At 38.0% G+C, this 72,089-nt stretch overlaps 1 pseudogene; it reads right to left on the bottom strand.

Annotated features, from left to right (window-relative positions):
* Positions 1-28,026: 28,026 nt before the first annotated feature.
* On the bottom strand, positions 28,027-52,234 carry LOC139188579 (probable WRKY transcription factor 17; annotated as a pseudogene).
* Between the last annotated feature and the right edge of the window lie 19,855 nt (positions 52,235-72,089).

Genomic DNA, 72,089 nt, shown 5'->3' with positions numbered 1-72,089 from the left:
ATTCTCGGAGTTAAGACTATTACAAGCTACGTAATACTAATGTTTAGCACAGGTACATATGGAACTTTCCGGAGGTTCTTTCAAAAAAAAAAAATAAAAAATAAAAAATAAAAATCCATGCTTATGAACAGGTTTTAATTCCATAGTCGAAACTGGATTATGATATCAGTTGGAATAGAGATCTGATAAATTTGGTGGGAATGGTCGATATGGATGAGCGTGCAGAAGAAACCGGTGAGGGAAGAGAGAGAGTGAGAGAGAGAGAGAGAGAAAGTGAAATGATCAGAGGAGAGAAGGAGAAGGGGAAAAGACAACAAATCTTTTTTTTCCCATGTGGTTGCCACGTTAGCGGCATAGAAGAAAAACTTAATGGAGATAACAATATATAGTAAAGTGAGATAACGTTGGTGCGTTTGAGAGGACAAGTTGAATCAAAATAAATTTCAGGAGCACGCTAATAAGAATAATGTTAGGAATATTAAATTTTTAAACCAAACTGTTAATCCAAATGATGTGTTACTAATAGAAAATAAACATATTAATCAACATTGAAGTAATAATCCAATCATCAACATCCACATCATTGGGTTTACAAATTTGATTTAGAAATTTGGTTACCTCAACATTACCATACTAATAATTAAGCCTATATATGTAAATGTGAAGTAATGTGAATGACACATGTAGGCCATCCATTTGGGGTCCATAGGAAATAAGATTTGCACAATTTCATAAAGGTCCCACTTGGAAGATTTTGGTGTTAATGTGATGTTTCTTCAACTTCAACTATTTATTGAATCAAAGAACATGAAACTCATTAAATAGTAACAAAGCAAATGGCCATGTACAGCTTCGAAGCTCCCTCAGTTCAATTAATGTCTTTCTGAGCTAGCTAGCTCTGCTCATAAATTAAATCCATTTTCAATGAATTTACTAAGTAGAACCAAACAACATAATCATGTTCAGTATTGCATGGAAGCAAAGATGTACATTTGGATCATGTCTTCACATTTTCATGAATATTATGGTACAAGAATCAACATGATTTGGTTTTGCTTCCACCACTCTCCTACTTGTTTTTCTCTCTTGATTCACTGTTGAATTGGTTGTGTGTTTTGGCAATATTTGATGAGATTTTGGTGGTGTGGCCACTTTGAATAATGCAAGGGAAGCCAAGGACATTGGATGCCGATATTTGCAGCGTCAATATTAACTGTTTAACAGAAGAGAGAGAGATGTGAAGGAGGGAAGGACATTGGCACAATAATTTGGTCAAGCATTGGATATGTTGTTGGAAAATATTAGTATTTATGTTTATTTTACTATTTGGATTTTCGTTGTTAGTTTAGGAATTGGGTTTAGCCCATTCGAGTTAGGGTTTTTTAGGTTTAGTTCTCCATAAATATTGCTTATAATTTAGTTTGAGAAACAAGTTATTCACAATGTAGCCTCTTAGGATTTTGTAGCCGTTTCGGCATTCTCTATTGTTTAATAATATTCTTATTTTGTAGTCTTGTTCATCGCGCACTCTGATATTCAACTTGGTATCAGAGCAGGCTTGATCATTCGGGATTTAATTTGCTCATGATGGGTGTCAATTTGTTTGAATTAGTTTTGTTTGTCTATTTGCTGGTTATCAGTTTGATATCAATTTGTTCGTAGATTGTCGTCTTCCGCTGTGTTTTTTCCAGTTTAGATATTTGATGTGGTAAAAACTAGCACACAAATTAAACCCTATGATTTAGACGATTGTAGTACGAGCAAGTAGGGATCGTTCTAGGCGGGGGGATTAGGAGGGATGCTAATCAACACAAATTAAACTTAAAAACTGAAAACTAAACTAGACTAACACAAAATAAGAACTGAGGGGGTTTTTGGACGAATTTTAAGAAACAAAAGTAAATAGCAGCAATTAAATTGAGTTGTAAAAGGAATATGGGTGAAAAACTAGCTAAACGATTCTTCTCCACACATGAAATATATGCTTACAAATCGATTTCCAATTATTCTTTCTATAAACCATGAATGACAATGCCCAAAATTAATTGTGAACATCACTAATTAACTCTCAGATTTTCCTAAATTCATTGAATTGGACTCAGCGACGCAACCAAATTATCCTTCTCAAGTTCCCTAACTATGAAAAGCATGATAGAGACACATATCAAAGGTCATTAAGTTATGTGAAAATCATAAGCATTGACAAGGCATTCGTAACTATGAACTGCATGATACTCCTGCCAGGAATTTACTTAACACAATCATGACTAGTGACTTTTACTACTAGTAAATATAAGTTTATAACAATTAGGTGAAATTCCTTTATATTTTAGCATCAAATCCCTACATGCAAACTAAGTGTGCACCCTTAATCAACACACAATAATAAGTTCTCTATAAAATAGATAAGTAAATCGCATTCATGTTTTATGAAACAATAACCGGATGTAATCAATTCATATAAAACATATGATCATGGCTTTGAATTCACCTCTAACTAAAACGAAATTAGTTCCACATGTTCGTCATAACTAAACAAAAACAATCTAAATTAAACATTGAAATCAAATAAGGATAGAAAGAACTCTGAGACACTCCAGCAATGGCAAATTCGGCTTCTCCTCTAGATGGCAGAATCGGCGCCTTTTCTCCTTGCAAGCACGGCTAAAAATCTCCTTCTCTCCTCTAAAAACCTGCGGCACTCTCACCAATTTTCTCTCTAAAACTCTCTCTGAAAACTACGACAATAACTTGAATTTATAGGGCTAGGGCACGACCTACTTTGTGGTGGAAAAAGATTGAGTTGTTTGCAGTGTTTTAGGACTCCTTAAATTAGATTAGAAGTGGTTGAATGTGATAAGGAATCCCCCTTGCAGCTGGAGATAAGGTAAGGTAGGATTAGGATATGATAAGATAAGATAAGATAAGGTTGAGATAAAACAGGACTGGATAAGATAAGGTAAGTTTGGATAAGGATATCATAGGATTAGATAAGGTTTGTTAAGGATAAGGTTTCCCTTTAATTTCTGATTCCTTGTTTCCCAAGCCTCACTCTTAATTCCTCCAGATTGTAGCACATTTCTAGCATTATTTAAACACCAAAAACGTCCATCCAAAGTGCTCCCCACGCATGCTATCCAATCCAAGTCCAAAACTACTCCAAATTGCTCCATTTAGCCATTTATTGTCATCTTTGCCAATTGGACCTATAAACACACGAAAATAGCTTAAATCACTATAATAAATAGAAACTAACTCACTAAATGCAAAGAAACAAGCTAACAAAGTCACATAAATATGCTCCTATCACTTAGTCCATCCGAGTTAGGGTTTCTTAGGTTTAGTTCTCTATATTGCTTGTAATTTAGTTTGAGAAACAAGTTATTCACAATGTAGCCTCTTAGGGTTTTATAGTCATTTCGACATTCTCTTTTATTTAATAATATTCTTATTTTGTAGCCTTGTTCATCGCTCAATCTGATATTCAACTTGGTATCAGAGTAGGCTTGATCCTTCAGGATTTAATCTGCTCATGATGGGTGTCAATTTGTTTGAATTAGTTTTGTTTGTCTATTCGTTGGTTATCAGTTTGATATCAATTTGTTCGTAGATTGTCGTCTTCCGCTTTGTTTTTTCCAGTATAGATTCGTAGCTCATATTATTCGTCGTTTGTTCTTGTCCCATACTTCTACATCTAATTCGCATCCCGCATCGTTCTGCACCAAATTGACCACCCTTACAATTTTTTATGAAGCCCAGACTTGAGAATCGCTTGGATCGACTTCATCTTTGCCTTGCACAACCACCATCTGAATCCCTACACAAATATGACCGTTTGTAGCTGCATCGTAAATAAGTTTGTATCGTGGAAGAAGGAAAAGAAAAAAAAAATTTGGTTGTTTGTTTGAGGCCCATACGGGCAAAGGAAAAAAAATGGTTGTTTTGAGGTTTTGGGGCCCATGTATTGTTGCTATTGGGCATGGTAGCTTGAACTTGGCTTGGAAATTGGCATTGGTATTGGTATTGACATTGGTATTAGCATTGGCATTGGTATTGGCATTGGAATTGGCATTGGCACTGGAATTTGGAGTCTTGCATCCACATTTACTTTGGCAAACTCAAGTCGTACCGCCATGAGTTTGACCGGGGGGGGGGGGGTGTTGGAAAATTAGTATTTATGTTTATTTTAGTATTTGGATTTCCTTGTTAGTTTAGGAATTAGGCTTAGCCCATTGAGTTAGGGTTTCTTAGGTTTAGTTCTCTATAAATATTGCTTGTAATTTAGTTTGAGAAACAAGTTATTCACATTGTAGCCTCTTAGGGTTTTGTAGCCGTTTCGGCATTCATTTGTTTAATAATATTCTTGTATATGCAGGTTAGTTGCTGCATGCTGCTGACAGTGGTTTTTGGGGCCTCCATTTCTGAATTGATCTTGGGACCATTTGGTAACGCTGAATCGATCAGCTTCCTCATCTCCTTTGGCATATAGCTGCTGCAAGTTGATAGTGGTTTTTGGGTTCTCCATTTCTGAACTGATCTGAGTTTAGTATAATAAGCCTTGTATTTAGTTGTGTATCCACTTTGGTTATTTTCACCAAGTGTAGGGTTCATATTGTAATTTTGTCTAAGTGACATGTGGAAGGATCCTTGAACTTGGCTAGATATGTGGCTGAGATTCTTTCCTGATGTAATGGTGAGAATCCAGATGCATAATTAACCGTTATGCAGTGCAATGTGTGTGACGAATGAGAATAAAAAAAAAAAGGAACATTCTCTACGATTTTGCAGAGAAAGAGAGAGAGAGAAGCACTCATATTCATCTCCATATTTTGTGATTTCCTTTCTTCTCTTGAAATAACATACTCTAAATTAGATCTAGCACTTTCTTACACGACCCGTTAACACGACACGTAAACGATGATAGGAGCATATTTATGCAACTTAGTTAGCTTGTTTCTTGGCATTTTCTTAGTTTAATTCTAGTTATTTTAGTACTTTAAGCTATTTTTGTGTGTTTGTAGGTTCAAATAACAAAGTTAGCAACAAAGTGATATTTGGAGCATTTTGGAGCATTTTTGAGCCAAGATTGGATAGTGCAAGCATGGAGACATGAGGATGGACATTTTTGAAGATTTGAAGTCTAGAAATCAGCATGTGTGTGTGCAAGTGTGTTGACCTACAACTACCAAACATCCATCCACTACACCCATTACATCCACTAATTACCAAACATCCAAACACTCACCCACTACACCCATTACATCCACTCATTACCAAACATTCACCCACTACACCCATTACATCCACTCATTACCACAACATACACCACTACCACCTTAATTAGATGGTGGTCCTCTCCCTAGCCTATAAATACATCCACCTTCACCATAACAAATGGGGGGGGGGGGGAGATCCATCCAAAGACACATTCAGCCATTCCCTTCCATATATCCATACGCATCCATCAAACCACACCTTGTGCCTCAACAAAGAGAAGAAGGAGGACCCTTGGACGTGCTTGCCATTCAAGTTGGATTGTTGGAGCGTTTTTAGGTGTTTTCATTCTTTTGTTTTCAATGTCTAAATTTGTTTATCTTTGCTTTGTAAGTATGAGGAACTAAACCCCCCTTAGCTAGGGGGAATTCGAAACCATGTTCATGCTTGCAATATGATTTGATTACTTTCAGTTATGATTCATAAGTTGTGAATTCAATCTACTTATCCATTTGAATTAAAACTGATTTATGTGTGTTAGTTGAGAGTGCACGCTTAATTTTCATGCATAAATCTGATGCTAGGTTATAAGGGAGTTTCACCTAATCGTTATGAACTTATATTCACAAGTAGTGAAGGTTGCTCGCCACAACCGTGTTAAGTAAATTATTGGCATAAGTTTCATGCAATTCATAGTTACAAGTGTTTCGTCAATGCTTATGATTTTCATAGAACTTAATGATTCTTGCTTGTATCTCTATTATGCAATTCATGTAGGGAACCTGTGGGGAATGCTTTGGGTTGTTGTATGCAATCATCCAATTCAATGAAATTAGGAAAATCTGAGGGTTAATTAGTGCAATTCAGGCGTTGAGAATTCGTAGTTTTTGAAAAGCAACTGGAAATCGTTTTGTTTGCAAGTGTGTCATGTGTGGAGAAGAACCTCCTAGCTAGCCTTCCATCCATTCAATTTACTCAAATTCGTGCAGATTTTATTAGTTCTTTAATTTACTTGTTTTGTTTTCAAATTCATCAAAACCAAAACCCCCTTTACCTTGTTGAGTCATATTAGTTAGAAACTGATTTAGTTTGTGCTTTTAAGTATTTCGAACCAAGTTGAAACCAAAATTCGTCCAAAAGTGTGTTTAGAGTCCAAATCTGCCCAGTTTGTGTTTTTAGGCAGATTTGAGTGTTTTTAGCTTGTTTTGAGTTCTTTGAGTTTGTTTTGAATTCTTTGAGTCTAGTTTAGTGTTTTTAACTTTGTTTATATGTTTTTAAGTTAGTTTAGAGTTCTTTGAGTTTGTTTTGAATTCTTTGAGTCTACTTACATTCTTTACTACAATTGATACAAGAGGGTTTAATTTGTGTGTTAAGTAAATTTTCGCATCAAATTTTTGGCGCCGTTGTGTCTTTTGTTTTTTAGTTACTGACTTTGTTTCTGTTTGTGTTTTTTTTTTTGTTTGTTTTACTTTTGATATTTGATTTAGTTTTGTTTCCTTGATTTCAGGTACTAGAGAAGTAAGACATGGATTTTGCTACCATTCAAGCTCAATTGGCGAAACTTACTTCTCAATTGTCACAATATGTTGAAAGGACCACAATGCAGAGTGTCCCTACATATGGTGTGTCCTATGGGCAAGGATATCCAACTCATCAATGTTCTTAATTCGCTGCGAATGAAGATGCTTGGGGTTATCAAGGCCATAGCCAATCATGGGACAACATGTTTTCCAACGCTTACAATTCGGATTGGAGAGATTTTCCAAAGCTTATAATTTTTTAATGTGTTTGGTATTTTTAAATTACTTGATATTTTTATTTTTAATGTGTTTTCTGATTTTTAATCTCAATCTTTGCCTATAATATACTATAAAAATAAATAAATAAATAAAACTTAAATTTTAAAATTTATATAGAATAATAATTAATAAACAATATATACATATACATTATTTCTATTGTATTTTATAGTAAGTTTTTTTAAGTAGTGTAAAAAATTAAAATCATCAAAATAACTTTTTTCTTATCGTGTCGAAACAGGTTACCCGCGTGTCACACTCGTGTAAACCTGTTAAAGACCCATTATTACCGGGTTATTATCGTGTGACCTGATAATGACCCGATTAGTTATCGTGTAGATCCGAAACCCATTATTTTCATATCGTTTGATGCATACTTAACACACAAATTAAACCCTCTTGTATCAATTGTAGTAAAGAATGTAAGTAGGGATCGTTCTGGATCGGGAATTAGGAGGGTTTGCTAATAACCTCTAAACTGACTTAAAAATATATAAACAAAGTTAAAAACACTAAATTAGACTCAAAGAATTCAAAACAAACTCAAAGAACTCAAAACAAGCTAAAAACACTCAAATCTGCCTAAAAACACAAACTGGGCAGATTTGGACTCTAAACACACTTTTGGACGAATTTTGGTTTCAACTTGGTTCGAAATACTTAAAAGCACAAACTAAATCAGTTTCTAACTAATATGACTCAACAAGGTAAAGGGGGTTTGGTTTTGATGAATTTGAAAACAAAACAAGTAAATTAATGAACTAATGAAATCTGCACGAATTTGAGTAAATTGAATGGATGGAAGGCTAGCTAGGAGGGTTCTTCTCCACACATGACACACTTGCACATAAACCAATTTTCAGTTGTTCTTTCGATAAATCATGAAACTCAACACCCCAGGTTAATTAAGTCCGCTTAAATTAACCTTCAAGTTCTCCTTAAGTTATTGAATTGGATGGGAAAGCGCATACAACAATTCAAGCATTCTTCAAAAGTTCTTTACGTGAACAACACAATAAAGACACAATCAAAGATTATTAAGCATTATGAAAACTATAAGTATTGACGAGGCATTCGTTACTATGATGAGCATGAAACTCCTGCCAAGAATTTATTTAACGCGATCGTTTATAAGTGACCTCCACTACTTGTGAATATAAGTTTGTAACTATTAGGTGAAACTCCCTTATACTGTAGCATCATATTCATGCATGCAAACTAAGTGTGCACTCTTAATAAACATACACGAATAAGTTATCAATCAAGTAGTTAAACAAATTGAATTCACAACTTATGAAATCACAACTGAAGGTAATCAAATCATATTGCAAGCATGAACATGGTTTCGAATTCCCCCTAGCTAAGGGGGGTTTAGTTCCTCATACTCACAAAGCAAAGATAAACAAATTTAGACATTGAAAACAAAAGAATGAAAACACCTAAAAACGCTCCAACAATCCAACTTGAATGGCAAACACGTCTAAGGGTCCTCCTTCTTCTCTTTGTTGCGGCACAAGGTGTGGTTTGATGGATGAGTGGTAAATTATGGTGGTGGATGGATATAGGTGAGTTATGGTGAAGGGTGGATGGGTGGATTGTGTTCTCCTCTAGTTTTCTTCTCTCCAAAAATGTCCATCCTAATGTCTCCATGCTTGCACTATCCAATCTTGGCCCAAAAATGCTCCAAAGTGCTCCAAATAGCACTTTGTTGCCAACTTTATTATTTGAACCTACAAACACACGAAAATAGCTTAAAGTACTAAAATAACTAGAATTAAACTACGTAAATGCCAAGAAACAAGCTCACTAAGTTGCATAAATATGCTCCTATCATAACGCCCCGGCCCTGAAATATTTATTTCGGAAAATAATATCGGTAATAGGCCCAAACTAACTCTTGTTTAGTTAATTACCAATAATCCCGATTCTTTACTTCCATTTCAAATTCCCTCACATTAAAATTATGACCAACATTTAAGTACCAAAACATAAGGTTAAAACTCAAATTATTTACCCAATTCCTTTTCTTAGTACAATTTCTCAACAAAGGATTTATCTCGATTATTTAAGGCTGCATCTAACACTATTAGACTACCTACGTACCCTTGAGTGGGATCAAGCCTTTCGTAGTTCACTTTTCATTTTATTCTCCATTTCTGAAAATGTTCTAATATCGGCTATATTCAACATTAGCTTTCACAATCCAATCACATCAAATGGTTACCAATTATGGATTCAGAATATCAACATTAGCATGAAAAAGGCAACGTCGGCCCACAAGCCACGCGTCGTTGCGGGTGGCGGTCGGCCGTCCTGACTCGCCGGAAAATTTCACTATTTCTAAAAATTCTCAAATTTTATAAAAATGTAGAGCAAGCCAAGAGGAACAACTTTTATACCTAGGCCGAAGTCCAATTTGGCAGGGAATAGCCCCAATTTCACTCCAACCGGTCGGAAACCTTAGAATTTGGGTGGCCTCGATCCGTTATATCAATGCTCCGCAGCCCCATCCAATTCTTGGGACATGTTTCTGGGTTCACAAGGAGTCCATTGATAGTGGTGGTGGTCAGTATTAGCCTGAGAAAACGGCGGATCACCGCCAAGAAGTTCCGGCGCACCCACCATGCAAATTGCACGGTTTTAATGAAATTTTCTATCAATTTTTGGGTGGAATGGGTAAAGGGGAGGTTGTGAGGTGATTTCCCACGGTTCAATCGAGGTGGTTCGTTGGAAAAGTCGACAAAAATGCCGGAGAAGACAAGGGAAACGGGTTGGGTCACCGAATCCCGTGTGATCTGGTGTTCCCCATTCTCTCTCACTTTCCTCCTGGTTTTCCCCTCCCATTCGTCCTCCTTCTTCTTTCCTTCTTTCTTTTCTCCTTTCTATTCTTTCCTTTCCATCGCAGCCATCCATTTCTCATTTTTTTTCATCCCATCCATACACGTGGCAAAACTCATTGTTCCTGATTTTCTGGAGCCTTCTAAAATGAAATAAAATTACCAAAATATCTTTGAATTTAAACGTTAATAACTTATTCGTTATAACTCTGTTTCATGAATGGTTTGCGCCTACGCGTTCGTAAGATTGAGCTCTATCCAAATATGTCAAGAAACATGACAAAACCTATGAGGATAAAATATGTTCTCGTAAGATTACGTTTAGCTGCCTATGAACACTTTCGTCATTTCCACTTAATCGATAGATTTTTACAACGTAAATTATAATAATTACTGGTTACAAAATTTTAAAATTCCTCAATAAAATTTTCATAACCATAAATCGAATTATTTTTTATTTTCTCCACATATTCATAATTATGAATATCTTATTCATGTATTTAAATTTTCAGGGTATTACACAGGTCTACTCTAAATCAAAATTTAACATGGCCTCAGAGCCAGGTTCGATCAATTGAGATCTGGGCGTGAATTGTGAAGCTGGTGTTATCAACGTTGAAGCAATCGAGTCGTTCTGGTTCAGGTGAAGTCGCCGAAACTCCATAAAAACTGAATTCGATTTGTTTTCATACCATCTAAGCTAATAGATGGATGGATTTGGAAATTTTGAGGTGAGAACTCCGATCTTCTTCGGTGAGAACTATGAGTTCTGGAGAATCAAGATGGTGACAATCTTCAAATCTCACGGGCTATGGAAATTAGTTGAAAAATGGGTCACGACCTCAGATTCAAAGAAGAAGACGAAGGTTGAAGGGAGCTAAGAAGATGAAGACGATGAGAAAACAGTGGCTGTGTATATGCAAGATGCAAAAGCTCTGGGTATTATACAGAGTGCAGTCTCTGATCAAATATTTCCTCGAATTGCCAATGCCAATTCAGCGAAGATGGCATGTGATATGCTCTATGGAGAATACCATGGTGGTGATTAGGTACGGTCGGTTAAACTCCAAAATATTCGACATGAATTTGAGTATACTAGAATGCGTGATGATGAATCATTATGTGGGTATCTTCCACGTTTGAAAAAACTGATTAACCAAATGAAGACGTTTGGTGAAGTGTCATCAAATGAAAGACCTGTGCCAAAGGTTTTAATCAATCTTAGCAAACCCTATGATCCCATTTGTCTTGTGATTGAGAAAACAAAATGTATAGAGACTGTTGAATTTCAGGAGGTTCTGGCAATTCTAAAAGGCTAGGAACATCGTTTTGATATGCACACTGTTGATGCTACTGAGAAGGCATTTGCCTCTTTCTCTATGAGTTTAAAAGGGCAACAAAATAGGGTAACTCTCAATCCAGTGGATTTAAGTCTCAGAAGAACTGAAATGAAAAAGGCAAGAAGTGGGACTTAAAGCCTAGGTTTAAGCAAAAGTCATTTATGGGTCTTGCACAAAATGCAAATTGTTCATCCTCCATGAATCAAGAAGTGACAAAACCTCAGTGCAAAGTATGCTCAAAGTTTCACTTTGGTGAGTGTAGATATAAGGGAAAATCCAAATGTCACAAATATGATAAATTTGGACATTGAGCTAGGGAGTGCACTGTGGGTAAGGCTATTTAAAGGGCTAACTATGCAAATCAAATGAAGGTATCTGGTAATCTATTCTATGCTAACTGTGCAACTACTGAAGCAAAGGTGAATGGAAATTGGTATATTGATAATGGATGTAGCAACCACATGACATGAAATGTCAATCTTCTTGTTGATGTAAAATAATGTGGCAGGAAAAGTGCAAATGACAACTGGTAACCTAGTTAATGTGACAAGAATGGGATCTCTTGTGATTGATACAAAAAAATGAAGGAAATATATAAGAGAAGTAATGTATTTACCAGGGTTGAAAGAGAACTTACTAAGTGTTGGCTAGATGCATAAGCATGGATATTACTCGCTATTTGGGGGAAATGTGTGTAGTGTTTTTGATGGACCATCACTTGATAGTCTAGTTATAAAAGTAAGAATGAAAGAGAATAGATGTCACCATCTGTCCTTGATGCATAATGGTCAGATTGTGTTAAAGACAAGTATTACTCTTTATACCTCAACTTGGCATAAGAGGTTAGGTCATCTCAATCTCAGGAGTCTCAAGTAGCTTAGGGAAAATGATATGGTGCATGGTCTTCCACATTTGGAAGATTTTGATGGTGTATGTGAAGGATGTCAGTTGGGAAAACAACATCAAGATTGGTACCCAAAAGAGCTAATACACACTAACTTGTGTGGTCCCATACAAAATGAATCAATTGCTGGGAACAAATACTTTATGCTTCTTATTGATGATCACACAAGGATGTACAAATACTTTATGCTTCTTATTGATGATCACACAAGGATGTCATGGGTTTATTTCCTAACATACAAATCTAAGGCCCTAAATTGGTTCAGAAAGTTCAAAGCAATGGTGGAATTACAATGTGGTTTCAAAGTGAAATGTCTAAGGAGGGACAGAGGGGTTGAGTTTGTGTGAACTGAGTTCGACAGGTTTTCAGAGACTGAAGGAATTCAAAGACAGCTATCTATGGCATATACTCCATAGCAAAACAGAGTAGTGGAGAGGAAAAATAGAACAGTTGTAAAGATGTCTAAGGCAATGCTTCATGATAAAAGCATGCCATATTTCTTGTGGGCAGAAACGACACATACGACTATTTACATTCTAAACAGGTCACCTACAAAAGTTCTTGGCAATCTAACTCCATTTGAGGCCTACAGTGGCAAAAAACCAGGTATTGGTCATCTAAAATTGTTTGGATTGCTCTGTTATGTGCATGTACCAACTGAGATAAGACAAAAGCTTGATGCAAAGAGTGTCAAAGATGTGTTTGTGAATATGCAACATGTGAGAAGGGGTATAGGGTATTTGATCCATATACTAAGAAGTTGATTTTGTCAAGAAATGTAGTTTTTGATGAAACTATGTCCTGGAATTGGAAGGAAAACTCAGAGAAATTCTGTTGCTATGACTTATATTCAAAATCAACCTGAGAATGTGATTGGTGTGAGTTCACATAGACTGAGTGAGGTTGAAGAGAGTTCTTTTAGTTCTAGTATCCTTCAAAGCAATGAGGAATAAGAAAGGGTCACTCATGAATCTTAAAAAATTGCTCAGCCCTATGATCATACCCTAGTGAAGTGGAGAAATATAAGTGATATACTAGCTCAGTGCAATCTATGCATTGTGGAGCCTGAGAAATATGAAGAAGCTGCACAAGATAAGTCTTGGATAAAAGCAATGGAGGAAGAATTGTCAACGATTGAGAAGAATGAGACTTGAGAGCTTGTAGATAGACCAATTGATAAACAAGTCATTGAAGTTAAATGGGTGTTCAAAACCAAGCTGGATTTGGATGGTTCAGTGCAAAAGAACAAGGCAAGATTGGTTGCCAATGGGTATTTGCAGAAACTAGGAATCGATTATAAGGAGACATTTGCTCCAGTTGCTAGATTGGATACAATTAGAACCTTAATTGCCCTTGTTGCACAAAGACGGTGGAAGTTGTACCAACTAGATGTTAAATTTGCATTTTTGAATGAAAAATTGGATACCATGATAGTGACTGGAGAAGTTCCATTGATGACAGCAAAAGCACATTAGGCTATGCATTCTCCTTTGAAAGTGGAGTCTTTTCATGGGCATCTGTTAAGCAAAATTGTGTTGCATTCTCAACTGCAGAGGCAGAGTATACTAGTGCATCAAAAGCCACATCTTAGGTTATATGGCTTAGATTTGTTCTGGACGATTTTGTAGAGCTACAAACTAAAGCAACTCCTTTGCAGTGTGACAACACATCTGCAATTTCAATAATTAAAAATCCAGTGTTTCATCAACGGACAAAACACATTGACAGAAGGTATCACTTTATCAAAGATGCAAGTAGCAGACATTTTTACCAAAGCTTTACCAAGGGAAAGGTTCAAAAAGATAAGCTTGGAGTCATATCAGCTCAAAGCTTAAAGGAGAGTGTTAGTGTATAAGCATCGAGCTAATCTGAGTTTAGTATAATAAGCCTTGTATTTAGTGGTGTATCCATTTTGGTTATTTTCACCAAGTATAGGGCTCATATTGTAATTTTGTCTACGTGACATGTGGAAGGATCCTTGAACTTAGCTAGATGTGTGGATGAGATCATTCCCCGATGTAATGGTGAGAATCCAGATGCATAACTAACCGTTATGCAGTGCAATGTGTGTGAGGAATGAGAATTAAAAAAAAAGAACATTCTCTGTGATTTTGCAAAGAGGGAGAGAAGCACTCATATTCATCTCCATTTTCTATGATTTCCTTTCTTCTCTTGAATCAACATACTCTAAATCAAACTTTAACACATTTGGTCACGTTGAATCGATAAGCTTCCTCATCTCCCTTGGCATTTTAGGCAAGAAAAACAAACATAGTATATGTGTGGATGTAGGTCACCGATTCTTGATCTTTATCTTGTGAATGAATGTGCAAAACATATTATATAACATAAATGTGTGTAACAATAAGATAATAATTGCATAATGGTCTTTTTTTTTTTAATCAGAAACAATGAAACCATATTATTTTATTTATATTATTATCATTTTATTCAACAACAGAACAAGTCATTGTTCATGAGATATAAATGTAAACATGAAAATTCCTGAAACAAACGAGACAAGAACACGTGTACAAAATAATATTTTGTATTAATGATTTAGGGGTTACAATCTCTCTCAAATTTGATCCTCTGATTCGATCTCTGTAAGGTGTTGATTTGTGGATTGTGATGATGATCCAAGGGCCATCGAGGCTTGATCTCGGATGAATGGTTGGAAGTTTCTTCAAGGGGGCCTTTTGGGCTTAATCTTGAAGGTTGATGGATGAACGGACCTTCAAGGGATTTTGGGCTTGATCTTGAAGAACTGTTGATGAACGGATCTTCAAGGGGCCTTTTAGGCTTGATCTTGATGAACAGTTGATGGATGGATCTTCAAGGGCTTTTGGGCTTGATCTTGAAGAACAGTTAGATGTGTGGATTTGTTGGTGTTGTTGATCCAAAAGGCCGTTGGGGCTTGATCTTAGGATGAACGGATGATGAACGATGAACACTTTCTTCAAGGGCCGTCGGGGCTTGATCTTGAATTGGTGGAAGATCCTTCAAAGGGCCGTTGGGGCTTGATCTTGAAGGTTGGGTTGATGAAGAACGAAGAGAGCTTTCTTGATCCTTCGGGATTTGCTTGGGAGCTTTGGAGTTTCAAAGTTTCAAGGTTTTGGTGTGAGGTGAATTGGTTATGAATTGGTTCCTTTCTCTTCTCTCCTTAAAATGAATGAAATGGCTTCTATTTATAGAATTTTCCAAGGCCTAATTTTGAATATAATATGCAGATGAAATAAATTGTTTCTGCCAGGTGTTAACATGTGTTCTATTTGATGACTTTTTTGATTTATTTTGATTTTTCGTTTAGTCACGCGCTACGTGTAAAATTTATGTGACACGTGAGCGTTGAAATTGTAACTATTGGTCAACATTTATTTCACCAAAATTTTGATGTCTACAAATGCCCCCACTTCAAGGCACGTCGTATACATGTGCTTGTCACATGGAGGAGATGCGTTTTGAGGTCCCTTAGTGTAGATGTCGATCCAAGGGACATCGAGGCTTGATCTTGAATTGGGCTGGAGATTTCTTCAAGGGCCGTTGAGGCTTGATCTTGAATTGGGATTGAGATTTCTTCAAGGGCTGTTGAGGCTTGATCTTGAATTGCGCTGAAAATTTCTTCAAGGGTTGTCGAGGCTTGATCTTGAATGTTGAAATTGGACCACAATGAGCTTTATGTGGTAGATGATCTTTGGCTTTGGTAGTGGATGAATTGGCACGTATTTGTTTTTGCGCTTGTTGACTTTCCACAGCTTTGATCTTGAACTGGGTTGGAGGATTTTCTGGATTCTTCCAATTGTTGACTTTCCTCAGCTTATTCTTGAACTAGATTTGATTCAAGGGTGGTGGATGCTTGATCTTGAATAGGACTTGTGATTTCCTCAAGGGTCGTCGAGGCTTGATCTTGAATTTGGCTGGAAGCTTCTTCAAGGGCCGTTGAGGCTTGATTCTTGAAGCTTGACTCAAACACATGGCAAACAGGCACGAGGTGAAGGTGACGACTTGTTGCTTTGTTCAATCTTTATAATTCACACCTGAGCAGTTTGGTCAATGATATGATCTTCAAGATTGATGGGCTCTTCTTCTAGTTGGTGACTTGATCTTTAAGGATTTGATTCAAGGGTGGTGAATCGGCACGTGTAGCCCACAACGCCTAGCGAGTCGACCCAAGAATTTGAGGGTCAAAATGAGTCCTCCCCCAGAGTGATTGCAACCCTGATGATATGAGATACTTTTGATTTTGAAGAAGTAACGGATGAATCGGCACGTGCTTTGTTGTGCTTGTCTCCACATGCTTCAATGTATCATTTTCCCTTGCCTTATCTATTCTTCTGGCAGAATGTGGCATCTTCTTGAGTTCCTCAGCTCAGACTCCTTCTGCTGAGTTGAATGTGCAGGCTGCATTCTTTTCTGCTTGTTTCTTCTGCACGTTGTCTCCACATGCTGTAAGGTATCATTTTCACTTGCCTTATCTGTTCTCCAAGCAGATGTGGCAGCTTCTTTGGAAGTACAACAACAATGGAAGACGAGTACTCGAGAGCAGTGCTAGGTAAGCAATCATGGAAGGGTTCCAAGTAGTCGGTTCCAGATCTGAAGATTGATATCTAGTGCTGGTTGATTGCTTTCTTTCTCCTTGTCCTGTAGGTAAGAACAAGGACAAAGAAAAGGATAGGGAGAAAGCATGATATGAAATACTCTTGCTTTCGAAGAAGTGGTGGCGATTTGACAGCATTGCACAGCGAGGCTTTGTTCTTCGGCGATGGTGCTGTCAATATGTTATTGAAGCTTCTCGAGCTCTTGGATTCAACTCAGACCTCTTATTCTCTCTAATTCTTCAACTCGGACTCCTTCTGCTGAGTTGATTGTGCATGCTGCATTTCCTTATTTGTTCTCCAGGTAGATGTAGCAGCTTTTTGAGTTCCTTAACTCAGACTCCTTCTGCTGAGTTGACTGTGCAGACCGCATTCTTCTCTACTTGTTCCTTCTGCACGTTGTCTCCACATGCTGTAAGGTATCATTTTCACTTGCCTTATCTATTCTCCAGGCAAATGTGGCATCTTTTCGAAAGTACATCAGCAGCTGAAGACGAGTACTCGAGAGCAATGCCAGGTAAGCAACCAGGCAAAGGTTCCAGGTAGTCGATTCCTTACCCGAGTTTGAGTGGAGGTTCCAGCATATTGCTTTCTTTATCCTTGTCTTTGCAGGTAAGAACAAGGGCAAAGGAAATGACAGGGAGAATGCATGATATGAGATACTCTTGCTTTCTACCCTGGTGATATGAGATACTTTTTGCTTTGGTGTCATTTGTTTGCAGAGGTACCCCAAGGAATAAGGAACATTGAGTGACTCGAGAGGGTTTGCTGGAAATGCATTCTCAGAGATGAAGAAAGGTTGAGTATGTCTGCCTTGCTATGGAAGGTTAAGGTCGACATTTGTATGAATTAATAACCGGTACTATTCTTTCACTCTTGTCGGCAACCGTTGGATGATTGAACAGTAAACTTCACGTGCTTTCTACTTCACTAGAAATCTTCGACAAATTGCCCATGATTTGCGCAAAGCTGAGTGTGCATGTGACAGATGCTGACACGTCTGGAAAAGCAGATGCCTCTTCGATATTTGAAATCGGCGCTTCGATAAACTGCCCGTGATTTCCCCAAAGCCGAGTGTACATGTGACAGATGCTGACACGTTTGGAAAAACAGATGCCTCTCCGATTTCTGAACTTGCCTCTTTGAGTTCTGAGCTCCGTCGAGTGCAGAGGTTGCATGTGACAAGTGCGGACAAATTTGGAAAAGAAGATTGGCCCCTGGTTTCTGAGCAAGCCCAGCTTTTGAGAAAGCTAACGCCTCTTTGATTTCTGAGTTCGCCTCTTCGATCTCTGAATTCCCGTCGAGTGTTGATTTTTATAGAGGTACGCAGGACGTTTCAAAGCACACTTGAATTTCTGCTTGTAGAAACTCCCTTCTTGCACTTCTACGATCTTGACTTGTCCGACCTCTTCTTTCTTTCAACGCCTTTGAAAATGTTTGGCCCCTCCGACCGTCATTTTGACTTGAACCTTGGTGAAGAGCCAGTCCCGCCTTCTCCAAACAACATATGACGCCCATCCTTCATATCCCTTACTGGTCCTCTTACCGTTGGGGACTCGGTGATGAAGAATGATATGACTGCTGTGGTGGTGGCCTGGAACCTTCTCACTCCCAAAGATAACAGACTGCTTTCCAAATGGTCTGATGAGTTGGCTGTTAAGGATTCTCTGGCTCTCAGTGTGCAGTGTACAGGTTCTGTGTCTAATATGGCCCAACGCCTATTTGCTCGAACCCATCAAGTTGAATCATTGGCGGCTAAAGTGATGAGTCTCAAACAGGAGATTAGAGGGCTCAAGCATGAGAATAAACAGTTGCACAGGCTTGAACATAACTATGCTACAAACATGAAGAGGAAGATTGACCAGATGCAGGAATCTGATGGTCAGATTTTACTTGATCATCACAGGTTTGTGGGTTTGTTCCAACAACATTTGCCTTCGTCTTCTAGGGCTGTACCGCGTAATGAAGCTCCAAATGATCAACCTCCGGCGCCTCTTCCTCCTGGGGTTCTGCCTAGTACTAAGGCTCTAAATAATCACCCTTTGGCGCCTCCACCTTCTAGAGCTCTGCCGAGTACGGAGACGCCACCTGAGCAATGAAGAGTCCCTCCCGTTTGTTTGCACATTTTTTTTTTGTAATCTTTTTTTCATGTAAATGTATGTTTCTGTAAAATTTTTTTAGAGAAATCAATAAACGAGCTTTGTTTCACTGAGTGTACATTTTTTTTTCACATGGTGTCAAAAGCACCAAAGGACTATATGATTACTATTTTTTTTACATGGTGTCGTCCACCATCGTTTTTTTTTTATTTTTTTTTGTTTTTTTTGCTTTCGGTGGTGCTCACACCTACCACCATCATGAACCTTTCAACTTTTATTTTTTTATTATATATATATATATATATATTTTTTTTTTTCGTCTGCTTTTGGTGCTAGATGCACCCCCTCTTTTTTTTCACATGGTGCCAGCACCACTTTGCTCCACTATCTCATTTTTTTATTATATATTTTTTTTGTATAAATTTTGATGATGGGCTGGGGAATTTGCAGGGAAGGACGAAGACGGACGGAGAGCTGCAGTCGAGGCTTCATGACCGGCTCGTCGTTTGACGGCGATTATTGAAGTTCTTCGCCATTGCTGTTTGCCACGGACAGAGAGCTATAGTCGAGGCTTCATGACCGGCTAGTCGTTTGACGATGGTTATTGAAGTTCTTCGCCGTTGCTATTTGCCACTGCCACTACACAACCATTGCACCATCACATCATTCTTGTTGCCTTGCACCGCCGCTGTGCTTCTGCCTGCTGCTGCATTGCATCTTCCTCGTCCACCCGATTTCTCGACGTTGACCTTGCCGTGTCTTCTCTCTTACCAATGCCGTGGTGATCGACTTTGAATGCAAAGACAATCACAATATAATGGAGAGGATCGCAGACACCAGAGGGGCCTGTGTTCATGATGCCCACGTGCATGGCATTCCAATTCTTGCCAAAACATGTTATTTTCCTCCAGACGGTCTCACTGTAGACTTTGCTCCAAACACTGAGAAGAGGAGGAGGAAGAAGAAGCAAAACGCAGCGCAGCGCGTTCGTCCAATGCATCAATGAAGTACTAAGCTTCATCCGTACAAGTCCATCACAAAACGTCGAGCGCTGGGCGATGAGCAGAGGGTAGATCATAGAGGAGATGGTGATCTTTTGGCTCTGTTCATGGGCTTTAGTGGAGAAGGCGAGGGAGAGCCAAGCGATGATGAAGAAAAGCAGGCTGCCAAAGATTGCTGCACACCGTCGCTCGCTGCGCTGCTGCTGTCTGCTGCACCACATGTTTGCTACTGCTCGTGACTACTTACAGCTTCTTTTGAAGGGAAAATTATGAGATTCTAGAATGGGATTTCATAATGACTATCATGCATATACAAATCAAATTTAATATACGAAAGCAGCGGAAGCATTTATAACATATTATCAAAGCTATAGTCATGCAAATCCCCTTCAAGGTTCATAGGTTTATATATAATGCATCAAAACAATTTTTAGAATCAAGAACAAAGTGAAGGTTAGTCTTATACCTCTTGATCTAGACTTGAGACCAAGGATGGACCACCTCCAAGCCCTTTGCTCCTTGAAATCCTTGAGCCTAGCTTCCCTCCTTGCCTCCTCCACTTTGTTACAATGAGTGCTCCTAGGTTCTCTTCAAGTTCCCAAAGTAGGAAACCTCTAAAGATCCTCACCCACTAGTGTAGTGAGAAGGATGAAGGAATAACCAAAGGGGTGTAAGAGATGTTAGTAAAAACCCCCTTATGGTGGCCGGCCTTTGTGGTTCAAGAGAGCTATTTTCTTTTGCCTCTTTTGTTGTTCAAAACTCACAAAAACCCTAATGAACTTTATCTCTATAAAGTTCTTTATATAGACAAAAGAAACCTAGTCAACAACTTGACTAAATATCTCACCTTTCCTCACCTAAAGTGGCCGGCCCCTTTGTGTTGTTTTTGGGCTTTGGGCTTTTATTATTTCAAGTCATCCAATGCTTGAATAAAAGCCCAATGGGTTTAGGCCCAATGGGCCTAATTAAACCCGAACGTTTCTTTAAGCCCAAAACGATCTTTATCGCTTTTATGATTTCTTTAGACTTTTCTAAATTAATCACAACACATAATTAATCCAATTAATTGTTTCCATCATCCATTAGTTACTCACTACAATAGTGTATTGGCGAACAACCTTTTAGGTTCTAATTAGCAAGGCAGTGAGGTGATTGGCATCAATCCAATTGCTCATATTTAATTCAATCACTTAGTGAATTAAAACTTCATTTTAATTCACCTTTCTTCTTTGACGACTACATTTAATCATCTAGAAGAACTCACAAGCTATGAGTGACATCTAACCACAAGCTAGAAGAATTCACCTTTCTTCTTTGACGACTACATTTAATCATCTAGAAGAATTCACCTTTCTTCTTTGACGACTACCTTTCTTCTTTGACGACTACATTTTATCAAGTCTATTCATTTAATTGTACGATGTCATACACCATACTACAAGTTTCAGTCATACTAAGACCTTTAATGTAGTCATATAAGAATTATCTAAGTCTTTAGTGGAAGCATGGGTCCTACTAAGGATATAGATTCTCAACCATTCCTTCTATGTGGTTGATATAATTCTCTATCAAAACTACATAGAGCAATATCGTTACATGAGATGTTGAATTTGGATTGTCTTGTTGTTAAACCATATGTTGTGACTCATTTTGAAACTTATTCCCTTTTGTTTCATCAACTTGTCCATATGCTTTGTTATTAGCATGTTCTCATAAAAGAGAATGATGGACAACTCCCAACATATAACCATTTTATGCTAGGTTGACGAAACCAACATTCAAAGACTATTCTTTAAATGTTACACAACATAGAATTTTAACGTTTTGAAGAGCTTGAGTCCTTTTAACATTTAAAATTACAAACTCTTAATAATAGTCAAGTACTATTATTCTTTAGACAACTATAAACCAATCACATTCAAGTTTATATCCATTTTCATACCTCCCACTATTTCTCATGACTTTAATGAGAAATTATTTCATACATTCAAAATGTATAAAAGTGGATTATATTGGTAGAAGACATTGTGTAGTAGCTTTGAAACATTTCAAGCTTATTTGTTTCAATCTTCACTAAGTTTAATGTCTTGTTATTTAAGTGACTAAAGTCTTTAAACCTTTTATAGATTTAGACACTTCTTTCTTGGTTTAGTCACTAACACAATTGACATTTTAAAACAATTTTAAGAATGCCCAATTAATTGTTCAAAACTACTAATTGAATCAAGAGTGATCTTGATCATTGTGTTTCATGTGATAACTATATAAGAAACAATTTTCTTATTACTTATATCATTATAATGTGATCTTCCTTTTCTTCAAGAAAGGAATCTCTAGACTTTTGTCAATTCATATAGAACTCATAAGTAGACAAATGGAACCAAATCTAAAGATTCATTGTATCCTTTTATGTCCTACATGTGAGATCTATCCATAATTGATAAATCTAAAGTTTGGTTTATCACATTACAATTAAGTGATATAACTTTTGTATCTCATCTAGGATACAACAAGACAATTTTCAATTCATAACACTACTTTAAGGAAATAGTATATTAAAAAGGCATACTTCACATTACATTAATATGATAGTTCAAACATTCATAATCTTTAATACAAAAGGTATTAGCTCTATACATTTAGAGACTAACATAAATGCCTTTATACATTTAGTCACTAATAGTGGCCTTCCATCAAATGAAGCCATATAATTAGTTCTTACCAAAATAAGAAAGTTTAAAGACAATCTTTAAATGCCTAGCAAAAATCATAGTGGCCGAACCCTTCACCACATTTTCTTGCTTGTTCTTCTTCTACTTGGCTTCTCCACCTATATACAATTATACAAGTGATTAGCACTTTATATCAAATATAAATATTTAGAAGATCTAACATTTAGAATTGAAGATAAGAACATAAACCATACCTTGTGGCTTGTCTTTAAGAGTTGCAAGGTATAACCTGCAATTCCTCTTCCAATGCCCCTCCTTTCCACAGTGGTGGCAAGTCCCTTTGGGCTCCTTTGCCTTCTTTTTCCTCACTCCTCCTTTCGGCTTAGGAGTGGGGGACTTCTTCTCCTTCCCTTTGCCTTTGCCTTGCGGCTTGGCCTTGGAAGAGGATGGCTTATTGTAGGCTACTGCAGCAGTCCCTACAACGTTCTCTTTCTTCATAGTCTTCTCGGCAGTTACTAACATGTTTAGTAACTCGGAAAGAGTACTATCCATCTTATTCATGTTGTAGTTCATTACGAACTGCGAGAATGAATCAGAAAGAGAAGCCAATATGAAGTCCTGGGCCAATTCCCCGTCAAGTGGAGTACCAAGGTTCTCCAATTGTTCAATGAATCCTATCATCTTCAGTACATGTTGATGCACTGGAGCCCCCTTGACCATTTTGGTCTTCACAAGTTCACAGACAGTGCTAAAGCGACGGTTGCGCGTCCCTTCACCATATAACTCCGTAAGATGGAGTATTATGGAAGATGCACTGTCCATGCCCTCGTGCTGTCTCTGTAGCTCCTCATTCATGGAAGCCAACAGATAGCACTTGGCTTGTGTATCATCCTCAACGTGCTTGTCATACTTAGCACGTTCATCCTCAGTGGCGTCAGGGCCAAGAGGTATGTGAGGTGGAGCCTTGTCTAGTACGTAAACAATCTTCTCCAAGGTTAGGAGAATCTTGACATTACGATACCATGATGGGAAATTGTGCCCCTCTAGGCAATGTTTGTCGAGTATTTTCGCGAGTGTGCTTCCAACCATATCTATATACATAAACAAATAAAATAATTAGATTGATTGTTGATTAAGTCAAACGATTTGGGTCTTTAAACCGAATGACACCACCCACCATTTTTGGCAAATTCCATATCCCTCAAGATGGAATCCGGGAGATTTCAAAGAAAACTCCTAGTGGGTTACGGGAGGCTCACTATTACCAAGCCCACCTCACGATGATACGATGTCGGCTAGCAACAATAATAATGAGAGGGTACAAGTACCCATTCACAACAACCTCTTGTGATTACCCATCTTTTTGGCCTCTAGAGAAAAATACCTCACGATGATACGATGTTGGCACCTTTTCTCTTAGTTAAGTTTTGTCCCACCATGCCGGTTTAGGAAGGGGTTCAAGCATGAACTCACGATGATACGATGTCGGCTACACTCGTTGCCTACCTTAACCTCATCAAATGTTTTAAATAAACTCCTCCTGAATATAAGCATGCACTTTGTCACTTCCCCATGATAGGGTGAAGGCGGTGTACAAGTCATAAACGCTTGGAGCCTACCACGGTGGAAGGCCACGAAAAAGTGTTCTAAGCACTCTTACGCTTACAACTTAATATTGTTTGGTTGAGGGATTTTAAGGTCTCATCAATTTTATTTATTTAATCATATTCCAATAAATTGTCCTATTATAACTATTAGTCCAAAGTTAATGAATTTAGTAGCATATAATATCCCCACTATTCGTTTTCATAAAACAAATCAATATCAAAACATTTTTCACAATGTTGGAGATATATATGACTACTAATTGTATTCATTATAGTTTAGTAGCGTATGATACTCCCACTATTTGTTTTAAAAAAAACAAATCAATATCAAAAACAAATTTTTCAAATATTGGAAGTAACTACTACTACTACGGTTTTTGCATTCCTTTGAATTTGAACTTTATAGTTATCTTAGGCTCTTGGATGACCATGGACTTATTAGGTTATTGCAACAACGAGCCATCATTGTTGAATATAAACTCGGGGAGATTGTGTCAATTTAATTACGTGCTTATCAATCCAATTAAAACCATTTTCATTGAGCCATTAGAAATGAAAGACAATCATTCATTGCTAATTAGGGCATTGGACCCTTTTTAATCTTTAATCTCATGTCAAAACCCACTTTTAGTTATGTCTCCTTTACCAATAGTTAAAGAAACTCTAGTCTAGCACTAGAGGGAATCCACTAACAAATAGAGATTAAGAAGTAATAAGAATTACAAACCGATTTGTACAAATTCCTATAAATTACATATACTAAAGGGGGAGAGAAAGATTAACGTCAAACGTGACAAGGTCCAATTAAACAGTAATTAAAACACATTCCCAAGGTTCAAACAATTTGATTTTAGTGCCTTATCTCATAGCTCAATTATCGTTTAAGGCATAAGTCCATAGTCACCCATTTTATAACTACTTAAACACATTTAAATAATCATCATGGAATGCAACATAAACATTTAGATTTAGTGCATATGGGCATAATATAATTATGAGTTTAAACAACTAACAAAATTAAAATCAAATATTTTAACTTTCTAGTTAGTAGGGGCCTAAATGTAAATATGAAAAGTTAGGGGTAAAACCGTAAATATTTTAAAGTAAATATCAACTTTTCAAAGATTACAAAATAGCCCCACAAGTGGATAAATCCACTAGGGAGGCCGGCCACATTAAGGGGATGGGAGGTCTCTTACACAATCTTACACAACATGCATTAAAAGCCACATTATGTAAGAAAAATTTAAAATTTGCTTGTCACTTGGTTTTGCCATTAAAACTTAGGTGAGATGGGTGATGGAAATCCTCCTAGTCAAGTCTAGGGTTTTAAAAGGTTTTAATATGGTTATGGATGGTAAGAACATCACCTAAAACCATGAAACCATGCATGAAAACCAACTAAAAACATTTTCACCCAAAACCAAACTATGAACACCAAGAACAAAACCATGAACACAATTTCAAGATTTGTACATTCTTGGTGATTTTTCAAACCCAAAAGCAAAAGTGACAAGGTTTCTTCTTTCTAGCTTTAAAAGGATGTGAGAGTGGTTTACAATAAAACACAAACACAACCCAAAACCACCCCCAAAACCGTGCCATCCCTTTGGTTCAAAACCCTTAATTTTGTTCATGACTTATTCTTCATTCATGCATCTAAAACACCTTTTTACATGCATATCTTTTTCAACTCTTGATTTATATTTTTCAACCATTGAAAAACAAAAGACAAACATACTTTTAAATGAAGAAATAATTTGTCAAACTAGTTCTAAACTCATTTTTCATTCATGCATACAAAACATCTTTTGCATACATATCTTTCTCAACTTTTGACTAACATTTTTCAACTATTGAAAAACAAAAGATAAACATACTTTGAATGAAACAATAATATGTCATACATAACATTAATACCCATATGCATAAAATCCAAAAGGACACATTATACATAAACCTTTGGCTCTGATACCACTTGAAGGGAAAATTATGAGATTCTAGAATGGGATTTCATAATGACTATCATGCATATACAAATCAAATTTAATATGCGAAAGCAGCGGAAGCATTTATAACATATTATCAAAGCTATAGTCATGCAAATCCCCTTCAAGGTTCATAGGTTTATATATAATGCATCAAAACAATTTTTAGAATCAAGAACAAAGTGAAGGTTAGTCTTATACCTCTTGATCTAGACTTGAGACCAAGGATGGACCACCTCCAAGCCCTTTGCTCCTTGAAATCCTTGAGCCTAGCTTCCCTCCTTGCCTCCTCCACTTTGTTACAATGAGTGCTCCTAGGTTCTCTTCAAGTTCCCAAAGTAGGAAACCTCTAAAGATCCTCACCCACTAGTGTAGTGAGAAGGATGAAGGAATAACCAAAGGGGTGTAAGAGATGTTAGTAAAAACCCCCTTATGGTGGCCGGCCTTTGTGGTTCAAGAGAGCTATTTTCTTTTGCCTCTTTTGTTGTTCAAAACTCACAAAAACCCTAATGAACTTTATCTCTATAAAGTTCTTTATATAGACAAAAGAAACCTAATCAACAACTTGACTAAATATCTCACCTTTCCTCACCTAAAGTGGCCGGCCCCTTTGTGTTGTTTTTGGGCTTTGGGCTTTTATTATTTCAAGTCATCCAATGCTTGAATAAAAGCCCAATGGGTTTAGGCCCAATGGGCCTAATTAAACCCGAACGTTTCTTTAAGCCCAAAACGATCTTTATCGCTTTTATGATTTCTTTAGACTTTTCTAAATTAATCACAACACATGATTAATCCAATTAATTGTTTCCATCATCCATTAGTTACTCACTACAATAGTGTATTGGCGAACAACCTTTTAGGTTCTAATTAGCAAGGCAGTGAGGTGATTGGCATCAATCCAATTGCTCATATTTAATTCAATCACTTAGTGAATTAAAACTTCATTTTAATTCACCTTTCTTCTTTGACGACTACATTTAATCATCTAGAAGAACTCACAAGCTATGAGTGACATCTAACCATATGTCATAGCTACCCAAGCTAATGTAGAAGTTTATTCGGAGAACCTAGTCAGTTGGAATTACAATGTAATTCAATCCTTCTCTAATACAATACTCTCAATCACATCATTAGGGTATGGATATATCATGTCAAACCCCTAATGTGATTATTCCTTCTTATATGTTCCAATTGAGTCGTATAGGAACACTTTCCTTTATTACGCTCGATACTTCGGCCGAAGATTCCCGAATCATATCTTAGAGTATTCTTCCTCTCTTATCGAGGATTAGAGATTCCTTGTTGCGCATACACTTGCCTTCATGACTAAGTGGCTTAACCCCAACTATGCCGTTGACATTCTGATAGAGTGACTTTGACATAATCAAAGATTAAGTACTTAACCACAAGACAACGACGATGCCTCAGGTCAAAGGATTACTTACATTATTCCAACCATTTGAGTTACTTGCTTGACATGTGAGTAGACCTCCATGCAAGTACTCTGATTCGATTGTATTCAGTGAACTCATTCCCTTAATGAGCACCTACATACTTGTCTTAGTGTCACAACACGAATGGGTTGAGACTTTCCATCCTTCCAATTGAAGCGGACACAGCATGTACTGGTCTAAGCATTGTCAGTATCCCTCCGACAATCCAATGACCAGGAACCTTTTGGACATAATGGTTATATGAAGAAGGTCTCTGTAGTCTAACATCATTAGATTACTTCTTCAATCGATCCATTGTCCATGGATTCACTATTCAGGACATATATCGTTTATTGAGATAGTCCTAATTAGTATCTTTGTCATTTGATGTATAAGAATCATCCATACATCGATTCATTTGTCCTGAAAGATTTCTTCCAAAGATTGACTTTCAGGGCATATTTCCAACATCTTTGACAACCACTGCTGGCTGGGATGACGGCTACCCACTTTCCTTCTGTTTCTACCCACTTTCACTCATGTTGACTCAAACACCAATCCCACACTCTCCGGTACGTGACGGTGCTCCCCTTCGTACGTTACTATCAGCATTGCCGGATCATCCGAAGCCTGCTCCATGTGTTTCCTCGCCGGCCACCCCTTCACCGTACTGCACCTATAATATCCCCTTGGGTAAGGCGAGCCCTTGATCGGCTTTGATGCGAAATATATAAGCACACAAATTAAACCCTCTTTTATCAATTGTAGTAAAGTATGTAAGTAGGGATCGTTCTAGGCCGGGGATTAGGAGGGATTGCTAAATCACTTGGAAACTGACTTGAAAACGTAAAAACAAAGTTTAAAACACTAAACTAGACTCAAAAAATGCAAAACTATACTTTAAAACACTAAAACAAACCAAAAGACTCAAAACAGCACCTAAACACTCAAAACTGCCTTAAAAACACAATCTGGGCAGTTTTGAACACTAAGGAAGAATTTGAACGAAAATATGTTATAACTTGACTTAAGACACTTAAAAACACAAACTAAATTGATTTCTAACTAATATGACTCAACAAAATAAAGGGGGATTGATTTTAGACGAATTTGAAAACAAAACAAGAACTTTGTAAAACAAAATAGGTTTTAAAACGAGATTGATCAAATTGAATGGATGAGAAGCTAGCTAAGGGGTTCTTCTCCACACATGTTATACTTGCATACAAAATGATTTCCAATTGCTCTTCGACAAACCATGAATACTCAACGCCCCAAATTAACCGTGAATTGCACTAATTAACCCTCAGTTTTTCCACAAGTTATTAGGTTGGATGATTGCATACGACAACCCAAAACATTCCCTACAAGTTCCCTACATGAATTGCATAATAGAGATACACGCAAGAATCATTAAGTTTTATGAAAAACATAAGCATTGACGAGGCACTCGTTACTATGAATTGCATGAAACTTATGCCAAGAATTTACTTAACACGATTGTGATCAACAACCTTTACTACTTATGAATATAAGTTCATAACGATTAGGTGAAACTGCCTTATATCCTAACATCAAACTTATGCATGAAAATTAAGCGTGCACTCTCAACCAACATACACAAATTAGTTTTAATTCATAGAGATAAGTAAATTAAATTCACAATTCATGAAACGCAATTGGAAGTAATCAAATCATATAGCAAGCATAAACATGGTTTTGAATCCCCCCCTAGCCAAGGGGGGTTTAGTTCCTCATACTCGCAATTACACAAAGATAACTTAATTTAAACATTGAAATCAAAGATAGAAAACACCTAGAAACGCTCCAACACTCCCAAGGCTTGGGCATAGGCACAGCACAAGATGTTCCTTCTCTTTCCTTCCTTGCAAGCTGCGGCACTAGAGGTTTTGGACGGTTTTGGGTGGTTTTTATGGTGTAGAATGGATGGGGAATGGTATGGAAAGGTTTAGGATTGATGGGTGGTGTGGCTAGGGGTGGTTTTTGGCTGAAATTAGAGAGAATGGTGGTGGGAAGTTTCGGCCAAAGCAAGGAGAAAATCTGTTATGTTGATGAATATGGGAGGTGGTATTTATAGGCTTGAGAGAGGACCACTCCATTTCCTTTGCATGTGCATCTTGTGTGGGTGTGAGTTGTCATGTTTCCCCTTTACATTTACACACACATGCTTCATCATTTCAACCACCAAACACACACATTTTCTGCCATGTTTTCCTTTACATTTACACACACATGCTTCATCATTTCAACCACCAAACACCCACAATTCCTACCCATGTGTGTGTGTTTCCTTTGCCCATGTGTGTGTGTTTTTCCTTTGCATTTGCAGACACATGTTCTTCATTATTTCAGCCAACAATCCACCCATTTTCTGCCCATGTGTGTGTGTTTCCTTTGCCCATGTGTTGCCTTTCTCTTTTTATTAGCCAAATCTGCTTAGCCCTTTTCTGACCTTTCAGTGTTACAATGCCCATAACGTCTTCTTGAAAAATGAGATTAACAATCCGTAAATTGCTCCAGAAAATAGACATCCGTAGCTTTCCACGCATATAAGGGTCATTCTCCCATTCATTCTGAGCTGTTTGTAACATGCTTCCAAAGTCAGATAATCTGCACAGGCAGTTTTGACGAATTTGTTACTTAATAATTCACTTGTGCTACTTTTCTTTTCTTTGCTTGATAAATCACACAAAACACAAAAACATAGTAAATAGCTCAAAAATATAAGGAACTAACTAAGAAAAGACAAGTGAATTTTATGTAAAATATATATAAATATGAGCTTACCAAATACCCCCACACTTAGCTTTTGCTAGTCCTCGAGCAAAATAAAGAAAACAAAACACAACCTAAACCTTCCAACGTTTGCCTTAGGGATTTCCAACGCACATGACATGTTAAAAATCATTATCCCCACAGATTTGAGTCATCTTCACACTTAAGCACATACTTAATCATAGTCACCACGTACTAGTTCACATTTAACCAATTAAAATATGATTTTGAATGTAGTAACATGCCTTAGAGAATTTGCTCAAGTCCTTACAAGATATTCACTCAATTTTCACTCAGATTTTCTAACTACACACCCTATACTAGTTATATGTGAGAAGATTGATGTAAACATGAAAACGAACGCTCACATATATGTATTACAAAGAAAGCGATTTCTGGAGTTATTAAGCATGTTTAGATATGATCTCATGAATGGAATGCTACTACTTAGATGCGAGAACCAGTGATACCATATGCTCATACCAAATTCAAACTCCACGAATTGAAACACATAACACTCAAGATTGAAGTCAAAGGTTGTAACGGGCTTGGGGTGTTGGCTAACAAATGAAGGTAAGGGAAAACAAATGTTCTTAAAGCAATAGCAAATAAAATAATGAACTTGAACTTATAATTCACTTAGATTGCAGAAATCAACTTTTAGACGTAAGGGAAAGATTTAAACAACTCTTAGGGTCAAATTCAACTTTTTTTTTTTTTTTTATATTTTTTTTTTCTTTCCACCCGTGCCTATGGCACACTACTTACATGAGAAACACTTCCCCCACACTTATTTTCTGCCATACATAATCACAAGGAATTCAATTTGAATCATGCTTTACTATGCTTTAAGAACAAGGGTATGGATGGTCCTAATCTAGGCTAGGTGAGGATAACGTGGGTTAACAAAGAACGTAGGCTAACAAGGCTCAATGGGGTTAACTTAAACATATAATGAAGTAGGATACACGGCAATTTGGCTTTGGTGGTGGTAACTACACAACTTCATCTTGAATATGTGTTATGCAAATCAATATCATGCTTTGAATGAAATGGGCATGAGTTCTAGCATTTGGAACTAAATGATGAAACGCCTTCTAAGTAGTAACCAAGCAAAGAATAATGAGATCATGCAACGACTTAGAAAACAATAATGCACAGATTATCAACTCTCCAAATAACGTTTAGGCTCAAGTCTCACAAGGTTGTAGCGTTTGTTTGAGTTCCTTCCTTCAAGCATGTTACAAAAACTAATTTTTCCTTTATGATTGCATGTGAATTCATAAATTATAACCACAACCAAGCATACACCAAAGAGTAAATCAAATGTTCATCCATGTTTATAACTCTCTTTAACAGTCATGTAATTAAAAACCAAATCCTCATCATTGTGTTGGAAGGTACCCTAAGACACAAATAAACATACAAAAACAACTCTTTTTAGGTTTTACAAAACAATTTTTCAAATTTTTATGAGATTTTCGGATTTTTATATCAAAACAAACTAAAACACTTCAAAACAGCTTAAAAACACTTAAAAGAGCAAGAAACAACATTAGAAGTAATGGGTGATAAACTCCTACGACTTTCATGCAAAACAATGGTTACCCCCCCACACTTAAATCAAACATTGTCCTCAATGTTTCAAGTATAAACTCACACAAAAACAAGAAAATAAACAAATAACGAATAAACATGACAAGTATAGCAAGGTAAAAACAAGAAAGAGTAGAGTTTAGGAACGCAAATCTGGTTATGGAGGTAGATGATCTTGTTGCCTTTCCACAGCTTTGATCTTGAACTGGATTGGAATTGTACGGCGAAGCTTTGCTCTTTGGCGATGTTGTTGAAGCTTCTTGAGTTCTTTAACTCAGACTCCTTCTGCTCTCGAGTTGATTGTGCAGGCTCAATTCCTTATTTGTTCTCCAAGCAGATGTGGCAGCTTCTCTAGTTCTTCCACTCAGACTCTTTATGCTGGGTTGATTGTGCAAGCTGCATTATTCTCTGGTTGTTTCTTCTGCACGTTGTCTCCATATGCTGCTGGTATCATTTTCGCTTGCCTTATCTGTTCTTCAGGTAGATGTTTCAGCTTCTTTGGAAGTACATCAGCAGTGGAAGACGCGTACTTGAGAGCAATTTCTCCATGTCCTACAGGTTAGAACAAAGACAAGGAAAAGGACATGGAGAATGCATGATATGAGATACTCTTGCTCTTTACCTTCATGATATGAAATACTTTTGCTCTTGAAGATTTGTTTGCAAAGGTATCCCAGGGGATGAGGAACACTGAGTGACTCGAGAGGGTTCGATGGGAATGCATTCTCAGAGATGATGGAATGTTATGTATGTCTGCCTTGCCATGGAGGGTGAAGGTCGACATTTATAGGAAATAATAACCGGTACTGTTCTTTCACTCCTATCGACAACCGTTGGATGATTGAACAGTAACTTCACGTGTTTTCTACTTCAACAGAAATCGTCGACAGATTACCCGTGATTTCCTCAAAGCTGACGAGGCTGAGAAGGACAGATGGTTGGAATCGGCGCTTCGACAAACTGCCCGTGATTTCCGCAAAGCTTTCTCTGCATGTGACAAATGCTGATGAGGCTGAGAGAGACAGATGGTTGGAATTGGCGCTTCGACAAACTGCCCGTGATTTTCGCAAAGCTGAGTTTGCGTGTGACGGGTGCTGACGAGGCTGAGAAAACTGACACTCTTCGATATCTGGAATCGGTGGTTTGTGAGCAAGCCCAACTTTTGAGAAAGCTGGCGCTCTTCGATATCTGGAATCAGTGCTTTGTGAGCAAGCCCAACTTTTGAGAAAGCTGGCGCTCTTCGATATCTGGAATCGGTGCTTCTTCGATTTCTGAGCTCGCCTCTTCGATCTCTGAAATCCCATCGCGTGCTGATTTTTATAAAGGTATGCAGGACGTTCAAAGCACACTTGAATTTCTGCCTGTAAAAACTCCCGTGTTGCACTTCTACGATCTTGACTTGTCCGATCTCCTCTTTCTTTAACACCTCTGAAAAATGTCTGGCCCTTCCGACCGTCGTTTTGACTTGAACCTTGGTGAACAGGTAGCCCCGCCTTCTCCAGACAACATATGGCGCCCATCCTTCATATCCCCCACTAGTCCCCTTACTGTTGGGGATTCGGTGATGAAGAATGATATGACAGCTGCGGTGGTGGCCAGGAACCTTGTCACTCCCAAAGATAACAGATTACTTGCCAAACGGTCTGATGAGCTGGCTGTTAAGGAATCTCTGGCTCTCAGTGTGTAGTGCGCAGGTTCCGTGTCCAATATGGCCCAACGCCTATTTGCCCGAACCTGTCAAGTTGAATCATTGGCGGCTGAAGTGATAAGTCTTAAGCAGGAGATTAGAGGGCTTAAGCATGAAAATAAACAATTGCACAAGCTCGCACACAACTATGCCACAAACATGAAGAGGAAAATTGACCAGATGCAGGAATCTGATGGTCAGATCTTACTTGATCATCAGAGGTTTGTGGGCTTGTTCCAACAGCATTTACCTTCGTCTTCTAGGGCTGTACCGCGTACTGAAGCTCCAAATGATCAACCTCCGCTGCCTCCTCCTTCTGGGGCTCCGCCAACTACTGAGACTTCTCCTAAGCAGCCTTTGTGAAGGCTCCCTCTTGTAATTTCTTGCTTAATGTTCCCTTTTTTTTTTTTTCATGAAAAAGAATGTAAGAATATCTTGCATATTTATCAATGTTTCAAAAATAAACCCACACCCAAAAATAATTAAATAAACAACAAAAATAAAAAAATGACAATCATGGCAAAATAGAAATGCAGAAAAGTGAAGGTTTTTAGAAACGCAAAACTGATTGTAGAGCGATTCATAGATCTTCCTTTTTTTGAATACATGGGTTGCCTCCCAAGAAGCGCTTTCTTTAACGTCTTGCAGCCGGACGATACCTCCCGTCTGAAGGGAAATTTATGAGATTCTAGAATGGGATTTCAAAAGGACTATCATGCATATACAAATCAAAATTTAATATACGAAAACAGCGGAAGCATTTATAACAAATTATCAAAGCTATAGTCATGCAAATCCCCTTCAAGGTTCATAGGTTTATATATAATGCATCAAAACAATTTTATAGAGAAGAACAAAGTGAAGGTTTAGTCTTATACCTCTTGATCTAGACTTGAGACCAAGGATGGACCACCTCCAAGCCCTTTGTTCCTTGAACTCCTTGAGCCTAGCTTCCCTCCTTGCCTCCTCCACTTTGTTAGAATGAGTGCTCCTAGGTTCTCTTCAAGTTTCCAAAGTAGGAAACCTCTAAAGATCCTCACCCACTAGTGTAGTGAGAAGGATGAAGGAATAACCAAAAGGGTGTAAGATATGTTAGTAAAAACACCCTTAAGGTGGCCGGACTTTGTAGTGTATAGAGAGCTATTTTTCTTTTGCCTCTTTGTTGTTTTAACACTTCAAAAAACCCCTAATGAACTTTATCTCTATAAAGTTCCTTATATAGACAAAAGAAACCTAGCCAACAACTTGACTAAATATCTCACCTTTTCCTACCTAAAGTGGCCGGCCCTCTTTGTGTTGTTTGGGCTTTGGGCTTTCATTTATTTCAAGTCATCCAATGCTTGAATAAAAGCCCAATGGGTTTAGGCCCAATGGGCCCAATTAAACCCGAACGTTTCTTTAAGCCCAAAACGATCATTATCGCTTTTATGATTTCTTTAGACTTTCTAAATTAATCACAACACATAATTAATCCAATTAATTGTTTCCATCATCCATTAATTACTCACTACAATAGTGTATTGGTGAACAACCTTTTAGGTTCTAATTAGCAAGGTAGTGAGGTGATTGGCACCAATCTACTCGATTAAATTTAATTCAATCACTTAGTGAATTGAAACTTCATTTCAATTCACCTTCTTCTTTGATGACTACATTTAATCATCTAGAAGAACTCACAAGCTATGAGTGACATCTAACCATATGTCATAGCTACCCAAGCTAATGTAGAAGTTTATTCGGAGAACCTATTCCGTCGGAATTACAATGTAATTCGATCCTTCTCTAATACAATACTCTCAATCACATTACTAGGGTATGGATTTATTATGTCAAACCCCTAATGTGATTATTCCTTCTTATATGATTCTTTTGAGTCGTATAGGAACGCTTTCCTTTTAATACGCTCGATACTTCGGCCGAAGATTCCCGAATCATATCTTAGAGTATTCTTCCTCTCTTATCGAGGATTAGCGATTCCTTGTTGCGCATACACTTGCCTTCATGACTAAGTGGCTTAACCCCGACTATGCCGTTGACGCTCTGATAGAGTGACGTTGGACATAATCAAAGATTAAGTACTTAACCACAAGACAACGACGATGCCTCAGGTCTAAGGACTACTTACATTATTCCAACCATTTGAGTTACTTGCTTGACATGTGAGTAGACCTCCATGCAAGTACTCTCGTTCGATTGTGTTCAGTGAACTCATTCTCATAATGAGCACCTACATACTTGTCTTAGTGTCACAACACGAATGGGATGAGATTTTCCATCCTTCCATTTGAAGCAGACACAGTATGTACCGGTCTAAGCATTGTCAGTATCCCTCCGACAATCCAATGACTAGGAACCTTTTGGACATAATGGTTATGTGAAGAAGGTATCTGTAGTCTAACATCATTAGATTACTTCTTCAATCAATCCATTGTCCATGGATACACTATTTAGGACATATATCGTTAATTGAGATAGTCCTAATTCGTGTCTTTGCCATTTGATGTATAAGAATCATCTATACATCCATTCATTTGTCCTGAAAGGTTTCTTCCAAAGATTGACTTTCAGGGCATATTTCCAACAATCTCCCACTTGCACTAAAGTCAATCACCAGTGTATCTTATACATCTTGTTGATAGAGCTTATGCTCGTAGGTTAACTTGGTTATGTATTTATCCCTTTTATTATTCAAAAGGGAGTCACTTATCAAATGTTTCCAAAACATTTGATGATGTCTCTTTATTGTGTTCGAATACTTTGATGAGACCTTGATTCCATGGCTTGAGCTATCGCCCCATTACGTCGTAGTACCCTACTAACGACCTTATGGTTTGGATTCAATCATTGGTTCTAAAAGAACCCCTTCCATTCAAAACACCTTTTGAAGCAGTTTCTAAAACTATATATTGACATATATTTCGTTTGTATACTTTATACAAACTTTGCTCCAACCTTGAGACCATTGTAGTACAATACTAACAATTCATTCATATGATTAGTACTTCATCCATTATGAAGTTCCATTTGTTAAAATGGCTTATTTTTCACTTTGGTTAACAACCTAAGTGAATGCACGCTTCCAGAGTCCCACTTTGATGTTTCTTTCTTAAAGGCAATAACACTCTATCAGTTGCTTTGGTTCTGATCCTGGGATATAGTAATATCTTAAAGTGACAACCCCTGTGGTTCTTCACCTTTGGATATCTACTTCACAAGTCAATACATGTGTCCCTTTTGTGATTTTATGACACATTCATTATAAGGGTTATGAAAGTGATTTCCTATCACCTAGGAAAATGCTTTCTTAAATCTACAACATTTGAGATTTAATTCCCATATAACATTATTGAGATAGCCTTGCTATATCAATTAGTCCAATTTCAAGTCTATACTTCAAAATTGACCATGTCATGTTTTGTCATTTCTCGAGTAACATCTATGTTTTATTAAGTCTATCAAATAGACTTTATTCACATCATGTTGCTCAAATTATAACATCACTCCCAATGGTCTTGTCGTAACTTAGCATTCATTCAAAAATTTAACACTTACATTTTTCTTAATTTGAATGCATATTGCTCCCACTAACTTGTCTTGGATCCATTAAGAATCATTGAGATCCATTAGCTTATTGATGATGTCTCAACAATTTTGAGACCATTAACAACCCTAGCTAACACAAGTTATTTAAACGAATCACATACAAAAGAATTCCTTCTAAAGTAATTCCTTTTGAATATGTGACTTGTTTTATCAAGTCCATTCATTTAATTATACGATGTCATACACCATACTACAAGTTTTAGTCATACTAAGACCTTTAATGTAGTCATAGAAGAATTATCCAATTCCTTAGTGGAAGCATGGCTCCTACTAAGGTTATAGAAACTCAACCATTCCTTCTAGGTGGTTGATATAATTCTTTATCAAAACTACATAGAGCAACATCGTTACATGAGATGTTGAATTTGGATTGTCTCTTTGTTAAACCATATGTTGTGACTCATTTTGAAACTAATCCCCTTTTGTTTCATCAACTTGTCCATATGCTTTGTAATTAGTTTGTTCTCATAAAAGAATATAATGGACAACTCCCAACATATAACCATTTTATGCTAGGTTGACGAAACCAACATTCAAAGACTATTCTTTAGAATGTCACACAACATAGAATTTTAACGTTTGAAGAGCTTGAGTCTTTTAACAATTAAAATTGCAAACTCTTAATAATAGTCAAGTACTATTATTCTTTAGACAACTATAAACCAATCATATTAAAGTTTATATCCATTTTCACACCTCCCACTATTTCTCATGACTTTAATGAGAAATCATTTCATACATACAAAATGTATAAAAGTGGATTATATTGGTAGAAGACATTGTGTAGTAGCTTTAAAACATTTCAAGCTTATTTGTTTCAATCTTCACTAAGTTTTAATGTCTTGTTTATTTAAGTAGCTAAAGTCTTTAAACCTTTTATAGATTTAGATACTTCTTTCTTGGTTTAATCACTAACACAATTGACATTTTAAAACTTTTAAAGAATGCCCAATTAGATGTTCAAAACTACTAATTGAATCAAGAGTGATCTTGATCATTGTGTTTCAAGTGACAACCATATAAGAAACGTTTTTCTTATTACTTATATCATTGTAATGTGATCTTCCTTTTCTTCAAGAAAGGAATCTCTAGAGTTTTGTCAATTCATATAGAACTCATAGGTAGACAAATGGAACCAAATCTAAAGATTCATTGTATCCTTTTATGTCCTACATGTGAGATCTATCCATAATTGATAAATCTAAAGTTTGGTTTATCACATTACAATAAGTGATATAACTCTTGTATCTCATCTAGGATACAACAAGACAATTTTTTAATTCATAACACTACTTTAAGGAAATAGTATATTTAAAAAGGCATTCATCACATTACATTAATATGATATTTCAAACATTCATAATGTTTAATACAAAAAAAAATATTAGCTCTATACATTTAGAGACTAATATAAATACCTTTATACATTTAGGCACTATTAGTGGTCTTCCATCATATGAAGCCATATAATAAGTTCTTAACAAAATAAGAAAGTTTAAAGACAATCTTTAATGCCTAACAAACTTTCTAAGTAGTAAGCAAAAATATAGTGGCCGAACCCTTCACCATGTTTTCCTTGCTTGTTCATCTTCTACTTGGCTTCTCCACCTATATACAATTATACAAGTGATTAGCTCTTTATATCAAATATAAATATTTAGAAGATCTAACATTTAGAATTGAAGATAAGAACATAAACCATACCTTGTGGCTTGTCATTTAGACTTGCAAGGTATAACCTACAATTCCTCCTCCAATGCCCCTCCTTTCCACAGTGGTGGCAAGTCCCTTTGGGCTCCTTTGCCTTCTTTTTCCTCACTCCTCCTTTCGGCTTAGGAGTGGGGGACTTCTTCTCCTTCCCTTTGCCTTTGCCTTGCGGCTTGGCCTTGGAAGAGGATGGCTTATTGTAGGCTACTGCAGCAGTCCCTACAACGTTCTCTTTCTTCATAGTCTTCTCGGTAGTTACTAACATATTTAGTAACTCAGAGAGAGAACTATCCATCTTATTCATATTGTAGTTCATTACGAACTGCGCAAATGAATCAGAAAGAGAAGCCAATACGAAGTCCTGGGCCAATTCCCCGTCAAGTGGAGTACCAAGGTTCTCCAATTGTTCAATGAATCCTATCATCTTCAGTACATGTTGGTGTACTGGAGCCCCCTTGACCATCTTGGTCTTTACAAGCTCACAGACAGTGCTAAAGCGACGGTTGCGCGCCCCTTCGCCATATAACTCCGTAAGATGGAGTATTATGGAAAATGCACTGTCCATGCCCTCGTGCTGTCTCTGTAGCTCCTCATTCATGGAAGCCAACAAATAGCACTTGGCTTGTATATCATCCTCAACGTGCTTGTCATACTTAGCACGTTCATCCTCAGTAGCCTCAGGGCTAAGAGGTATGTGAGGTGGAGCCTTGTCTAGTACGTAAACAATCTTCTCCAATGTTAGGAGAATCTTGACATTACGATACCACAATGGGAAATTGTGCCCCTCAAGGCAATGTTTGTCGAGTATTTTCGCGAGTGTGCTTCCAACCATATCTATATACATAAACAAATAAAATAATTAGATTGATTGTTGATTAAGTCAAACGATTCGGGTCTTTAAACCGAATGACACCACCCACCATTTTTGGCAAATTCCATATCCCCCATAATGGAATCCGGGAGATTTCCAAGAAAGCTCCTTGCGGGTTATGGGAGACTCACTATTACCAAGCCCACCTCACGATTATACGATGTTGGCTAGCAAAAATAATAATGAGAGGGTACGCTTACCCATTCACAACAACCTCTTGTGATTACCCATCTTTTTGGCCTCTAGAGAATAATGCCTCACGATTATACGATGTTGACACCATTACTCTTAGTTAAGTTCTTTCCCACCATGCCGGTTTAGATAGGGGTTCAAGCATGACCTCACGATTATACGATGTTGGCCACACTCGTTGCCTACCTTAACCTCATCAAATGTTTTAAATAAGCTCCTCCTGAATATAAGCATGCACTTTGTCACTTCCCCATTATAGGGTGAAGGCGGTGTACAAGTCATAAACGCTTGGAGCCTACCACGGTGGAAGGCCACGAAAAAGTGTTCAAAGCACTCTTACGCTTACAACTTAATATTGTTTGGTTGAGGGATTTTAAGGTCTCATCATTTTATTTATTTAATCACAATCAAATAAATTGTCCTATTATAACTACTAGTCCAAAGTTAATGAAATTAGTAGCATATGATATCCCCACTATTTGTTTTCATAAAACAAATCAATATCAAAACATTTTTCAAAATATTGGAGATATATATAACTACTAATTGTATTCATTATAGTTTAGTAGCGTATGATACTCCCACTATTTGTTTTGAGAAAAACAAATCAATATCAAAAACGGATTTTTCAAATATTGGAAGTAACTACTACTACTAAGGTTTTTGCATTCCTTTGAATTTGGACTTTATAGTTATCTTAGGCTCTTGGATGACCATGGACTTATAAGGTTATTGCAACAACGAGCCATCATTGTTGAATATAAACTCGGGGAGGTTGTGTCAATTTAATTACGTGCTTATCAATCCAATTAAAACATTTTCATTGAGCCATTAGAAATGAAAGACAATCATTCATTGCTAATTAGGGCATTGGACCCATTTAATCTTTAATCTCATGTCAAAACCCTCTTTCAGTTATGTCTCCTTACCAATCGTTAAAGAAACTCTAGTCTAGCACTAGAGGGAATCAACTAACGAATAGAGATTAAGAAGTAATAAGAATTACAAACCGATTTGTACAAATTCCTATAAATTACATATACTAAAAGGGGAGAGAAAGATTAACGTCAAACGTGACAAGGTCCAATTAAACAGTAATTAAAACACATTCCCAAGGTTCAAACAATTTGATTTTAGCGCCTTATCTCATAGCTCAATTATCGTTTAAGGCATAAGTCCATAGTCACCCATTTTAAAACTACTTAAACACATTTAAATAATCATAATGGAATGCAACATAAACATTTTGATTTAGTGCATATGGGCATAATATAATTATGAGTTTAAACAACTAACAAAATTAAAATCAAATATTTTAACTTTCTAGTTAGTAGGGGCCTAAATGTAAATATGAAAAGTTAGGGGTAAAACCGTAAATACTCAAAAGTATAAAATATCAACTTTTCAAAGATTACAAAAGACCCCCCCAAGTGGACAAATCCACTAGGGTGGCCGGCCACTTAATGGGGGAATGGGAAGTCTCATCCACATGCTTTAATTCAATGCAAAGTAGAAAAATCAAAATTTTGCTTGTCACTTGGTTTTGGCATTTAAAACTTAGGTGAAAAGGTTTGATGGAAATCTCCTAGTCAAGTCTAGGGTTTTATAAGTATATGATATGGTTATGGATGGTATGATCATCACCCAAAACCACAAAACAATGCATTAAAACCATTTTCATCAAAAACCAAACTATGAACACCAAGAACAAAACCATGAACACTTTTTCAAGATTTGTGTATTCTTGGTGATTTTTCAAACCCAAAAGCAAAAGTGACAAGGTTTCTTCTTTCTAGCTTTAAAAGGATGTGAGAGTGGTTTACAATAAAACACAAACACAACCCAAAACCACCCCCAAAACCGTGCCATCCCTTTGGTTCAAAACCCTTAATTTTGTTCATGACTTATTCTTCATTCATGCATCTAAAACACCTTTTTACATGCATATCTTTTTCAACTCTTGATTTATATTTTTCAACCATTGAAAAACAAAAGACAAACATACTTTTAAATGAAGAAATAATATGTCAAACTAGTTCTAAACTCATTTTTCATTCATGCATACAAAACACTTTTGCATACATATCTTTCTCAACTTTTGACTAACATTTTTCAACTATTGAAAAACAAAAGATAAACATACTTTGAATGAAACAATAATATGTCATACATAACATTAATACCCATATGCATAAAATCCAAAAGGACACATTATACATAAACCTTTGGCTCTGATACCACTTGAAGGGAAATTTATGAGATTCTAGAATGGGATTTCAAAAGGACTATCATGCATATACAAATCAAAATTTAATATACGAAAACAGTGGAAGCATTTATAACAAATTATCAAAGCTATAGTCATGCAAATCCCCTTCAAGGTTCATAGGTTTATATATAATGCATCAAAACAATTTTATAGAGAAGAACAAAGTGAAGGTTTATTCTTATACCTCTTGATCTAGACTTGAGACCAAGGATGGACCACCTCCAAGCCCTTTGTTCCTTGAACACCTTGAGCCTAGCTTCCCTCCTTGCCTCCTCCACTTTGTTAGAATGAGTGCTCCTAGGTTCTCTTCAAGTTTCCAAAGTAGGAAACCTCTAAAGATCCTCACCCACTAGTGTAGTGAGAAGGATGAAGGAATAACCAAAAGGGTGTAAGATATGTTAGTAAAAACACCCTTAAGGTGGCCGGCCTTTGTAGTGTATAGAGAGCTATTTTTCTTTTGCCTCTTTGTTGTTTTAACACTTCAAAAAACCCCTAATGAACTTTATCTCTATAAAGTTCCTTATATAGACAAAAGAAACCTAGCCAACAACTTGACTAAATATCTCACCTTTTCCTACCTAAAGTGGCCGGCCCTCTTTGTGTTGTTTGGGCTTTGGGCTTTCATTTATTTCAAGTCATCCAATGCTTGAATAAAAGCCCAATGGGTTTAGGCCCAATGGGCCCAATTAAACCCGAACGTTTCTTTAAGCCCAAAACGATCTTTATCGCTTTTATGATTTCTTTAGACTTTCTAAATTAATCACAACACATAATTAATCCAATTAATTGTTTCCATCATCCATTAATTACTCACTACAATAGTGTATTGGTGAACAACCTTTTAGGTTCTAATTAGCAAGGTAGTGAGGTGATTGGCACCAATCTACTCGATTAAATTTAATTCAATCACTTAGTGAATTGAAACTTCATTTCAATTCACCTTCTTCTTTGATGACTACATTTAATCATCTAGAAGAACTCACAAGCTATGAGTGACATCTAACCATATGTCATAGCTACCCAAGCTAATGTAGAAGTTTATTCGGAGAACCTATTCCGTCGGAATTACAATGTAATTCGATCCTTCTCTAATACAATACTCTCAATCACATTACTAGGGTATGGATTTATTATGTCAAACCCCTAATGTGATTATTCCTTCTTATATGATTCTTTTGAGTCGTATAGGAACGCTTTCCTTTTAATACGCTCGATACTTCGGCCGAAGATTCCCGAATCATATCTTAGAGTATTCTTCCTCTCTTATCGAGGATTAGAGATTCCTTGTTGCGCATACACTTGCCTTCATGACTAAGTGGCTTAACCCCGACTATGCCGTTGACGCTCTGATAGAGTGACGTTTGACATAATCAAAGATTAAGTACTTAACCACAAGACAACGACGATGCCTCAGGTCTAAGGACTAATTACATTATTCCAACCATTTGAGTTACTTGCTTGACATGTGAGTAGACCTCCATGCAAGTATTCTCGTTCGATTGTGTTCAGTGAACTCATTCTCATAATGAGCACCTACATACTTGTCTTAGTGTCACAACACGAATGGGATGAGACTTTCCATCCTTCCATTTGAAGCAGACACAGTATGTACCGGTCTAAGCATTGTCAGTATCCCTCCGACAATCCAATGACTAGGAACCTTTTGGACATAATGGTTATGTGAAGAAGGTCTCTGTAGTCTAACATCATTAGATTACTTCTTCAATCAATCCATTGTCCATGGATACACTATTTAGGACATATATCGTTAATTGAGATAGTCCTAATTCGTGTCTTTGCCATTTGATGTATAAGAATCATCTATACATCCATTCATTTGTCCTGAAAGGTTTCTTCCAAAGATTGACTTTCAGGGCATATTTCCAACACCGTCCCATTCCCTTAGGTTCCATGGAAGTGATCTTCGAATGGAAGGTGATACTTGAAGTGATCCGGCAATGGTGTAAATTCTAGTATGGGTGCTTGAATCATCAAAATCAGCAAGTTAGTGGAAAACGTATGTAAAATTGGAGAGGATGACTTACTTGCTTTGTCTGACAAGAACTCAATGACAAACACCACATTTTTGAAAGTTTCAGGGATATTGGACTTGGCCAGATTGAATGTGATGGTTAGGACTTGTCCCATTGCATAAAATTCAACTTCTTCAGGAATGGTTGTCTCAAGCACATCCTCTTTGATGCATTCTACATCTTCTCCAACCACTACTTTCTCTTGAATCATTCTTCTTGGTGTACAAGGTCCTTTGAATATTTCAACACAATCTGGAACTTGATTTGTTGCACCAAGAATTGGAATATCATTTTGCACCTTTGGGAAGGCTTCCACGATGTCTTTTTCACTCTCTTCTTTCTTGGGAATCAAAAACCTACGAGGAAAAGGGACGTTCGGAGGAATAACATTAGAATGAAATGAAATTGGGACGTCCTTACTTGTGGTGGGTGGTTTAGAGGGCTTAAGGGGCTGCGGCAAGGGTTGTTCTACCCTTTCCGTGTGTATGTCTTCTTCCTCCTCCTCAATCAGCAGCTCCTCATCCACTTCTAGGCTATGTTTGGATGTTTTTAGGTTAGCTTCAACCTCCATAGCACTTCTCAAAGTGATAGCATCATGGATTTCAAAATCTTCCTTCGAATTTTCAATAGTTGAGTTGGGGAGTTCACTCTGCTCTTGAATTTGTGCCATGAACTCCATAATTTGCCTAGGTTGCTTCTCCAATTCACTTGCCTTCTTGGCTTGATTTTGTATCTCTTTGTTTTCATTTTCTACTTTCTGGTTCAAAGAGGTGAGTAACTTATTAAACATATCATCATCCAAAGACGTACCTGAATTGAATTGGACAGATTGTTGTGGTGACTGTGACGGTTGATATGGCCAGTGATAGAACTCCTCCGATGGTGGCAGATATTCTTCTTGTTGTAAGCCCTGCACCATAGAGTTTAATTCATTAAGAATTTGATTGTAATCTATTGACGAGTCTGAGTTTGATTGGGCATATTGTATATGAGGTTGTGGTGGCTGCATAGGTCCTGAATAGAACTCCTCATATGGCTGCCAATATCCTTCATGTTGAACTTGTTGAGCTTCCCACCACATAGAGTTTGAATGATCACTCCAATCTCTTTGTGGGCATTGATTGGCTTGATATCCTTGCCTATAAGACGCACCAAATGTAGGGACACTTTGCATTGTGGTCCTTTCGGCATACTGTGACAATTGAGAAGTAAGATTTGCCAATTGAGTTTGAATGCTAGCAAAATCCATGTCTTACTTCTCTAGTACCTAAACTCAAAGAAAGAAAACTAAATCAAATATCAAAAGTAAAACAAAATACATGAAAAAGAAACAACGGGGGATTAGCAAAGTTGCTAATCCCCGGCAACGGCGCCAAAAATTTGATGCGAAATATATAAGCACACAAATTAAACCCTCTTTTATCAATTGTAGTAAAGTATGTAAGTAGGGATCGTTCTAGGCCGGGGATTAGGAGGGATTGCTAAATCACTTGGAAACTGACTTGAAAATGTAAAAACAAAGTTTAAAACACTAAACTAGACTCAAAAAATGCAAAACTATACTTTAAAACACTAAAACAAACCAAAAGACTCAAAACAGCACCTAAACACTCAAAACTGCCTTAAAAACACAATCTGGGCAGTTTTGAACCCTAAGGAAGAATTTGAACGAAAATATGTTATAACTTGACTCAAGACACTTAAAAACACAAACTAAATTGATTTCTAACTAATATGACTCAACAAAATAAAGGGGGATTGATTTTAGACGAATTTGAAAACAAAACAAGAACTTTGTAAAACAAAATAGGTTTTAAAACGAGATTGATCAAATTGAATGGATGAGAAGCTAGCTAAGGGGTTCTTCTCCACACATGTTATACTTGCATACAAAATGATTTCCAATTGCTCTTCGACAAACCATGAATACTCAACGCCCCAAATTAACCGTGAATTGCACTAATTAACCCTCAGTTTTTCCACAAGTTATTAGGTTGGATGATTGCATACGACAACCCAAAACATTCCCTACAAGTTCCCTACATGAATTGCATAATAGAGATACACGCAAGAATCATTAAGTTCTATGAAAAACATAAGCATTGACGAGGCACTCGTTACTATGAATTGCATGAAACGTATGCCAAGAATTTACTTAACACGATTGTGATCAACAACCTTTACTACTTATGAATATAAGTTCATAACGATTAGGTGAAACTTCCTTATATCCTAGCATCAAACTTATGCATGAAAATTAAGCGTGCACTCTCAACCAACATACACAAATTAGTTTTAATTCATAGAGATAAGTAAATTAAATTCACAATTCATGAAACGCAATTGGAAGTAATCAAATCATATAGCAAGCATAAACATGGTTTTGAATCCCCCCTAGCCAAGGGGAGTTTAGTTCCTCATACTCGCAATTACACAAAGATAACTTAATTTAAACATTGAAATCAAAGATAGAAAACACCTAGAAACGCTCCAACACTCCCAAGGCTTGGGCATAGGCATGGCACAAGATGTTCCTTCTCTTTCCTTCCTTGCAAGCAGCGGCACTAGAGGTTTTGGACGGTTTTGGGTGGTTTTTATGGTGTAGAATGGATGGGGAATGGTATGGAAAGGTTTAGGATTGATGGGTGGTGTGGCTAGGGGTGGTTTTTGGCTGAAATTAGAGAGAATGGTGGTGGGAAGTTTCGGCCAAAGCAAGGAGAAAATCTGTTATGTTGATGAATATGGGAGGTGGTATTTATAGGCTTGAGAGAGGACCACTCCATTTCCTTTGCATGTGCATCTTGTGTGGGTGTGAGTTGTCATGTTTCCCCTTTACATTTACACACACATGCTTCATCATTTCAACCACCAAACACACACATTTTCTGCCATGTTTTCCTTTACATTTACACACACATGCTTCATCATTTCAACCACCAAACACCCACAATTCCTACCCATGTGTGTGTGTTTCATTTGCCCATGTGTGTGTGTTTTTCCTTTGCATTTGCAGACACATGTTCTTCATTATTTCAGCCAACAATCCACCCATTTTCTGCCCATGTGTGTGTGTTTCCTTTGCCCATGTGTTGCCTTTCTCTTTTTATTAGCCAAATCTGCTTAGCCCTTTTCTGACCTTTCAGTGTTACAATGCCCATAACTTCTTCTAGAAAAATGAGATTAACAATCCGTAAATTGCTCCAGCAAATAGACATCCGTAGCTTTCCACGCATATAAGGCTCATTCTCCCATTCATTCTGAGCTGTTCGTAACATGCTTCCAAAGGAAGATAATCTGCACAGGCAGTTTTGACGAATTTGTTACTTAATAATTCACTTGTGCTACTTTTCTTTTCTTTGCTTGATAAATCACACAAAACACAAAAACATAGTAAATAGCCCAAAAATATAAGGAACTAACTAAGAAAAGACAAGTGAATTTTATGTAAAATATATATAAATATGAGCTTATCAGGCTTCTGACCGTACTTTCTCCAGGAATACTCGTCCGGTGGAATATCGACGATTTTTAAACTAATCGCCGGCACGTGAATCATTTTCTTCACCTGATTTTTCCTTCTTTTGGAGCAATGGCACTTGTCGGAACCGGAATCAGATCCTGAGGTGGAAAACTTGCATGACGTGTCGTCGAAGTGGTCGTGCTCATGACACCTCTTCTTAAATGGCGCCATTGAGAGAGGAGGCTTCGCACCGGACACGGTCGGAGCGGGAGCCAAGAAGAACGACAATCCTAGCTTCCCGTTCGAAACGTTACCATCTCCAGTGATCGTCGACGACATGAACGACGAGCCTAATGAGACGCTGAAGTTATCCTTTGCGAATTCAATCTCCGCGCTCTTCGAGTTCGAGGTGAAGGCATTAGGCCTCGTGAAGTCGAGCGTCATGTTGTGCGGCTGTGATTAGCCGAAACTCAACTCGATCGAAGCCTGCTAAACAACCGCAGGAGCAGTTACCGGAATCGACACCGGAGTCGAAGTAAGATTTAGAGTCGGAGAAAGATTTAGAGCCGGAGCTAAGATCAGTGTTTGTGAAGGTGAGGGGTGAGAAGAAGAGAAGTGGACGGGCTGAACCGATTAAGTCGGACCGCGTCGAAACCGGGCATAGCTTTCTGATCCTCCATCTTCGGGAAGTTCATCAGCTCCACCGTCATTGTAAGGGTTTCAAGAATCTCCGGTCGACGAGGTTAGGGATATCTCTCACGAGGACATTCCCGTATTTGAGATTTTGGGTGAAGAGTCTCTAGGTCCAGTTAGAGTGGAAAGAAGAAGGGATCGAGGCCGTGGTTCTGGCCCTGACCTGAGGTGGTCTTGCAACTGTTGACGATGAGCAGGAGAGACCGGCTGAGATTAAGGCTTGGAGCCGAGTGAGGATGGGCTTTGAGAGCCGGGCCTGGATTTGTAGCTGGTGGACTTGGGTCTTCTTCTTGGAGCTAGATTTGGACAATAGGCTTGGGCTTGGTCACTGCCACTTGGGTTTGGATGACCTCCTTTTGATGGGTTGGCTGGATAGAGGTCATATATATATATATATGTATGTATGTATATAAAAGGAATCTGTATTTTTTTTTATTTTTTGGTAAATACATAATAACAAATGTATTCATTTTCTTTTTTTGAAGAAATTGTAATTTAATTGTGTACAAAGAAAATTGCAATTTTTTTTTTTTAACAAAATAAATTTGTAATAAAATTGACCTTCATCAATGAAACATTTATTTATTTTTTTTTGTAATGAAATTGACTTTCATTAATAAAACTTTTTTTTATGTGATTGTTTGAGCTGCCTACGTACCCCTCCAAAGAAGAGACCAAGTCATAACATAGTTCAAATACATTTTTTTTTGGTGCCGTGCGCAGTTTATGCTCTTGCAGGCCAGGAGCATTTTGGTGCTATTTGCAGTTTTAACTCGTGCAGGCAAGGAGCATTTGGTGTCGTGTGTAGTTTAGGCTCGTGCAGGCGAGGAGCTTTGGTGTTGCCTTTTATGCTCGTGCAGACCAGGAGCTTAGTGCCATGCAGTTTAGGCTCGTGTAGGCGAGGAGCCTCGTGTCCTACAGTTTAGGCTCGTGCAGACAAGGAGCTTTGGTTCATGCAGTTTAGGCTCGTGCGAACAAGGAGCATTGGTGGTTCGTCAAGCGATCTGGGAGAGTTGTTCCTCGCAATCTTCATAGCCAGGAGCCTTGACTGAGTAGTTGAAGAAGTCTTCTGGGAAGATGTCACACATCATGATGGGGATGGATGATCTTCGTGTCAAAGTTTCATTATCTCCAACACTTTCACATTGTTCTGGAGGTTGACAGGAGCTGCTTTGCCCCCTTTCCCATTGGTGAACTAGTGGAATAGATGGTTGCTGCCTGGAGAGGTGTTCCTCGCAATCTTTATAGCAAGGAGCCTTGACCGAGTAGCTGAATAATTTTCTGAAGAAGGAGAGATCACGCATGGTCGATCTTTGTGTCGAATTTTCCTCATCTTCAACACTTTCACATTGCTTTGGAGGTTGGCGAAAGTTGCTTTGCCCCCTTTCCGATGGGTGAACTTATGAAGAAGTCATATGCTTCTTGTGCAGTTTCTTCGGAGTGACGTGAATCCATCCTTCAACTTCACTTAGCTTGACTGGCATGGTTTTGAAGCATGCCCCCAACGATTGAGGTGAAGATTTTGAGTTGACAAAGCCGGAAGTGACGTCTTCTTCCGGGATTTCGTCTTTTTTGTCTTCTTGGGCCTCCTCTTCAGTGCGGTCCTTTTGGGTTTGTTGGCGTGAAGATTGGCCGGTGTAGGTGATGGTGCGCCTCCTTACCTTCAGTGGTCCTTTTGTGTCGACCTCCAAAGCTGCTTGGCGCTTCATCCTTGAAGGAATCAAGCTTTGAACATCGTCTTTTCCTGTTAGACTGTCGAGCTTTTCTTCCTTTGGCGTTGTCTTCCTGTTTTTAGAAGGCTTCTTAGTTTCTTCAAGTCTGTCCGCAGCCGACCGTTGCGGAGGAGATCTAGCTGTGCCACTTTGTTTCTTGGGTTTTGATAACCTTTCAAAGACAGATCTTTGCAATGTTGGCGTCTTAACCCTTTTGAAGACGGAAGTTCGGTCTCGACCACTGATGCGATCAAGTGCCAAAATTCTAGATTTTGAATGATTCAGCCTGTCGAAGACTGAAGTTCGAGGGGCGGGTTTAGGCTCCTCTTTTGGCCTTGTGGCTTGTGGTCTTGGCTTCCTCATTTTTTTGTAGGTCATCGATGTCCACCCTTCCTTATCACCAGTAGATGCATCTTGGTTGCTTGCCTCCGGTAATGGTTGTGTAGGAGGTGCTGTGTGACTTGAACATTAACGGGAATGGTCATGCATGCTTCGGAGATGCACAGGATCGAGTGATCCAAACACGATAATAGTAGTGTGTGCGGCAACCGTGTCTTCGAGGTCAAGCTCGATTTTCCCTTGTTGTGCTAGCTTCAGGATGAGATTTTTCAGTACGAAGCACTTTTCCGTTGGATGACTGATGAAACGGTGGAATTTACAGTACCTTGGACTATCAGTATGATTCATCTCTTCCGGTCGTCTGCACTCAGGTAGGTCGATCACCTTTTTGTCAAGCAAGTCTTTCAACATGGCAACCACATCAGAGTCGGGGAATAAATAAGTCTTCTCCTCGAGCTCCTTCAAAGTACGTCTACGCATCTCTTGATTACGAAAAGCTTCGGCTTGAATCGCCTTGCCTCGTGTAGAGATTTTGACGGGAGCTGTTGATGCGTAAAATACTTGACACACAAATTAAACCCTCTTTTTGACAATTGTAGTATAGATGTAAGTAGGGTATCGTTCTAGGCCGGGGATTAGGAGGGATTGCTAATCTATTCTAAATTAATTAAAAAATATTAAACAAGACTCAAGGACACAAACTAGGCTAAAAACTCTAATAACTCGAAACACACGTAGAATGACTCAAAATAATGGAAACAATCAAATTAGACACTAGGAACTGCAATGGACGGAAATTTAATTAAAAGACTAACAACAATGAAAACTAACTAAATAATATAATTTAATAATGGGGGGGTTTGGTTTTGACGAGAAGTAAATTAAACTTAAATAAATTACAGAATTGACAAAAACATGAAATTAAGGTGAAAGGATAGGTGACGGACTAGCTAGAGGGTTCTTCTCCACACATGACACATATGCAACCTAAATTGATTTTCAGTTGTTCTTTCAATAAATTGTAAATCTCAACGCCCCAAATTAACCGTGAATTGCACTAATTAACCCTCAGTTTTTCCACAAGTTATTGGGTTGGATGATTGCATACGACAACCCAAAACATTCCCTACAAGTTCCCTACATGAATTGCATAATAGAGATACAAGCAAGAATCATTAAGTTCTATGAAAAACATAAGCATTGATGAGGCACTCGTTACTATGATTTGCATGAAACTTATGCCAAGAATTTACTTAACGTGATTGTGATTAGCAACCTTCACTACTTGTGAATATAAGTTCATAACGATTAGGTGAAACTCTCTTATATTCTAGCGTCAAATTCATGCATGTTAATTAAGTATGCATTCTTAATCGACATACAAAAATAAGCTATCAATCAAGCAGTTAAGCAAATTAAATCACAACTCAGAAATCACAACTGAAGGTAATCAATTCATATTACAAATATATTCATGGCTTTGAATTAACCTCTAGCCAAAATAAATTTAGTTACACATTATTATCAAATTAAACTAAAAGTAAAATATAAGTTTGGAAAGATTTAACCGAGAAGAATAGAGTGAAGCCTCTGCTTTGTGCTCTGCGCAGTCCTCTTCGTTCCTCGCCAGTCTGCCCGTGCCTTCTCATGCGCCAGTTTCTGTCAGTCTCCCTCTCCTCACTGGTCTCACACGCTGCCCAAAAGGCAGCCTTCTTTCCTCTCTCCCGCGCCCAACAGACTCTCGGTTTCTCTCCTTCCCACTTCTCACTGTCCCCACGTCCTGACATGCGCTTCCTGCGCTCCCCCCATTCTGCGCAGTGCCAATCTGCCCGTTTCCTGCGCTCAAAGCAGCCTCCTCTCCTCTGCGTGCTGCCAGTCTTTTTCAAAGCTGCAAGGGCAGCTAAGCTGCTTCTCTCTCCTCTTCCGTCTTCCGTGCTGCTCTACCCTTTCCGCACTTCCACGCTGCCAAAGGCAGCTTGTATCCTCCCCGAGGCCTCCTTCCAATCCCCCCTGCCAGGGAAGCTCCGCTCCCCTCTTTATTGTATTGTCGTCCACTTCTTTATTCTTTCCCATTACTCCATGTCTCCCATCAACTTTATTTTCTTATTCTTCTTTCTCTGCTTGTGCTGTCCGTGTCTCCCATCAACTTCTTTCTTTTCTTTTGTTTTTGCCATTCCATGTTCCATCCTCTTTATCAACCTCATCATTAAGAGGCCCATCAAAATCCTCAATAAGTCCTTTTATTAATTCAAATAATGCCTCAACCTATAAAAATAGCATTCCATGTCATTAAGAAGCAAACTCGGAGAAAAGGACTCTCAATGAGTTAACCATACCTTCTCAGCAGTTAAAACATGAGTTGTATTTTTCATAATGCTCTGAATTATAACAGTAGCCATGACTTTATTTGTTCCACTATCAAGAAATTCCAGGACACGAGGATAATTTGTAAGCTTCAAGGCTGTGACAATATCATTATATTTCTCAAGTGGAGCACTTAAAAGTGCAACCACTTGTTTTGTTGCCCTGCTGTCTTGAATTTTTTATTCCTTGTTTTTGTTTATTATTTAAAACTCATTTGTGTTATTTTTATTTTCTTTGCATAACAAATCCTAAAAACACAAAAATAACGTAAATAGCTCAAAAATATAAGGAACTAACTAAGAAAAGACGAGTGAATTCGAAGTAAAAATATATATAAATATGATCCGATCAGCTGTGTTGACCGCCATTGCTTCCTTGGTGGATTTCCACGTAGCCTTCTCCACCTTTGTCCCAAGAGCTTTGTCGTTCTTGTAGTCAGTGATCGATTCTTTCTTCCCATGATGGGCGATGCTCAACTCCATGTCATGGACACGGGTGGCTAACTCCTCAAAGGTCCGTGGTTTGATGCCTTGAAGGATGTAGTGTAATCCCCACTGCATGCCTTGAACACACATCTCGATCGATGAGGTCTCCGAAAGTCTGTCTTTGCAGTCAAGACTTAGAGTGCGCCATCGGTTGATGTAGTCCACGACTGGCTCATCTTTGCATTGCTTCGTACTTGTCAGCTCCAGCATGCTTACAGTGCGGCGGGTGCTGTAGAAGCAGTTAAGGAATTCTCTTTCCAATTGCTCCCAGTTGTTGATGGACTCAGGCTCTAGGTCTGTGTACCACTCAAAGGCGTTTCCTTTCAGCGAGCGCACAAACTGCTTGGCGAGGTAGTCTCCCTCCATTCCCGCGTTGTTGCAAGTTTCGACAAAATGTGCAACGTGCTACTTTGGGTTTCCTTTTCCATCAAACTGCATGAACTTTGGTGGTTGATAACCCCTTGGCATCTTCAGGGCATCAATCTTCTTGGAGTATGGCTTCGAGTAGAACAAGGAGGTATGTGAGCTCCCTTCGTATTGCACCTTGATGGTGTTGGTGATTATCTCTTACAGCTGCTGGATAGAAAGAGATCCCATGAGTGCCGCTGCTTGGTCTGGCTCCGGCTTCACATCGATTTTCTTCACCAAAGGCTCCTCTTCTTCGCCAGCTCCTCTCTTTAGTGGATCATCCTCTGGGTCGGGGTTCTCGCCGTCCTGTGGCTTCAGTCAGCTGATGAGTGCAGCAATTTGCAAGTCTTTTTCTTCCACAATCTGTGTTAGCCTTGCGATCGTTTCATTCATTTGAGCCAGTTGTTCTTCAACAGAAGTAACGCCGATGGTCATGACTTGTGCAACCAATATACGTGACTTTCCTTTAGACATCCAGGATGCTGACAAAGAATGTCATTGGCTTCTTTGGGATGTCATCTTATGTGCCTCAGCAGCATGCTTCGGTGCCCCTAACGAGGTCAGGTTGATGACGGACTCACGTTTTTTATGCTCCCCTTACTCCTTTAGCAGCACCAACTTTGAAGTGGCATGTTGAGGAGCAGTTGTGGCACCAATGGATTGTCCGTTCACGGCAGAAGTGCTCAGGATCCTTCCCTTGGTGGTTGTGAGAACGGCTTGTCCCTTGCTTGATGCCATTGACTTTAAGGTGTGTTTGGATTCCTTTAACAGACAAAGAGATGAGAGGTAGAGATGGTCCCACTGGGTGTGCCAAATTTGTAAACACGAAAATTCCTGAAACAAACGAGACAAGAACACGTGTACAAAATAATATTTTGTATTAATGATTTAGGGGTTACAATCTCTCTCAAATTTGATCTTCTGATTCGATCTTCGTAAGGTGTTGATTTGTGGATTGTGATGATGATCTAAGGGCCGTCGAGGCTTGATCTCGAATGAATGGTTGGAAGTTTCTTCAAGGGGGCCTTTTGGGCTTAATCTTGAAGGTTGATGGATGAACGGATCTTCAAGGGCTTTTGGGCTTGATCTTGAAGAACTGTTGATGAACGGATCTTCAAGGGGCCTTTGAGGCTTGATCTTGATGAACAGTTGATGGATGGATCTCCAAGGGCTTTTGGGCTTGATCTTGAAGAATAGTTGGATGTGTGGATTTGTGGATGTTGTTGATCCAAAAGGCCGTTGGGGCTTGATCATAGGATGAACGGATGATGAACGATGAACACTTTCTTCAAGGGCCGTCGGGGCTTGATCTTGAATTGGTAGAAGTTCCTTCAAAGGGCCGTTAGGGCTTGATCTTGAAGGTTGGGTTGACGAAGAACGAAGAGAGCTTTCTTGATCCTTCGGGATTTGCTTGGGAGCTTTGGAGTTTCAAAGTTTCAAGGTTTTGGTGTGAGGTGAATTGGTTATGAATTGGTTCCTTTCTCTTCTCTCCTTAAAATGAATTGAATGGCTTCTATTTATAGAATTTTCCAATGCCTAATTTTGAATATAATATGCAGATGAAATAAATCGTTTCTACCAAGTGTTAACATGTGTTCTATTTCATGAATTTTCCGATTTATTTTGATTTTTCGTTTAGTCACACGCTACGTATAAAATTTATGTGACACGTGAGCGTTGAAATTGTAACTATTGGTCAACATTTATTTCACCGACATTTCGATGTCTACAATAAAGTTATAAACTCACAACCTTCTCTAAAAATGTGAAGACTAAATCCATGAAGAATATTAATTTTTCAATATCTGAATTTACAAATGTCAATATGACTATAACATATAGACATTTTGAATAATTACTTCAAAACTAAGATAATACTTCCACATTTCCCTTTTTTCAACAAGTTGGAATTATAGCGATGATCCTCTAAGGACCTTTACAAACATATAATCATAATACATATACTGTGTAAAGGAATGAGAAAATTGTGAAAACCGAATACAATTATGATTATGTTGATGTCCAAGTTCAACCACTGGATCTGGATCAGGCTGCCATTACTTCCACATTACCTATTTTTATTTTGCGTGTCGATTTTCTCTCTTAATTATATATTCTGCTTTTTCACTCCCTCTTGTAACATTCATCGATCAACTGTGCTTGCATCACACTTGAGATGTCTCTAGCAATAATAAAGATAAGAAGTCTACGTACTAAGACAAATTATGTTGAATATTTTAGATTTTAACTGTAGGGATCAAGACTAATTCTTCTGGACTCATTAGTTCTTACACGGAGTCTTATTGAAATGTCAAAGTTCATACTCGATGGAGATATTATTGAGAGTTGAGGATCATGCTTTTCCTCTTTTTTTTTCTTTCTGGGGAGAGTACTTCAGTCAGAAGGGGTCATTTAATTATGCAAGAGCTGAAGATGGTAGTGGCCATATAAATTATTAAAAAGCACTTGCATGTTTTAATGGACAGTAAGCCTATGGAAATGGAAATTGTTTGCATCTTCTACAAAGAACAAAGGAAGCCCCTTGGCTGTGACATTGAGCTAGCTATGTGTGTCATGCATGTGTACTGTGTTACAAAGACTGAGCCCCACAGTCCTCAATGGTCCTCTCCTTTCTTTCAAAGAAATTCTTTGTCCCTTGAACTTTACAGCTGTGGGCAAGCAAAGAGAAAGAAAGAAAGAATGAAAATTTAATCAAAGCCAGCCAAAGGAGATTTTCCGTTTTGGTTCCAATCCAAATCATGTGATTTTGTTTCATGGGAATAACAATCAATAATGTTCTTAGGGTGATGTAGAAAATATGGTGAAACTCGCTTGAAAAATAATAGAAAAGCATAAAATTAACAACAAAGTTCAAGCATTGAAGATTTAGGAATCGAACGTTGATTTGAGCTCATAATAGTGCTGCTTTGAAGAGAATAATGTCACTAATAAAACAGCTTTGCAAAGATCTATGAGATTTTTATGTCAAAATTTATCATTTATTGTGTTTAAACGAGAATGTTGATTACTAGCAAGCCTAGAGTTGAGACGATGTTATAGTTGTTATGTTTCAAGGAGTTTTCTCATGTTTCTGGTAGACTCCAATTTTCTAATTTTGAAGGTTATCATTTGATTTTCTTGTTATTGTCACGTTGTATCATAGAATTAGCTTATCTCTAACAAGAAAATGCAATCTCTATGTCGGATTGTAAGACAAACACAATAAAAAAATTGGTTGAAACGAGAATAAGTCACAAATTCGAAGCCCTCTAATATAATCAAGGAAAAAAAAAATCTTCAATCGGAGTCATTCGAAATGGCAAAGTCAAAAAGAAAGTTTTAAGATTGCCAAGCTAAAAAAAACCCTAATCCAAGCCATCATATTATTCTACAATTATTGAAGTGGGGACAAGCTAACCTCATGATCTTCACTCCTCCATGGGAGCAAGCTGTTTCCCTTCCTAAATTACCAATTCTCTCTCTCTCTCTCTCTCTCTCTCTCTCTCTCTCTCTCTCTCTCTCTCTCTCATGAATCATGATCACTAGCATGCATCTAATACAATACATTCTACCAACCTTAAAGAAGAAACCAAAAAAAATAAAAAGACCAAACAAAGACAATCTTCCCACAAAATCAGAGATTTTGTCTCCCAAATTAAAAAAAAAATCATCCCACCTTTTGTCTTTTTCCCTTTTATAGATTGCGTGTGAGGGGTGGTAGCTCCATCAGATTTGACAAATTACTGCCCAAACCATAAAACTAAATTAGTCTCACTCTCTCTAAACACCATATCTCTTTCCTCCCCTTGCTTTTTCAATACATATATATATATATATATAACTGTTATTAGCATTCTAAAAATTTCAATTTGTACTTCTCACATATGTATTTTTCTTTCTAATTATATAAAGTTTGAAGGGCAAAATGAGATTTTTGGAGTGTCAATAACAATTTCATATATATATATATATATATATATATATATATTGGGAGGACTTACCCTTTTTTTGGTAGATTAAGGCCACATTGTCATTGCTTGTAGGAGGGTTTATGGAGAATATAATGCATCATAATGTTAATTATTAAGGATAGTGATAGGCATTATATTCAAAGTACAAATTTTGACAAAGTTATTTGTTTTTTGGTCCAGCTATTGACCACATTTGCAATGGTTAAATGTTGTGTACGCAAATTCTTCATTAGAAAGGGGACAAATACAGCTTAAGTTTTTAAGAAAATTCATACAATCATCGTCTTGACGATAAGTTTTTAAGAAAATTAATACAATCATGAGTTTTTAAGTTTTTAAGTGTTATAGTTAGTCCATGCTTTATCATCTTACCTTAGATGCTATAAATTGAATAATTTTTTCAGAATAATGTTACCTATATCTATTTATATTATGTCTTATGTGTATTTATCTTTAACATTCATGTCCATAAAATTTATTTATGCAACTATTGTTGAGAGTATGAATCTTATCGAAAAAACAAAAAACATTACATGTGCTTATGAGTAATTGTGCTACTTTCATTATTGCATGTTCATCTGACTAAAAAACTTATGGACTTGCCATATAAAATTATTTATTGCATTATTTTTTTGGGGTTTCTGTTGTGGGAAAGTTATTTATGCATTGCTTGCATGCACTACTAGAATCATCGATTTCATAAAAATAAACATTACCACCATATATATATATATATATATATATATATATATATATATATATATATATATATAACACGTGAAAAAGCAAAATGACCTTTTCTTTTTACAGTTATTACCATGGAAAAATAAAATAGAATAAAATAAAAGCAAGGACAACAAGCAAAAGGGTGTGGCAATAGGCATGTACTATAAGAATCCACTACAAATGATGCATCATGAATCTCGACGCAAAGAGGGATGGTCAAGGGAATGTAAACTTTATATGGTAATGGGTATCACGAAACTTTCACGTACATATTACTTTAGCATTAAAAAGTTTATAGGACTAAACATATACTTATATATCAAAGTTAGTCAAATCTGATAAATGCTGAGAAAGATTGGATTGAATATATTCGAGCTAGCTAGGGAAATATGTATGTATGTATGTATGTATGTATGTATGTATGTATGTATGTATATGGCCTAAAGCTGCGGATAAAAGTATAAAGGGCAGCAGGCAATATACAAATTGAGTAATCGAGGCAACTGTTGAACTATATATAGCTAGGGCTTCCGCAGCAGAACCAAAAAAGAGGAACTGTAAAACTGAGGAACAAAAGCATATCAATAACAATCTAGGAGTGGTTATGCATTTTGTGTAACACAACAACGTAGACCCACTAATAAATCTGAGCCATCACTATTATCTCCGACTTCTAATGTTGTATCAACCTTTCGAACCAATAAAAACTTATTCATCAATCTTCAAATTTTACATAGTATACCAATATTTTATTGAGGTGTTTCTTCCCTCCGTTTAAGTTTGAATGTTCTAATATGTGTATTATATATTTTACTCTACTCTGATTATACAGATTAGCAATAATCAAATGCACATTCCTAGTTCTTAATTTTGTACTCATACTAGTTATTGCCCTTGTTCATTGGTTCCCGTTTAGTTTATTCGATCCTAATGCTAGGGAAGAAAAAAAGGGGGAAACTACATGCATGAAAGAATACCATCCTAATTTAGGTTTCCTCTAATCTGTTCCCTAAAGAATCCTAATACTTCAAATTCAAAGCTTGTGATTTATATATAAAAGTTAACCATTATATGAAAATTATTCAATTAATGTTATAAACTTTGTATTTAAATGTGATTGTGTAAATCCTAGATTAGATTTGATACAAGTTATCTTTCCCTATTATGACTTGTATTCCTTGAAGGAGAAGGATTATTCCCTCCCTTATCACTACTAAGCATAACTGCTTAGGCAAAGAAGGGGCAAGCGACACGCAAAGGCAAATATCGTCGCCGGAAATATTGGGTGGCAAATAGAGCGTCGCGCAAAGCTCATGACGTCAGACATTGTGCAATGGAGGAAAATGTTTCATTGCGTGAAATCAATGTTGCACGACGGAAATGGTGCTCGTTGCGCGAAACTAAGAGCAACAAATGAGTGCTCGTTGCGCATGACCGAGCAACGAAACTGGGGTTCGACCCCTAACCTCTTGCGTGACAGACATAGAGGCCGTTGCAGTAAGATTTTAAAATTACTTTTTTTTTTTAAATAATTTTTGTTTATTTTTTTTTCCTTTCAAATGTTGCTATTTTTGTTTTATGTAAAAATTAATTTAAATGAAATTAAAAATAGAAGATGTAAAGAAGAATATTGAATTAAAAAATTATTTAAAATGTACATACAAGGGAAAAATTTATTTTTAAATTTGAAAACAATTTAAAACAAAACTAAAATAGGTAGTCGTCCACATCAATATCACTTGCTAGTGGTGTTGCTGCTGCGTCGAGGGGGGGTTGGGAAGTCGTAGCTGCTGCAATGAGGGTTGGGAGGTCGTTTTTGGAGGTGGTTCAACGTCAGGGAACTGAATGACAGAGATTTGAAGGACGTGACGAATTTGGTTCATTAAATTGGTTTGGGCAGCAATTTGAGACTGCTGGCCGGCAATTCGCTCCTTTAGGTCCACCACTTCAGATGTCAGTGATTTAACCTCTTCTATTTTTTGCCTGAAGGATGAGGCAGACGGGTCCCGAAGGTGGGCTTTCCCAAGCCTTCGATGAACATTCCCATGCCTACGATCGAGGGTTTAATCGAGTGTGTTCGTCATGATCTAAAAATCGGCATCCTCAGGGGGAAACACCTCCTCGATCGGGGTCTCTGGAGGAAGCTGGGAGGCCACCTCATCCAGAACGGTCTAGTCCTTCTCCACCATGGTGGACTAGAAAAATGAAATAAACCAATTAGTTTTAATATACATGTAATTGATATTAATACTAATTGAATATTAAAAAATGGGAATAACTTACATGAAGCTGCTCCGTCAGCTCATCCTTGGGCCGAACGTACACCTCCTTGAACATGTCAATCTCAAAAAGCTCTGAGCCCCCTTGAAAACAAAAAAAATTATTATCACATAGATAACTAATTGTGCAATAGAAAGTAAAAAGAATGAAAACTTAAAATAAATATACGGTTACCTTACGTTGCTCCTTCAACCTATAAGAGAAGCGTCGTGAGCCGGAACGGTGAAGAAGTTTCTTCTTCGACCGATTGATTGAGTTTGCCTTCACTTTTTTTTTGTTGAATTAAAAAAACGTATTAGTTTAGATATTTATAACAAATGAATGAAAAAAAAGAAAATTATTTTTAAAAATGTAAAAATTTTGATTAATATATTATCAAAATATATATTATACTTACGAGGTATTTCTCGTCTTGAAAATGGCCCCAGAGCACTCACATTCATCTTGGCGGTCCACCGACTCTATAGGGCACCCAACTGCTAGAGCGACCTCCGAACTGTCGTATGGCTCATAATGCTTGTGGAGGTCACTTTTCCATTGGGTGAACCTACCTGCGCAAAGGTCGTTGATGTATTGGGTTTGATTGGCATCGAGGTTTGTGTGGTCATAGTAATGCTGCAAAATTCAACAAATAAATAGTAGTTAAAATTTATAATATTTGTATACTATAATAAATTTAGTATTTGAGGTTGAAAATACTTATCGATAATTGATGAAGAATGGGACTTCACCTGGGACAACTTTCCATGACTCTCACAGGAGGGGCAGTGATTCCTGATCACTGACCCAATGTCGCTAGCCAATGCATTGTGCCGCTCCTTTGTTGTAGCCGCACGATGTCGAGGATCCCATGTAATGGTGATCTTCTCGGTCACGGTGCGAGTGGTCTGTGATGTCTTCAGAAGTTTGCATGGGCCTTTGGTTTTTTTTTTTTTTTTTTTTTTTTGAATTGCCAAATAAACAATATAAACATTAGACGAATTCTATTTTCTACTGAAAATTCGGCAGAACCTCCCCTAAAACTATAACATTTCCTAAAACATGCAAACAATATAACAACTGTGGAGCCAAAAATAATCACAAGGCGACACGTGGATTTTTGGTAAAAAGGACAAAGTTACCCCTGAGACACACCGGTTGTCCTACGTGCGAGCAGTGGACAATCATTCTTCAATCAAGCCAAGAGTGTCCAAAAAAGGTAACCAATTCCAAATTATCTCATCCATCCTCATCTTAGGTAATTACTTCATAACCTACAAATCATTCCATATAAATGGAGATTAATTGGCTAATTAATGGATTAATTCCTGATTAATCCATTAATCACCAATTAAATCACCCATTTTCACACAAAAAACCTCTAAGGGCCAGCCACCTCCATTCCCTATATATATGACCCTATTTTTTCTAAAAAAGAAGGTCCACACTCTTGCAAAACTCCCAAAAACTCTCCAAATATTTTCCTCTCTAAATTCTAACTTTGGCATCGGAGGTTCTTCGGCCAAAGCCCCCCATTCATCGTGGGCGCGTGAGGCTCTTGGCCTTGACCTAAGGTGTTAATTGTTTTGAAGATGCAATTTTGTCCAAGAAGAAGAAGGCGGAAATTTGCATCCACAAATTGGTGCTTTCATTGAGAGTTGAGTCCCACACTCGTAGAAGATTCTCGCATCCAAGGTTTTCTATTTTCTTGTCCATTTGTAGATTTTTTTGTACATTCTTATTATGAGAATTTTTTATTTGCAAAAATTCTTTGATAAAACGTAAAAGAGAAGTACAATGGTTAGAAATTTAGAAATTTCAACAAATGAAAATTTCAACATTCAAGAGATGGGACCACGGCGATCCACGAGGCTAAATGTGACAATAAGTGGAACGACACTACCACCACGAGTTTCCGCCATGGGAACCATCGTGGTAGCTACCTCAGTAGCCACTCGCGGCGAGGTCCATGGCACCATTACCACGGCCCGAGCTGTGCCATCAAAGCAATCCCAAGCCATGTCACTTCAAGCCCAATGTGAGCCTAACGCGTTGCCAAGCCCATCCCTAACCTCACACCCATATACGCCACATGTCGAGCAGCCCACTTTCATGGCCTAACCTGCCCCTGTGGCCCAGCCTGCTCCCGTGACCCAGCTTACTCCCGTCGAGCAGCCCATTCCCGTGGCCCCGCCTGCTCCCGCCGAGCAACTCACTTTTGTGGCACAGCCTGCTCCTGCCGAGCAGCCCACTATCGTGGCCCAACCTGCTTTCGCAGCCTAGCCTGCTCTCATGGCCCAGCCTGTTCTCGCTGCGCAGCTTGTTCCCGTGGCATTCCAAGCAGCCCAGATCGGCCCAAGATTATCTCAACCATTTGGACCAACCATTGAGACGGGGGCATTTTCACCATGTTTCTCCTCTGATTTGACATTTCCCAAGTCAAATCTCGCGCCCAAAGCTTACCACACTTCCATTGCTCAATGAGACATATTATTTCCAAGCTTTTCTAATCCAAATGGTGAACAACACTTGTCTCGACAAGTCATAGAGTTGATGAGCATCCTTGCACAATAAACAACCTTGGTGAATCAACTCTTGCAACGCACCGGGATCCAATGTACCCCGGATGAGGTGTCCCGAAGAAGGACAAGGACAGACGAACCTCTCCACCAACCACCCGGCAAGCAGCCACTTGACCAGTCACGAATCGAGCGTTCTAACAAAGTACACTCCCAATTGGAACCCCAAGATAGCGTATACACCCGTCTTAGCGCGTGGAAAAGCGTGCACTCTAAGTTAGGCCCACGGACAAACATACACTCACGGTTGGGGCCACACTCCAATAATCAACATAAGCAACCTTCTAGGCGAAGTGTTCATTGGCGGTAAGGCTCGCAAGGAGCATCATTTACCTCACATCGGAGTAGGCATCACAGGGGACTGAGATAAGCAATCACTCAATCCGGCACAAGTTTAACTAGCAGCTTGTGAGTTACTCGCTCTCCTATTAGAAACATACCACACTGACCGCAGCCACGGCATAAACGACCCGAACACATGGAAGAGCAGCCTAAACCAGCAGGTCACGACCGGGGGCAGCCGAGGGCTTTGCCACCCCAAGAAAGGTAAATTCAAGAAGAAGTAGAAATACTTCTGACCGAGTGATTGCACGATTTCTCGTGCAACAAAGCTATTGACAAGGCGCTTCGATGAAACATGACTAACATAAGCAAGTTATATTTCAATTACAAGATCGAGCATACGGGACTACCCCACATAGATTACCGAATATAAAGACTTCTTCTGTTTCGACAAACATAGAAGCTCAGCCTAATGGCACGCCGGGGCAGACGAGTACCAGAAAGAAACACCAGCTCGACTACCAAGAACCGGGGGCAGACCTTGTTCTCAACACTCTAGACAATTCCTCCTACTGCGCACAACCTGGCCCAAGCTAGCCTCATCTCTGATTTCACAACCACGCCTGCCTGCTCCACGGCTCCCGACAGCCATTGATCTATCACCATGGCTCATAACTGTGCCAATCTTGCACCATGGCTCCCAGCCATGCCGATCTTGCCATGTGGCTCATGCTAACCAAGCCTCAAAAAGGCACACAATGAAACACCTAATGATGGCACAATAATTTTGGGAGCAGCTCAATGCGCTTACACCCTTACGCGAGGTCCACAAGTAATTTGAAGTCTCAAGCAGATTGCCAAACATGACCTCGCAGGCTAAGGATTATTTTGGTTGTCCCAACAGTCCAGTTTTCCTTAGCTGCACTCACGACAACGACTTTCATGCTCTTTAGTGCGAAAGGGTAAACCAATTCCTCGACGCCTATATGGGTCTGCTTTCCAGTGCGAGAGGATAAACTAATTGCTATCCAATGCGAGAGGGTAAACCAATTTCCTGACACCCGTATGGGTCTGCTCTCCAGTGCGAGAGGATAAACTAATTGCTCTCCAGTGCGAGAGGGTAAACCAATTCCCCGACACCCAAAAAGGTATGCTCTCCAATGTAAGAGGATAAACTAATTGCTCTCCAGTGTGAGAGGGTAAACCAATTCCTCGACACCTATATAGGTTTGTTCTCCAGTGTGAGAGGATAAACTAATTGCTCTCCAGTACGAGAGGATAAACTAATTGCTCTCCAATGCAAGAGGGTAAATCAATTCCTCGACACCTATATGGGTTTGCTCTCCAGTGCGAGAGGATAAACTAATTACTCTTCAGTACAAGAAGGTAAAACTAATTGCTCTCCATTGCGATAGGGTAAACTAAATCCCTGACACCCATCTGGGTAAGCTCTCCAGTGTGAGAAGGCCACATAGTTCAAAAGATCAAATGCTTGAAAATCAACTAAGCAACAAGTGGTTAGGGGGCATCAACCACTTTTACACTTAACAGTTCGCTCATCCGACACTTCATCTTTAACAACTCTAATCTTGGCAACTTCATCCTTGACTGCTCCATCTATGGTAGTTGAAAAATTAAACTCAAGCAGTTTCCTCATTTTCAACAGACAGCCCAGACGTGGTAGCCCAAATAATTGCCTATTCCACGCCACTTCCTCAGCCCATGCCGAACCAATCCTTGGCTTCAATTAAGTCGAGCTGCTCAAGCATTGGCCCCTGCCACATCACCTCTTTGGCCCATGCCAAGCCGACTCTTGGCCCCTGCCAGCTGACGTGCCGCACCATCCCAATGACTGCCCCATGGCAGTACCACCCAAGAAGAAATTAAATTTTTATTACATTGGTGCGGCACAGAGAAGACGAAGAAAGCAACGAAAAACAGTCCTTTGCACGGGCAAGATGCAGAAGATTGCTAGAGGAGGGGAAACAAATATCCTTTAAGCTCTCTCTCTCTCTTGTATGGTAGAATAAATAACTCTCCAAAGTTGATTTAATAACCCACTTAAGGTGGACTTAAATAGGTTTTGAGAGAAATTTATTTCCTTTTCCTAGAAGAATCTAATTTCATATTAAAGAGGGAATCTACATCAAAACAGGAAGCAGTCCTAAGTTTCCTAGAGCAAGAAGATCTCTACACCTGCTGCCCTTTCCTACGAGCAGCCCAGGATGTGTGGGGGCATTTATGAAGCCAAAAATAATCACAAGCCGACACGTGGATTTTTGGTAAAAATGACAAAGTTACCCCTGAGACACATCGGTTGTCCTACGCGCGAGCAGTGGACAATCAATCTTTAATCAAGCCAAGAGTGTCCAAAAAAGGTAACCAATTCCAAATTATCTCATCCATCCTCATCTTAGGTAATTACTTCATAACCTACAAATTATTCCATATAAATAGAGATTAATTGGCTAATTAATGGATTAAGTCCTAATTAATCCATTAATCACCAATTAAATCACCCATTTTCATACAAAAAACCTCTAAGGGCCGGCCACCTCCATTCCCTATATATATGACCCTATGTTTTCTAAAAAATAAGGTGCACACTCTTGCAAAACTCCAAAAAACTCTCCAAATACTTTTCTCTCTAAATTCTAACTTTGGCATCGGAGGTTCTTCGGCCAAAGCCCCACCCCCAAGTTCATCGTGGGCGCGTGAGGCTCTTGGCCTTGACCTAAGTTGTCAATTGTTTTGTAGGTGCAATTTTTTCCAAGAAGAAGAAGGCGGAAATTTGCATACACAACAACAAAAACAACATAATCACCCAATAATTCAAACAATTTAAACCAATTGGGGACATTAAAAAAAAATTACGAATTATATCAAGTTTTTTCACTTCTAATTGCACCCTACATGCCGTGCATACATGAATTTGTCTTTCAAAACTGGCTGCTCTTGTATTTGATTGGTATGAGATGCATAAATAGTCATTTCTTCAATTTGATTGGTATGAGATGCATATCATCATCACCGAAATCCCCAAACTATTTCCCCCAACCCCACAAGTTTCTCAAACATTGTCTCCAACCTCCCCATCAATCCAATGTTGCAACCAAAACCCTCTTCCCCAACTACCATGTACCCAAAACCCTTCAAGGATTTTACAGACTTTTTATGAACCTACCCAAAAAACCAAATAATTTGAGGCCCTCGATGACTCTGCTGGGCGCTGAGTACAAGATGCATCACCGAATAAGTCAATGACGAATGAGCCATAGACATCGTTGGCCCCAAAGGCGTGACCAGAGGGACACCCATTGTGCCCATATCAAGTGGGGACCTGGCAGTAGCACTACTTACTGGAGAAGGTGTCTGACTGACCTTACTAGCTGCCCGGCGGTTTGAAATTAAGATTGACATCTACAAAAATAATTAATAAAAAAGTTACATTCCACTACCTTAATTTGGTTTGGATATGCTAAAAAATATCCTAACCTTGAAGCAAAATAAGATATAACTTTAATTTCATTAATACCATTAAAGAAGGAATTGAATTATCAAATTACCCATACACATGCAAAATATATATTGATGCACAATAGGAACATCTATAGTATCCCACATGCCTATAGGTATAACCTATGTACATGCCTTATGCAAACATATATGATAAACATGAAAAAGAAAAGTTAAAAGGATAAAACATGCAGATGCAGGGAAACACTACATTCAACATCAGAAAAGGTTCACCTTGTCGGTTAGTTGAAATGATGAACTTTTCTAGAACAAGGAAGCATGCAGTCAATAAACTTTGTATTGAAAAATAGTTTACAAGACAATGCATGACTTGCAAGGAATTGATGAATGATGGAAGAGGGCAAGCATGTACTTGTTCTGGCTGGAGGTAAGGATGAATATGTGTGTGTGTGTGTGTGTGTACTTATGTATCATATTCATGACTTGGACAAATGGGGAGGCGGACAACCCACATCTCCACATATGAATAAAGTTTTGTTCAGCAGTTGTAGACAAAGTTTGAGAAAGAAAAAACAATCATGAATTTTTTATACGATTGCAGTCTATACATACTTGATCATGCAAATCACTCAAAATCTGATATCTCATAGCAAGAATAACAGTAATGCACCTAGTTTTCTTTAGCCTTGGATATAAAGAAAAACCGGCACTTGATAAAATGCGATGGACAAAACTATTGAATTGCAGCTACACTTGCATTGTAGAAATGAACAGCCACAAATGCTTATATTATAAGAAAAGATGACAGAAAGTTGATGGTTCAAATAAAACTCAAATAAGTTGTTAAACTCAACTGCATTGGGAGCCGTAATCTTAGTTGGGGGATATTGATTTCGATTACTAAGGTGGCTTCATTCAAGTTTCACCTCTCTTGTCGGGGGATCCAGCTGCAAATATGTAAATGGCTCTGTTGGTTCCTCCCTGCAAAACAATACAAGTGCTTCAGAAATCACAGAAGGCAGCGTAACATGTATAGAATTATGTAACTGATATAGCATTACATGTATATATATAACCCTCAGATCATGGCGTTTCTTATTGTCAATTTTGGTAGTCTTAATCAAGGAATGGAGAAAGCACCATTGTGATTTTTGTAATTAAGTTTTTGTTTAGTTCATAATCACTGATCGCTTTCTTGAGTAGTCCGTTATTATTTATTTAGCTTTATCATTGCTTAATTGAAAAAGAAAAATCAAATTTATGATCTCTTCCAACATTCGAAAGAAAAAGGAATATACTAAGAGCTAGTTAGTAAACATGCGTAAAAAACCCTGAAGAATGTTGTTTAGTTGGTAAAGACACGTGATAGGGATTTTACTACACATGTGAATGGGCTAAAAACTCCTATAATACTTGCAAGAATTACAAGGTTGTTGTAGTATAAACGGATCTCGCAAGGTCGTTCTCCACAGGGATTATTAAATAATTCGAAGCAAATCAAATTCCAATTAATTATTGTAAAGTAGAAATTGAGATGATTGATTTTATAACCTTCTTAAACTAAAAACGAATTTAATTAATAAAATTAAACTAATCTGCACTATTAAAGATGAAAGAAAAGGAAACAATTTTAGAGAAATCAAATTAAGAAAACACTAGGGTTCCACCATCACCTAGCAATCCTATGAACTTTTACCAATTACTTATGATCTACACATGCCACTTTGAAGGTTAGATTTTCCTAATTCATATTCTACTTGAAACCTCCAACATTATTTTATGTACAAAGCTTGTCATCGCCATCAGCTGCAAAAAACTTAATGCCATTTACATGACAACTGGAGTACAATTATGTGCTTATAGACCCAATCACCAAGCTGTACAATTCTTCACTGTAAGCGGATGAATTAATTTCCTTCAATTTCTTCACCTAAATAAAAGACCAAAAGATGTTGTGTTAGTTTAACATGTACAATTATGTAAAAAACCGAAACACGAACAACATACATTTTCATGAAACCATTGAGGAAACAATTCATGATGCTTTTTGGCATATAAATGTGAAGAATGTTCCTGCTTCATCAACTCTTCATGCTCATCTAGGTATGTAATTGCCTCATCACAATTGTTATGTACAAACCAATGTGCTGCCTCCATGTCCTTTTTGCCAAACGCCTCCTCTCTGATTGGTTCACCAAATCGTTATGTAATTTGGGAAAAAATAGAAAAATTTTCACTTCTTACACCACCGTCATTATTGCGTTGCTGTCAGTTGAACATAGTCTCAATGTCTTGTAGGTACATTGCACAAAATGTAAGCGATTCAAAGCCGACCCATGGCTTCACGATTGATCCTTTGGGCTTTGCCCTATTTCGTACACTCTTTTTTAATTCACCTAGTAGTCTGCATCAATAAACAAATTATTGTATAAAATTAGTGTAATTATACATATATCACGAACTAAAGTATTTGTGGTGATTATATACCTTTCAATCAGATACATCCATCGATAGTTGACGGGTTCGGCTAGAAGTGCCTCATTCGGTAAGTGAATCATAATATGGATCATGCTTGTGAAGAAAGCTGGAGGAAATATTTGTTCAAACTTGCATAGCACTCCAATAATATCGTCGCACAACTGTTTAATATCAGACTTCCATAAAGTTTTTGCAGTTAATTGAGAAAAATATCTCACCAATAACATAATCGGCTTCACCACATCTTCGGGCAAGAGGTGTTGAATTTCCACTGGGAGAAAACATTGAAGTATGACATGACAATCATGACTCTTGAGTCCGGAAAATTTACCTCCATCCACATTTGCACAACGACCGATGTTTGAAGTATACCCATCTGGAAACTTTACAGAAGATAGAAATTGCAAAAACTCTTTCCTCTTTTCCGGTTTCACCGAAAATGATGCGAGCTTCTTTCTAGCTATGTCTTCATCCTTTACCATCCATAAACCTGGCCTAATGCCCATTTTTTCCAGATCAATCTGAGCTTTTATTGTGTCCTTTGTTTTTCCCTTGATGTCCAGTATAGTTCTAATCAGTGTATCAAACATATTTTTCTCAACATGCATTACCTTGATCTTGTGTCTTAATTTTAATTTGGACCAGTACGGGAGCTCGAACAACCTTGTCTTGTGTGTCCAATTTGGATGTGTGTCTGGTCTTATCTTATTTACGGACTTGCCTAATGGAGCAAAATCCAACCAATTCACCTGAGCCAAAATTTCATAGCCGGACCATTCTTTGGGTCTTGGCCGAAGCTCTGTGCCATTAAAGAAGGTTATCTCGTTTTGACGCCACTCATGGTCCCATGACAACCACCTACGATGCCCTAGGTAACAAACTTTTCTCGTGTGCCAACTAGACGTTGTGTCCTTTTTGCAAACTGGGCATTCGTTGTAGTCCTTAGTGCTCCACCCAGATCATATCGTACATAGGAAAATCGTTTATAGTCCACATCACAACTGCTCTCAATGTGAACATCTTCTCCGTAGATTTATTGTACGTGGGAACACCGTTTTCCCATAATTCTTTTAGTTCATCGACCAACGGTTGTAAATACACATCAATACACGTGCTCGGATCTTCGGTTATTAACAATGTCATCAACATAAATTATTTTTTCATTCACTTCCATGGCGGCTGTGGAGCCAAAAATAATCACAAGGCAACACGTGGATCTTTGGATAAAAAAGGACAAGAATACCCTTGAGGCACATTGGGATTCCTACGCGCGAGTAGCGGAGAATCATCTTTCAACAAAATAAAAAATGCTCCAAAAGAGGTAACCAATTCAAAGTCCATCTCATCAAATCCCCTTTTGCAAGGTAACCTACAAAATAATGTTAATTGGTTAATTAATGGATTAATTACCCAATTAATCCATTAAACATCAATTAAATTACCCAATTAATCACAAAATATATCCCATTCACCCTAAAAATAGGTAGTGGCCGGCACCTCACATTCTTCTTAGTCTTTCTTACTTTTCCCCATTTTACTACCCCATTTGTACAAATAAATAATTTTATAACCTCCCATTTACTTCTTTCATACTTAATTAGCCAATAAATTGGCTAATTAAGCCAAAATCATAACCACAAAAACCATCAAGGCCGGCCACACCAAGGGGAAAAATAGGTAAGCTTAATCCTATAAATAGGCACCTATTCTCACCAAAAAGTCATTCCAATTCTCTTACAAAAAATCCTAAATACTCTAAACACTATTTCTCTCCAAAATTCTAACTTTGGCATCGGAGGTTCTTCGGCCAAAGCCCCCCCCCATTATCATGGGCGTGTGAGGCTTTTGGCCTTAACCTAAGGTGCTAGTTGTTTTGTAGGTTCAAAATTGTCCAAGATTGAGGAGGAGAAAATTTGCATCCATAGCGGCAAATTATACAAAATTGTGAAGATTGGCCAAGTGTTGTGGTATTGGTTTAGAACCCTGAACGGATTAAACCCATCCGTCGCAAGTCCCGATCTAACGTTGTGGGGCTCACGTGCAAATTCGAGGTACATCCGATCAAACTCTTTCCAGGCCTCTCCATCTGCAGGATGTCTTATAACATTGTCATCCATCCATCTATCCTTATGCCTCCTCATGTCACTTGCAGTGTGCGTTGACATATACAATTGCTGCAACCTGGGCTTTAGTAGGAGATAATGCATAACGTTTTATGGAATCTTCGTTCTTCTATTCTGAGATGTCAATTTAAATCACAACTTATTACATATAGGGCATTTATCCAATGCTTTATTCTCTTTGTAGAACAAACTGCAATTATTTTTACACTCGTCAATTTTTTCATATCCTAATCCAAGACCACTCAGCACCTTCTTTGCACTTCTATGATCTTTAGGAAGGCAATTATCCTTTGGAAACATCCTCTTGAAAACCCCAAAAAAGTAATCAAAACACTGATTCAACATACGAAAGTTTGTCTTTCCATGCATCAACTCAACAATGGCCAAAAGCATAGAAAATCCTTCGCAACCGAGGTATAATTCTTGCTTGGCACTTTTTAATAGTTTTTCGTATTTTTGGAATGCTTCACTGTCCATGGTGGGAGGGATG

This window comes from Malus domestica, chromosome 10 (assembly GCF_042453785.1).
Source record: "Malus domestica chromosome 10, GDT2T_hap1".
Taxonomy (NCBI): Eukaryota; Viridiplantae; Streptophyta; class Magnoliopsida; order Rosales; family Rosaceae; genus Malus; species Malus domestica.
The sequence above is the reverse complement of the archived record's forward strand: the minus strand, read 5'-3'. Positions and strand labels throughout refer to the sequence as shown.